The sequence below is a fragment of the Nyctibius grandis genome, chromosome 3 (genome assembly GCF_013368605.1).
Source record: "Nyctibius grandis isolate bNycGra1 chromosome 3, bNycGra1.pri, whole genome shotgun sequence".
Classification (NCBI taxonomy): Eukaryota; Metazoa; Chordata; class Aves; order Nyctibiiformes; family Nyctibiidae; genus Nyctibius; species Nyctibius grandis.
In genome coordinates, this window is record NC_090660.1 from 14180925 (window position 1) to 14234882 (window position 53958).

Consider the following 53958-nt stretch of genomic DNA (forward strand, 5'->3'; position numbering starts at 1 on the left):
ACTCCAGATGATTCCTACAACCTAATTTTTACTATGATTACACTGAGAGGCTTGCCACATAATCCAGTAATATCCTTGGCTATTGCTGCTGCCTTCTAAGCTTCTCCTTTCCTGCTAGTCACGGTTGCTATAAAAATGAGCTAGAAATAGAGATTTTATTGTTCCTCCAGAACTAAAAAAAAAGTTGCATAAGCCATGATGAGTCCAGCTAAGATTCACCTTAACTGCATAGTGAGCTTGGATCAAAGCCTGTTACCATTAACTGCACTTTTCCAGAAGTGAATGATCCCAGATGTTTTCAGCTGCCTTGGCAGGAGCTAAGGGTGAGCAAGGTCAAGGATGCATGAAGACCAGGCTTCATTGTGCTACACAGCACCATCCACTTCAGTGCTGGAGCCTGAGTACCACTTTTAGCACCCAATGTGGTGCGAATACATATGTAGCAATACATGCTTGTCTATGTGCTAGCACAGTAGGAAGCAGCAATTTTTTTTAATTTTTTTTTTTAAGCATTTCAAATGCCATTTCCAGGCTGCTGTAAAGCCTGAGGAGGAAAAACAGCAGTCTGGAGGGACGATGGTGGATGGCAGGAGGATGCCATGGTGCTAAGGTCTAACTGCACCATCTCAGGCAAACACACAGCTACAATCTTCTTGTGAACGATGTTGATATCTAGGGTGCATCTGGGACTAAGGGAAGCATCATCTCCCTTCTACAAGCAGAGTCCTACTGATCCCTGGGGCAGATGTGCACAGCACTGTGCAGCAGCAGCTCCACAGCGTATGATGAGAAATGGTCACTTCAAGATGCTTCCAAGGTTGCCAGCAGGAAGGGAAAGCTTTGTTTGTAGGAGCTGCTTTTGTTTCCAGAAGGAAAAAAGGGAAAAAATATTCTTGAATACTTCTGGAGACATGCTTACCAAAACTTTGGGAGAGTTCAAGATCCAAGTCTGAATTTGACTTAAAGATACAGATATTTCAAATATTGAAATTGGAGAACTGTAAAGCAGGCAAATCTGTAAAAGATAAAATCAGCCCCAAAACGACCTCTAGAAGAAAGATAAGTCAAATCTTCCATGGGAAAAATAAAACTTACAACCCTCTCACTAAGCACATGTAAAAATAACCTAAGTAAGGTAACGTATTATTAATGTTAAGTAAAATCAGGCAGATGTCTAACAACAGCCTCTGTGCACATTAGTGGATAAGTCTAGATACAGCCTGCCATTTTATACCCTCTAGAACAAGTCTCGGTTCTGATTAATTTGGGGCTCTGACACACCACCAGGTTAGCAGAGTCTAACAAGTCTTTTGAGCCACGCTGAAGTCATGTGCAAATGCTTTCAGACCACAGAAAAGGCAAGATAATTCAACTACTTTACCAGTCATGAAAGAGGGATTACTTGAGCCACTTTACTTTTTGTTTGTGAAAGACAAGGAACATGCATGACCCCCATTCCACAGCACTGCAGATGTACAGTAACTTGTTACACACTGAACTTGCTGTCTCTGAGCTGACCTGGTTTTAACTTTATTTTTTCATTTCTCTTACGCCAACTGAAGCTTTGAAAGCACAGCGACACTTCCCACAGCTTCTTCTGCCACCGTTACAGAGATAAAAAGGAAGAGAGGTCAATTAAAGTCAGAGTAATTGGATTTATGAAAACCTGTCTGAATTATCTCAATGGCTAATTTCTCTTTTCCATTCAGAGGACCACAGGTGAGGCGGGAGATCCTTGCCCACCTGGTAAGCCAAGCCTCACAGGAATAAAAGGCCAAAAGGTAAAGCCCTACTGTTAAGCACATGTTGAATCACCAAGCACATGTGACTTCAAACTACTAAAAAATAATTTCAGTTTGGGGGAGCTTAAGGTGAGACCAGAGATGATAGTCCAAAGCTGTGGCTCGTTATTTGTTTTTTGAAGTAAATCCTTGTAAAACATGGCCATAAATGAGCTATTGTAGAGCCACTCTGTGTTCATGGTGCACATGCACAGGGCTGTGCATTCCCAGCTGATGGGGGACAGGATTTTCAGGAGCATCCCCATGATGGGCTGATTTCTCTTGGGACTTTGGTGGTACTTAATACTAAGGCCTGGAAGAGTCCCAGGCACTCTCATATTCCCCCCAGATGCGATGTGCCCAGTGGGGCACAGCATTTCTTTGGGGCAATAGAGCAGCTTTTGGGACAAAAGGGTGCTTGGAGAACACCCCAGTATCCCCAACTGGCAAATGATGGATTGGGAAGGCAGCTGGGCTGTGCCTGGCCTGTAGGAAGACTCACCCTAGCCCCAAGTCCTTTGATTAGCAGAGGAATGGCCTCATATGGTGCTGGCAGAGAATGAATCTTTCCATCCACAGGTCTTGAGCCTAATACAGCACAGGTAACATACACACAGCTGAGCTTAAAGACTCATTTTCTACATCAGAGGAGCAAAATATATAATGAATGAGGAAATCCCTCTTTGTAGAGAGAATGTGCAAGGACCTAGAGCTGGATTCCCTCTTTTAGAGGATGATACTGTAGGAAAAGGAGATGGGGATGCTGGATCAAAGGTAAAACCAATGCTCTTTGAAGTTCAAGTAACTGGAATTTATGATTCTTGTAGAGCCCTTCTCCCCCCACCACTATTTGTGGTTATTCTTTGACAGGGTGATGCTAGGGATGGAGGAGACAAAGGACAAGTACATGTTGGGTTTTTTTTGGGTTTGGTGGTTTGGTTTTTGTTTTTTGTTTTTTTTAAAGTCATGATGCCTACTGCAATAGGTTAGAAGCCTGGGTGGGGGGCGTAGGAAATAACATTAATTTCCAGTCCTACACCCTATGCCTTTGCTATAGAAGGCTCTTATACAGCAACAAATACACATCCAATGAGGAGGTCTTCAGAGCTCACGTACAATTCACACACACTTAGTATATGAATAACAGCCATGCATTAATCTCACTTAAATGCAGCCAGAACTGGGTAACTACAATGAATAATGGCTCATTCAAAATTGCAGGTTTATCAGAATCCAGTTTTCCTAGCAGGGTGATGGACATAGCACAAATCTGCCTCAGATTTGGCACTGCTCAGAATCTTTGCTGACAGCCTCTGCAGAGAAGCCAGCAGAGAAGATGATTTCAAAGCTCTGCTCCTTTCTCTAGGCTTTTCTTCAGCTGCTCCACAAGCCGGGGGAGAGAACAGGGGACAGAGAGAGGACTCCTAACTCCCACCTCCAGCCTGGGCTCACACTGCCCAGGTAGGTCAGACCTCCTTTCCACACTCCTCCAGAGACAGCACAGCTACTTGGAGGGGCTCTCAAATTGCTTAAGACTCTGTGGTCTGGCTGCACAGGGAGTAGTGCTGTGTAGCAGAGATTGCGAGTGAGAAGGAGTTAGAGCAGTATGAAATGGGACACCTACAAGATCAGCAACAGGAAAGGTGACCTCCACAGTACTGGCCTGGGAAAAGACAGGGGATACTCACTGCAATGGCAGTACCTCTGTACCACTGATCTACTCATCACTATTTATTATTTGCACTCTTTGAAGGGATTAGTTGGGACCCACCTCACCCACACATGGTTACCAAGTTAGCCAAACAAGAAGGGCAGCTGCTTGCCAGTATTTGCACTGGTTATTCATCATGCCTTGCACTCAAGCAGCCATGTGGAAGTACAAGGCAGCAACAGCCAGCTCCCCCTTCCCTCACACAACTATGACATTGGTCTAATGAAAAACCTTCCTTTACAGCCTTGCCAGAGTTAGGTGTGATAGCGCTTGGCTTCAATGACTGTTCTCCATGTACAGTGGGTCAAACTGAGCAATACACAGACTAACCCATGAGCTATATATCACACATTCAAACTGATTTATTAGGAATCCCTTTGGGGGACATTCAGCTAGAATCAAGAATATTTTGGGCACATTTAAGCCTATGTTTTCCTCCAAAGGAGGAGATGCATGAACTTTGTCAGAGCATGGTCAAAGCTTGGATAGCCAAGTGCACAGCTGGTATCTAACACACATGTTCCAGTGCCTGTCCCCCCACCAAAGTGACACTAACTAATTCCCAAGGCCTCCCAGGATAGCAGGGACACCTGGGAAAAAGCTAAGAGTTGTGCCAGCATAACGCAGCATAGACAAAAACACAGTCCTGGCTCCAGTGACAGCTTGGTCACAGGGACCAAAGCTCAACCCAGAACAAAGATAGTCTGTGCTGACTCCCCACAAAAATATTGTGGCCTATTACAACATAAGATAGCAAGTACTCTCACTTCCACATCACACACAGGAGGTAAGTGCCCAGTTTACTCATGCGGAACTGGATGTTTGACCCCTGACATGACCAGAGTTCACATGCACCACCTTGGAGAGCCAGCAGTAAGAGGAGGTGACAACCACTAGAGAAGAGTTTGCACCCTGTCTTCAAACATTCCCTGCCAGGAGCTTGCAATGGGTATAGCGTGTTCCTTATTGAATCTGGAAGCTCTAACAGGAACCTGAAAGAAATGGAGGTCTAAAGTTCCCAGACTACAGATAAGTGCATTCCCCCTACTCCTTCTCCCTCCTGCCCCACAAAATTATTTGCCAGAAAACCAAAAAGACCAGATCAATTACAACCATTTTGAAACTTGTGCTAAATGCCATGAACAGTTTTACAAATTAAAAAAAAGGCTAGAGAGGTTTAAAGATTTTCCTGATATTTCCTAAATGCAAATGTTTATAGCAACATTTTAAAATTGAACTAAATTTAATTATCAAAGTTTAACAATAAAACCATATGAAAATAAAACATTGGATTATGTTTTTTAACTCCTTAGCTCAGCCAAGGAATGAAGCACTATCCCGGTTCTATCCTTGGTTGCTTGTAAAAAAACTTTCCAGTACTTAGTTTTCATAGGAGGAAAAAAATAAAACAAAGAACAAACATGTTACTCTTGGCCTAATTTAAAAAAAAGTTTGCAACATTTTAGAAGAGGGAAAATCTGGTCTGCCTGGACTTAACGGTGAGCCTGGCCCCAGAGGACCTATGGGGTTTCCTGGAGTGAAAGGAGCAGCTGGGAAACCAGGTAGGAACCCAAAAGCCCCTAGGATCAGTTCACAAAGCAGAGTTGCACAGTGACCAGACATGCTTCTCCTCTTATTTTGTGTCATGCAGGAGACAAAGGCTGTAAAGGGTAAAAGGGCAATTTGGGCAGAGGTCTCCCTGGCTTAGATGGATGCCAAGGCCTCGGAAGTAATGTACACATTGAATAACAGCCGCCTCTTACTGAATAGTTTTATCCTCTATCAACCATTAAACTCAGCTTCATAGGAGCAGGAAGGCTTTTGACACAGTAAAGGGTGCATTTGTAGTCAGACACTCAGCAGCTCTTCTATATTTACAGTTTTAGCTGTGTTGGAATCAGGGTACTCATTTAACCCCTGCGAGAAACTGAGTTTGTCCAACAGTTGCCACTGCATGGGCAGGTAATGGGATGTGTCCCTAGGGCCTTGGTGAGAGAAACTGCACGAGCATGTCTGTTGGTGTGGTGAAGGAAAGGGAAAGAAATCTGCTTTGTCTCCCAGTAGCCTTTTCAGTGGTGGGTAACTCAGCCACCCTCATCTAAGTATTCACCACATACCGGGTAAGCAATGAGGACCCCCTAGTCCATTTGCATGAGGAGGGTGCAGCACTTAAGGCATGTCCCTCCCTGATGCTTCACTGCTCAGTTCCCATTGACCTCCTGATCCTCACCATTTGCTCATGATACTGATTTTCTCTGAAGCATGCACTGGATTCAGATCCTCCTCAAATTTTACACTAGAATATTTTCACCACTTCTCATGGAGTCACTCCTGGTCAGAGCAGAAGATAGATGACTTTGTGGTGGATGGTGAGGAGTCAACTCCTTCAGCCTATTTCCTTTATATAGCTCGTTTTCCCTCTTCAAGGTCTCCTGATATCCTATTGCTGCCCAAGAGAGGCAGCCAGGTGAAACACAGCCCCCCAGACACAGCAGCCACCCTGGGCATCCAGCACTCCCCTGGTTCACCAGGTGCACTCAGGCTGCATAAAGCAAAGGTCTACATTACATACATTCCCAGCTTGCCAACAGAACAGAAATTTACAGAGGGATCAGCAACCTACACATCTGCTGTATTAACAGATGGATGACCAGCTCTCCTAATGGAGCCTCCCACTGGATTAACCCTACAATTAATTATTTTGCTGATAAACTACTAAAGCAGAATCTGAGAGATAATGAATGGAGCCCCAAATATTACTTTTTCTTTATTATATGATGCAGTTATATATGTACCAACTGTGCATTTGATGTCACCATAAGGACAAAAAAAAATAAAGTTAACCTCAAATCATAGGTGCATAATCATTAAACACCAGGGTAGCAGACACAGGTCAGAACAAAGCAGAAAGCCTGTGCACAGCCTGCCTGGAGGGGCCTAGGAATTGGTCTCAAGTTGTCTGGGCATGTAAAAAAAAAAAAAAAAAAGTGTTTTCAAGTATAGCATTATTCTGAGACAGTTACACATGACAAGTAAATTCTGCTTGTCTCAGAACAGCCTAGGTTCACAGAAGCTTCAGCAAAGTAAATGACTCTTCCAGATTTATATTATAAAAGTGTATAGAAACTGGAACAAATCCAAAAAAAACCCACAATAAAACAACCAAAACCCACCATCTGCATATTTATAATTTAATAATAATTCATACAATTTCACATGTGCGCATTGCCAAATGCATAAGACACACAAAACTCTGTCTGGAGCAGTGCTGCATTGTGCAAACCATATTGCGCCTTACAGACTTTGGGTCCTAAGTAGCAGTCATTTCCCAGCCTTGAGCTGAAGGACAGCAAATTCACAGCATCAAGACCATTAACTCAGTCAATAAAAATCAGAAATAAATTCTAATCCTGTTCAGAGCAAAGCCCAGTTCTTTGGGGAGTTGACCCTGCTAATGACTGAACCCTCCGCAGCCATAGCAGCCATGTCAGCACACTGGGCACCCATTTGCCATTGAACAGCGTGAGCATCACCTACCCCAAGGCTCAGGGAGAAAGCAGAAGAAAGCAAATTCAGAGGATTCGAGGCTGCTGATGAGTACACCCAGCCCAGCCCTCCTCCTGCCTGGGGAAGTGCTCACAGCCACAGGCTGGACCAACAAGTTTATTCTGGCTTTTCAGTGCTAAGGAATTACTGTCTCAGCAGCAGAGATCATCCAAAGTCACTAGTCTTTCTTTAAAAATGTATGAACAAGGTTCATTTCACCTTTTCTGCCAAAGAACTACAGAGCCTATGGCCATCCTGCCCCAAATGCAGAGCAGCAACCCCACGCTCATCTCTCTGCCCCCACCACATTGCACCACAACAAACCACAGCCTGCCTACTCTTCAAACCCCAGGCACAGCTCTCCTACCCCACAAACACCAGGCACTGCCACAAAACCACTGTCCACCACTCCACAACTCCCTGCCCCTCCAGATGCACTCACCTGCCATGCCTGTCTCTGCTGGCTGGCTGACCTCCCCACAGCAACCACCAAACTTCAGCTCCAGAAGCTCTTCCTTAAGCTCCTTCCTCAGCACCTTTTTATGGTTGAGAAAAACTCTCCACTTATCTCTTTAGCACCCCACATTATCAGTATCATGACCCACCTGCTATCTACTCTGGCTCAGCTGCTACTCAGGCCCTGGGCACCTGAGCCTCCTGCATCAAACACCTCTGGCCATATAAAGTCACAGATGACTAATGCTGTGCTAGCATCTGCTGTTGGAGGGTACGCAAGGAGAAAGCAGTGTTGTCATCGTTTCTAGGAGATGGTCTTATATTTAGGCCACCACAACAGGACAGAAGGTAAATCCAGCAGTAAAAAAAGTAATATCTAAAGATGGAGCTTCAAACAACCTAACAGAGATGCCAGGGATGTCTTGTGCAAAACATAAGCCCAGTCCTGTGGCAGTTCTGCCATGACAAGTGCACAGGATTCCCCAGCCCATGCAAACTGCAGGGGTGCATGCACCCAACAGCAGACTTTCCTTCGGTGATGACCAATTTTATTTTTACTGTAGAGCCCATGAACCTCCTCACCACTTAAAACTTCAGAAACATGTTGGGATTAAATAAAGCAGTGATTTTTTTACAGGGCTGTTTCTCCTTAGCAGTGAGAAAGCCGTTCAGACACTGGATCTTCCTCTACAGCACCGTTCACGAACTTCAGCTGTTAAAGTTCATTACCTCCGAAGTTCAAACCTCTGAAGCTGTGGAGTTTCCTAGGAGATAGGATGCACTTTCTCACCTACTTTCTATAGAGGTCTCTACCACCGACTTGTACCAGCCCATTTAATTTCTTAGTCCAGTAACTGAGGACACTTAATATGTGGCAGAGATTTTATACACAACTCATCTTCAGAGAACACTGGAACTGCTTTTCAGGCTAGGAGGTACACTTCAGCCAGAGACTGTAGTATCAAAACTCACGCTATTCCTTACTGCAGAAAAGGAACATGCTACAAAAATTAGGCAGCATCATTAACAGTGATTAGCATTTGTGCTTATCAGCTTCTCCTGTCTCTAGCAACTGATAAAATTCATAGACAGGTGGAGTTCCTACATGGTACATGGCTAAAAGCAGGTTTGTGCTTCAGGCAACACTTTCAACTACTTACAATTTATTTCAGGTACTGACGAATTATACTAATAGTTTTGTCATTAAAGCTCTGTACTGGCAGCTGTCTAAAACCATACTAAATTATTGTAAGTGATCACCTGGCTAAGCACACAGTGCCTACCCAGAGGTATGTGTGCCGTGTGGCGAATGGGAGAGGACAGGACAGTCTTGATGTATACAAATCATTTTCTGCTCTGGCTGAAGAACATTCATGGCAGCTGAAGTGGTTTCAAACCATGTTGTGTCCTCTAACCCTATGGTCACTTAGTCCTGCTCTGGTTTGTCAGCTCAGGAGCTTTCTCAGTGCAGCTAAAAGGAGTCAGCAGGCTACCAACAGCCTATATAGAACTGACAACAGCAAGGCATCATGCAAACACTGATATACTCTTGCCCTTTTCTCAACCGAGGCTTTCAGGAGCCAGCAGAAGAGGTGGGAGGATATCACAGGAGGTGATTGTTCAGGTTTTGAAAGATCCTCCTGTGCCACCATACTGGTCTACTTAGCCCCATCACTGTATCTTCGTTCTGCTCACTCTCCAAAGTTACATTGATGTGGAAGGTAGAATCTCACTCAGTCCCCCATAGCTGCAGAGACAATGAGCTAGACGATAAGCAGAAGAAATATGCTTCTGGTCATCATCAAGTCTATAACCAACTGCGGAAACAGGCTTTCTGCTTCTAGGGGCATAGTTTCCATTATTGGTGCTATCTTCATTTTCCTACTGAACATGCAGAATCAGAAGTCCACATTCATAAAAATGATGGATCAGCATCATGAAAAATAATGTACCTGTACACTATTTTTATGACAAAGCTAGTATTTGCTACTTTTTTAAATGGTTCTTTCTGTAATCTGTACCTCCAAGAACAACCCTAAATTTAATAAGCACACAACAAATACTTCAAAACTTCAGAAGTTTATTGCCCAGAATAGCTCACTTGGTGCAGTTAGAGGTTTTTTTCTTTCGTTACATGGAAATCAAGCAAAACAGTAGGAAATATATATGGGTAACAGTAAAACAAAAGCCCAGCCTAATAATAGCCCTTTATATCCACCAAGTTATACTTAAGAAAATGGCTAGCCAAACACAGAGAAGTCGAGCATCTGGAAGACAGAGCTTTTCATGTTATAGTATAGATTCTAAACCAATATTAAAGGCATTTTCTGTCCATATTGTTAATAGTTTTTTCTTCATAATAGCAAATTGAAAAAGGTCTATGTGGAAAAAAATTAACTACTGCAAGACTTTCAAACCTCAGTGATCAGCTTATGGGTTGATAGTTACAGATAACAGGAGAAGGCACATGAAGAGTATTTAAAATATACAGAGACCAGTTAAAATCCAAACAGTAAAAGGAAATGGGAACCAAAATTCAAAAGTTGCAAATGTGACCTTTTGCATCCCCTAATCTATATTCCATAAATTTGCATTCAAGCATTTTACAGCTTTTTCAGAAGAAAAGTTGAACACACCTAGAAAAGACTTAAGGGTTTTGCTTTGGGTTGCTTCGTTGTTGTTTTGGTTTCGGTTATTTTTTTTTGTTAGGAACAGAGATACAGAATAATCTAAACGATATTAAAATGCAGACACATTCCCTCACTTGTTATTAACGCCCAATAGACCCACTGCTGAAGGTTGAGTATGAGTAAGAATAAGAAGAGGTTGCTGATGCATCAAAACTTCCTCTCCTAGACCCACTGCGTGAGCCTGAACGCGAGCCAGAGCGAGAGCCAGAGCGAGAGCCCGGTGCTGAGGAGACATTGTAGGGACTGGATATGCCTTTAGATGAAACGGAGGCTGCTTCCAAGAGTTTAAGCCCAGTGATGTCTTCCACCATTGACCGATTCATTGCATCTTTGTAGGATATTTTCAGCTTGGTCTTGGGACAGGTCAGAATTTTGGGATAGCTGTTAGTGTCTTGCAATTTCTGGGCAGCGCGACCATCAATCAATCCATTCCTAATGGCTTCTTCAGTACTTATTCTTCCACGCACTTCTGGGTCCACAAGACCTCCAGTGAGGTACTGGAATTCAAGGAACCGCTGCCCAGCCTCATAAGGCAACCATTTTTCCTTCACTGCTTCAGCTGCTGACATCCTCTTGCGCCCACCCTTTATGCCTTCGAACCCTATGAAGGCCTTCTGGGCTGGCTTGAGCCGTGTGGCCATATCCTGATCAATGATGCCTTGATTGGCAGCTTCCTGAAGTGAAAGCCTCTGGCCTGTGGTAGGGCATATTATGCCCCCTGTGCAGGCCTGGGCTTCAAGTAACCGTTGCCCGGTGATGCTATCCACAATGCCTCGTTGTATAGCTTCTGAAATGGAGATTTTCTCCAAGTTTTCTGTGTCAAATATGGCTGCAATGGGACTGCACTCTTCTGGGGTGTCTGAGAAAGAACCGCTCCTGATCAGTGAGGAAGAACTCCTGACACTCAGCACTGTGGGAGACCGAGTCACCGACTCATGCCGAAACACCTCATCGGTGCCGTTGCGGCAGGAAATCATGTCTGCAAACTGCGTCAGGCTTAAACTGCCAGAACGGTACTGGTCAAAAAACTTCCTCTCAACCAGACCTTTATCAATAGCGTCTTGGATGTCATACTGGCTACCTGTTTTTCTGTCAACAAGGACTACTCTACTGCTACCATCTGATCCTGTAATAGTTATTTCTTCCCACTCACACTCCTGTTCAGCTAATTCTGTATAGGTGTCATAATCTATGAGGCCTTTGCTGTATGCCTCCTGCACGGACATTTCCCTGTTTGTTTCTGGATCCACAATAACAACCCGGCGCTTCCTAAGGGTGTTTTTCTGCGAGGTGTGCACCACCTTCTTCTTCTCCCTCAGGGGTAGAAGGCAGAGCCCTGTTGCTTCGTCCTTTATGCATCTTTCTTTCAGCTGCAAGTAGGTCAAGTTCTCCTCTGTGTTGGGATCAAAGAACCCTTTGGTGTCATCACTTGGATCACTAAGGATCTGGTTGAGCTCTTCATTGAAGTACCCACGCTTGTAGGCTGTCTCTACTGGCAAGCGGTAGCTCTCTTTGGGGTCAATGATTCCTCCAGTAGCAATCTGGGCCTCCAGCAAACGAATGCCATGGCCTCTCTCTATGAGCTCTTTGTTCATTGCTTGAAACAGAGAAATGATGTTTCCAGTTTCTGGGTCTTTGTACCCAGTAACAGCTCTTTCAGCAGAGAGAAGCTTCTCTTTAAATTCAATTCCAACAAGGCCTCTTTTGTAAGCTTCCTCAACGGGCAGCCTCACATTGCTGACAGGATCCACTATGAACCCTGTGGCTGCCTGGGCTTCTAGGAGCTCAAGGGCTGTCCCCGGTCTAACCAAACCTATTTTCATAGCCTGGTAAATGCCAAGTTTCTCTTTAGTAGCCTCATTGTAGATACCCGCAATACAGCTAGAGCCCTGAAGGAAATCAATAATTCTCTCACTCACTTCTTCCACTGTAATTGCACCTCTTTCCAAGTCATTCTTTGTTGATTCCTTAATAATTCCAGCTTCAAGCAGTGCATCTGCTGAGACGGGCTGCCTGATCCCTTGGAATGACATACTCCTCTTCTGCACGGGGAGGAGAAGCAGACCAGTGTGTGCTTCAATCCTACATTTTTCCTTCAGCTGCATGTAAGTGACCGCCTTTTTGGTGGTGGGATCAATGAAGTTCTTTGTAGTGCCTTGGCAGTTGTTTAGGATCCTGTACAGCTCTTTGTCAATCAACCCACGGGATAAAGCTATGTCTTTGGGAAGGAAAACGCTGTTGACAGGATCAACAATCCCTCCTACAGCTAGCTGGGCTTCAAGCAGACGAATCCCAGTTTCTCTGTCAACCAAGTTTTTCTTGATGGCTTCAGATACTGGCACAGTTTTGCCTGAGAAAGGATCTTTAAATCCTGTAATAGCTTTTTCTGCTGTATAGATCTGTTCTCTGTCGTCAAAGTCGATCAGATCTCTGGCGATAGCACTGTCCACCGTTAATATCTCATTTCGGTGTGGGTCTATCACACCTCCTGTTGCTGCCTGGGCTTCTAAGAGCAGGACTGCATTTTCTGCTGTAAGCAGCTGATTCCGTTTGGCCTCAACAAAAGAGTACTTCTGTCTGGGCGAAAGAGACACCCCTGCAATAGCACCTGCCCCTTTGAGGTAGGGTTCAATGTCAGCTGTGACTTCTTCCACTGACCTCTGCCCCTTCAGCAGTTTATCCAGTGTGAGTTTGTCTATCAGTTGACACTCATACAGCTGCATTGCTGTAATCTTTTTCCGCAGCCCACTGAACAGCAACTTGGAGGCATCAATACAAAAGTCTTCCTCAGTCTGCGTAGATCTATGGGACCCATATGGGCGTTGCTTGAGTTTCTCAATCTCTCTTTGCAGCCTGAGACGTTCAGACTCCAACTCTGACTGGTTTTTGACAGCAGTCTCTTCCAGTCGGCACCGGTATCTCTCCTCAATCCGTTTGATCTCCATCTGCAGCCTTTCAATCTCACTCCTCAGGCTGTTCTTCTCCCTCTCGCTCTTCTCTCTCTCACACTGGATCTTCCTTATGGATTCCTCTGTCCGGGAGTGCTGGCTCTTCCACTGATTGAGGTCATTCAGGATTTGTTGCTTCTCACTTTCCAGGCGTTGCTTCAACCGAGACTCTGATTCCAGGGTAACTTTCAAACGGTTCAGCTCCTCTTCTAATCTCTGCAGCCTGGCTTTGTCTTGCTCCAAAGCACTCATTTTTATCAGCAAGGTTTCTCTTTCTTGCATAATATGACTATACTGATTTTTGGATTCTTGAATTCTATTGGATGCCTAAATTTTAAAGAAAAAAATAAACCAAGAGAGAATGGTTAGAGTTATGCTCTTCACTTACAATGCTTTTCAGCCTGTCATTTAACCTGCAGCAAGCTGGCACTGGAGAACATTCTAGTCACAGCAGTGCCTTACCCAAGACCATGGGTACACATAAACCAGTGAAGATACATTGTTCCTTCACTGACAGAGTCTCTAGTACCGCCAGAGACTCCATTCTATTACCCATAGGCTTGATTTTCTGCTGATTTAGTTAGCTCTTTGTAACTTTTTAGTACTTCTCATAGTACACCTACATATACACAGAGCATTCAAGACTCAAAGAGCCTGATGCTCAGCAGATGTACCCTAGCATAGTCCTGCTAACCTGGGTGAATTTGTATCAGCTAAGGACTGGTCACACATGGATAAAAAGGAAATAATGACTCAATTTTCACTTTCCTATTAGTTTCATATGTTATTCCAACCAATTTTACCTGTGTTGCACTACATTTTAATTCACTTAATGTCTTCATATATGTATACACATACACAAACACCTACAAGCAAGCACATTTGTATGCAGTCCACATTAAACGGAATACAAGTTCATATATTTGTAATACATGCATATATATATATATATGCACAGATGTCAGATAATCCTAAATGTTAATATTAACCAAATGTTAAGATTTTTAAAAAAGGAAAGAAAAAGTGAATAAAGGAAAGAATAGCTGAGGATGGGAATGAGAAAATAAATATAAAGGGCAAGTATAGGAAAAAGCAAAGAAACATTTTCACAAGCACTCACTTGTGTATCTTTAAACAGTAGCACTTTGGACAAGAAACCAGACAGAAAAATTAAATATAAAAAATTATGTTCTTAACTTATGCTGTCACCTCAAGTTTAAGAAATAAGGGCCAATAGTAAAATTTGCAAATGCCCTAGTGACTCAGGAACATAGATCCCCAGAACAGTCAATGAAATGTAGGCTTTAAGTACCTCAGGTACAGCTGACAACATCACCTTTAATCCTCACCTGTAGTCAACACCTTACCCAGCTAAGCAGCACTTCGACAGCTTGTTGGTTCTGGGGTTTTTAGCTGGTTTAGTTCGCGATACCAGTCAGGTCAGCCTCAAAGGACTGCTTTAACCCATCCTGGCTGAAACGGCCTGGGGAAGCACAGAGCCAGCAGGGTACAGCCAAAGCACAGTGGTACTCCATGTACTCTCATCTTCCCTTAGGATGGTTTGGTGGAGACTGGCACAGACCTAGGTTTTCTCGTGGGGAAAGGGCTGAGGGCAAGGCTCAGCTAGACAATAAGACAGCCTATGGCTCTCTAGCATAGTTCCCAGGGAGTAAAGAGGCTAAGAAAGTGGCCAAATCCTGGAATTTTTGTTTAAAAATGAACAATGGGAAGGACCACAAAGGGGATATTAGTCACAAGTACAGTGAACTTAAACAGCAAAGTGTGAATTAAGTTGATTCAAACGGACACTGCAATTAATTATATATCTGAGAAACAGTAAAGCTGGGATCAAAATATGTGTGAATACCTCTAGAGCTTGCTTTTGGAATTTTTCAATTTCCTGTCTCAATTTTTCCCTTTCTTTCTGTAAATCATTAATCAACCCCTGAAGTTCCAGGGTTTGCTTGCTGCTTGTCTGAAGCTGATTCTTTAGTTCAGCAATGGCAGTATTTTTCTCATCAACTTCACTTCTGACCATTCTGAGGTCATCATACTCCAGTCTAACATTTCGCAGCTCCTCCTCCAGTAACAAGTGTTCCTTGGTTAGGTTCTCAGTGAGAGACTGAAGCCTTTCGATTTCTATTTTGCACTCATTCAAGTTCTTGCTTTTCTCCTCAGAGGTCTTCTGTAAGTGCTCGTATCGTAGGTGAGCCTGTTTTAGTTGCTCCTGTTCTTGGACCAGCTGACGGCGTAAAGTCTCAATATCAGATGTGTATTTTCTTATCTCCTCCATGTATCTCTGCTTCTCTCTCACATGACCATCTAATACTTCTCTTTGGTGTCTAAGGTCATCTTCATTCCTCTTCTTTACAATAGACACTTCCTCTATCTGCTGTGTGAGATTAGTTATTTTAACTGATTGGTCTCTCAGAGATCTCCTCATGCCTTCTATTTCCTCCTCCAGTTTCTTCCTCCTGGATGTCTCCTCCATTACATTTTTATTCTGCCTGCAAAGTTCCTCCTCCAGCTTATGCTTCTGGATCTGCAAGTCTTTTACAGTGCTCTGGAACTTTGCACTTTCTTGATCCCTGCCTTTTTTCTCTTGCGAAACTCTTTCATAGTCAATTTTCAGTCGGGCCAGTTCCTGCTCTTGGATCCTCAGCTTGTTAATTGTCTCAGTAGCACTTGTGTTTGCTTTCTGCAGGTCAAACTGGACTCTTTTTAACTGACTGTTCTCATCCTCTAGTTCTTTTCTCTGACTTGTTTCTACATCCAACAACTTTCTCAGCCTTTCAATCTCTTTGTTTCTTTCCTTAATGGTCTTAGAAGCATCATCAAGTGACTGTTTGTACCGCATGCTTTCATCAGAGTGCCTCTGAATAACTTGTTTTAGCTCAATCTCCAGCTGCTGTTTCTTCTGAGAAAGCTCTGAGCCAGCTGCCTTCTGCTGCTGAGCATTCTCTTCTATTTTACGTAGATTATCTGTTGTCTGACTTATTGTATTCTTCAGTCTCCTAATTTCCTCACACAAATTCCTATTTTCTCTCATGGCATTATCAAGCTGTGTTCTATAATTATTTGTGTCCTCTTCCTTTTGCATGGTGACCTGGTGAATTGTGGTCTTTGTGATATTAATCTCAGTTTCATATTTGTTCTTTAAACTAATAATTTCCTCATCATAACTGTTCCTTACCTTAGCCAATTCATTTTCAAGTTCCCATCGGCTTTTAGCCTCTTCCTGAAGCTGAACCTTTAGCCTTTCCAGCTCCTTAGTTTTATCCTGAATAGTTGAGGCAGCCTCCTCAAGAGCCTGCTTGTATCTTGAGTTGTCTTCACCACGAAGTTGAATGATCTGTTTCAGCTCCAGCTCTAGCTGATGCTTTTGCTGTGATACCTCAGAACTGCAAGCCTTGTGCTGAAGAGCATCTTCTTCTGCCCTCCTCCGTTGATCTGTGGTTTGCAGAATGGCATCGTTCAGCCTCACAATCTCATCCTTAAGGTCTCTGTTTTCTCTCGTCAGTCTGTCAACTTGGGCTCTGAGGCCTTTTGCATCATCATCTTTCTGTGCAGCTATCTGCTGGATTGTGGTCTTCTTAATATTAATTTCTGTTTCATACTTGTTCTTTAAATTACTCATCTCCTCGCTAAACTGGTTTCTTACCTTAGCCAGCTCATTTTCATATTCCCTCTTCCGTGTGCCTTCATCCTGAAGAAGAACCCTTAATCTTTCTATCTCGTACTCCTTCTCCTTGATGACCTTCTCAGACTCTAACTTTTGCCAACCAAGGCTGTCTTTTTCATTTTGTCTTGTTTTCTGCAGCTGATCATAGTCATTCTTCTGCTGCTCATATCTATCCTCCAGCAACTTCCTTTTCCTTTTCTCATCTTCAATCTCATAAGTCAGCCTGGTTATTCTGTCATTTAGATCCTTTATTTGGGCATAGCACTTGTCCAGGTTTTGCTTAGCCGAATTTCCATCCATTTCAGCTTGTCTTTTCATCTCCTCTAAACTCATCAGCTTTGCTTTGAGCTGAGAAATGTCCATCTGGTACTTCTGCAGATTTTGTTCCAGGAATTTATGTTTGTTGCTTGTCTCTGAATTTGAATCCCTGGCAAGCCTGAGTTCTTCTTCCAGGAGTTCAATTTTGGTGTTTTTCATCTGCAAAATGACAGCAGAAAAAACAAACAAACAAAACCAAACACATAAAACACTTGTGACAACTGTTTCAAAATCATCACATGCAATACAATATACATTTGTAACACTGACAACTTACATTTTCTTTCTCTGCTTCAGTGAGAGCTCAAAATCCTTTTTTATTTAATGTCATCAAGACATATCCTAGAATCCTGATTTATTCAGAGTCAAACCTTATTCAGAAATCAACACGATGACTTTCAGAGGGGAAATGGTACTTTATCAGGGGAAGGAGATGCAATACAGATAGTAAAATGTACCAAGAGTTCGCCAGCGAAGTATTAAATAGCCTCCTTTAGAACCTCCACAATTTTCAAACAGGTGATTCACATTGCATATATGTGAGCTCTTAAATGGGCCTCTCTGTTTCCACTGAGCTGAATCAAATTGGCAGCTACTCCATTTGAAACAATGGACGCCAACGCTGTAGATATGGCCTGAAATGAGGTGTGGGCCTTAACCATGAGGAGCAGGTTTTCAGCACCAAGATAACTGTACTCTCCCTGAGGTCAAGGCTCTGATGGGCAGAGAAGGACCTCTTGCATGCTTTGATGAGCACCTCCTGTTTACCAAGGCGGCAAACATTCTCCACCTCACACATGATCTTGGAGGTGACTTTGCAAAATACTGTACTCTTTGACCAAAGATGCATGAAACTGCTTATATGCCTTCTTCATGGGACACCACTGAGCTCGGGATTTAGTTTTGCAGACTGTTTTGCACTGTACTTAAGCAGAAAGTCTTTGGTCAGTGATAGCTTGCTAACCTGTGATAAACATAGAAGGTAAAGAAAATACAAGAGGCAGATTACCTTTAAGTCCTCCATGCTCTTTAACATTTCACTTAAGAATCTGTAATAATCTCCTGATCTCGTAAGAAGCTCTATGTAGCGAGACTGAGCCTCACTAGCCTTGAAAAGAAAAAGGGAATTGTTAGCAGCTTGTACTACAGAGTTAGATATGAACATACTTATGTCTCAGATCATTTAAAGGATTCCAGTCCACTTGAGAAAACATATCATTTGACAAAGTAAAAAGCAAATTCTCCTCCTCACAAATTCACACAACTTTCTGGGGACTCCAAGTGTATAAATTCTCCCTTCTGATAAACCCACACCTTTTTCAAGATTATTTTCCCCCACAGCTGATGTGATATTAAATCCAAGGCTTCATCCCCCAGTTCATCATGCTCTTCCTGTCTGACAGTCACAAGTAACCCAAGTTAAACTTTTAATAGTGGTTAATTCCCAGGTTGAAAGTGACTAAACCACTTGGGGCACGAATCTTTCTTTCTCACAGTTCAGATGCAATGGACATTGAATAGTAATGAGGTAAATTCCTGAGGGCTCATCTACTGTCTAAATGAGCCCAAGTATGATTTTACAGCACAGTGACTATTCTGCACTAATTCCTTGTGCTTACATGCTTAGTACACATTACCAATGACAGTGCTAATTATTAGAATACAGCTGGCTATGACTCACAATGGCTCACACTGACAAACAAATGTATTTGAAAGATTGATGGGTAGAAAAGAAAGATACCTCTTGCAGAATCAGCACTGCAGGAGACTGAACCACACTCTTCTTGATAGGTATGTTGAGCAATGTTTCTAATCCGGAACTGTAAGAAGCAACCTGTAGTTCATAATCCTGTAAAACAATAGGGAAAGGTAAGACTCCTTTACCAACTGCCAAGGAACAACCTGGGAATATGATTTCCCAAAACGCAAATGAACTTTTGGGGTTGTTTTGGGTTTTTTTGCTGTTTGAATTTGTTTGGTTGGGTTTGTTTTGTTTTGTTTGTTTTTAATAAAAAGCTACATTTTCCCTTGCTTGTATCTCTGGCCATGTACAATGACCCTTCACCATAAACAGAAGCTCATCAGTTCCAGTTCCATTGTGGAGACTCATGGAGGAAAATGACAAAGGGAAAAAGAGAAAATATTTTGCAAAAAAAGGGAACATATATGTTTCCGTTAGTTCAGGGCTATACAGAAGTGGAAAAGATTCATGGGAGCAACTGGTCTACGCAGTGTTAGCAACCAAAATTTCATCAAAAATAACTGTCTCTGCGTCTCTCTCATATCATATACTACGCCATATATATAGCAAGATGTTTTTCACAGAAAGTAAGATCGAGCTGTAACAAGCGCAGATATAAAGGTGACATTAAAATGCAAAGACCACAAAACCATTCTCTGTATTCTTCTTGGCTTTCATGACTATTGCACACCATTCCTCCTGCTAACCTGCATTTGTCTTGCCTCCTACACCAGATCCTAATCAGACCTAATTCCTAAGCTACCGATCTGTTCTCTACTTCCTTATTTTTTTTAACATGTGAACTGGAAAGTTCAGTCTGGCTAGCAGGAGGCTTTGATACTCCTGAAAAGAAGCTCTCACTGGTACCTCCTGCATCATTCTGTCGTCTTCAAGTGGCAAGTACACAAACTGGTTTCATTGTATTTTGTACACACAAGGGCTTCACCCCAGCAATTTCTGCACATACACATCAGGGAGTCAATGTTTCACCTGCCAGCAGAGCAAAGACAATGGGATGTGTCTGACCATGAAAAAACACACCCCATAAAAATGCCAAAATCCAAGTACCTTAATTGCAGCTGAGCACTGATCTGCATGCTTGAGAAGCTCCTCAACTTTGTCTCGCTTCCCACAGATTTCACTGTGCAAGTTCTGTCAAGAAAAAAAGTGAGCTGTGAAGCACTCCCAAGATTTGCCAGTGTTTCCTCCTGTACACACTGCATCCATCAGAAGGCACCTGCAGTATGAGACCACTGCAACCCCAGAGGCCGAGACCTGAAATGACCTGTAGCCGTGCAGTTTTTACAACTGCAAGCTCTCTGTGCATAAGACGGTTGTTCTCAGAAAGAACACCTAGCGACTGAACAACCCCCAGAGCTGGGGAGGGCGAGGTCCTTGACTTTAGCTTAGATGTATTTCCTCACTTTTTATTTTTGTGCTATAATATGTCCCATAAGTTGTACCATCATACAGTCCCTTGAATTAATTCAAAGCTGATGTGTAAAAGCGTCAGTGATCGTGTAGGAACCAAACACAATTTTGTTCATGATCTGTAGCAGTGCTGACAGAAAGTAATAAGGATAATATTTCCTCTCTCCTGGCTTACACATGCATGGTGTTTTTTGGTAGCTTGCACACTTTGTAATTCAAAAGAGGCCACTGTATTGCAGACTGCATTGATACTGGTATTTTCTGAATAGCAAAACAATTTAAAATGCAGATAATTGAAGACAACTCATTCAGGTGCTGCATACCTTCTGATCGTGTAGATATCTCATGATAGTGTTGCAATCACACAGCTTCATGGACTCGATAGAATCCTGCCTGCGCTTGGCATCAGAGATCCATTTGCACAGAGCCTGGTAGAGATCTCGGTAAGTTTTCAGCTGTTTGATCTGCCTTTCTAAATCCCATGATCTAGAAAAAAAACAGAGAAAACTGTCAAAATGGAAAGTGCATTCTTTTTCTCTCTCTTTAAATATTTTTCAGATGTAAGACAGTAATAAACTAAGTAAAACTATGGGAAGCTCTAAAAGGAGATTCTGAACAGAAATTTCAAATAAATGAGACTTCTACTGGTTATTACTCACCCAACATGGGTTTTTAGTGCCTCACTTTTGAGGAACTCTGAAATACTCAGAGGCTGGCACTTCTTGTCAACTAAGTGAGGGATGGATAAAACCTTGCAGAGATAAGAATCAAGTTCACTGACTTCAGTACTCTTGCTCTCAATTTTCACCAAAACAACCAGCAACCAGTCAATTTTTATTAATAGGACTAGATTTTGGCCTGAAGTAAAAACAAAACAAACCACACTCCCAAAAAACCCACGAACAATCAGAATATGCCTTCAGTTCAATAAAGCATTAGAAAAAAAAAGTTGGGAATTTTTTACTTAATTCTTAGTGTTAGTTTTTTAACCCTGAGGTATAGGGTATTCAGGAATAAGCATGGTTGCTTTGTTTGAGGGGGAAAATGCTGACTGGAAGTACTTAATCCAAGATCATTAACAAGAAAAAAAAATTAGAACAACTCCTTAGCACATAGATTATACATTTACATGAATAACTGCATTTTCCTGCTTGGTCTTACACAATCCCTTTTAAAGTATGTTCAACCTATTCACAATTACTCTAGTCTTAATGCCATGAAGGCATCATTTGTCCTCTGGAGGTGATGATTAGTGCACATCAGTTCTTTTAGAATCACTGTTAAGATGATCTTAGTAGCAATAGGAATAAGGAAGAAGCTGTAAGAAAATACAAGCAAACCTGTTATCTATCTGCTTATCAGCTCTCTGCCAGCGGTCTATTAGCTGGGTAACTTTGTCACAGAACTTTCCAATGTCCATGTCATACAAGGTATATGACTGGCAAGACTGTGAGTGAATCTGAAGCGTTTTCTGCAGCTCATTTTCCAGGGCATTCAGTAGTGACTTCTTCATGTTTAGGTCTGCTTTCATTTTCTGGAGAAAAAAACAAAATGCTGTCGTACATTTTATTCTTGAGAGGACACTCAAATTTAACCATCAACAGCATGCACAATGGGTTGGGATCTAAAGGTATGTACACTGATGTCAGCTGGACTTTAAATACATTAAGTGAAACATCTACTTTGGTAAACAGAGTTTGACTTAAGAATGTGTTTAAAGTTAGACTCACTCTCAAGTAATTTGCTAAACCAAAGCCCTTTGCTGTCATATTCTGTAGCTAACATTTCAGTTTCTCAGAACTATGTAGAGCAGTTACCAAAAAAAAAAAAAAAAAAAAAAAAAAAAGGGAAGAGCCTGCCTTGCTTTTTCCTAGAAACAATTGACTAGAAAATTTCATTGAAGTATAAAAGATTCCTGCACTTGCAACATCTGTGGAATCAAGCCTCAGGATTGGCAGTTTTTAAAAGTTATCTAAAAATCTGCAGGTTTTTTTTCCTGTTTACATTTTTATAAACAACTTCCAAGGAGATGTTTCTTTAAACACACACTTGTTTGTGTGCACATACTTGCATACTGCGGGGTATCACCAAATGGCATACACAGTGCAGGCGATGGTCTGCCTTGCATCCCCCAGTCACAGGGATGATCATGTCCTTTGATAATATGCTCAAGCACTTTTTTTTTGTGTAGCTCAAATTTACACCAGCTAAGAACAATCCCCCAGCAACTGAACTGCAGCTCTCATTTAACATAAAGGTAACCTCATTGTGCTCCATTTGTGCCACCTATACACTTTTTCCCCACTACACCTGAGAACAGGAAAGAATGAGAGTCCCTATTCTCCCAAAGGCATTCAACGCACAAAAGGACTTGCTCAACACCAGACAAAGGCTGGTTCTAGAAGCCAACTTTGTGCTCAGCAAAGCAGTTATTCTTTGCCTTCACCCCTTGTACAGGATGGATAGTTCTCACTGTAAGATTTGAAATGGACTCTATGGCAAAACTAGGACATACAATAATACTCAAATTTACTTGTTACAACTTGATGACAACAAGGGCAATTAACAAGCCTTTTTGCAAGAAAGGAGGTATTGCCTTCAAATCTAGCTTCATAAGTGATACAAAGAAACACAGATAATTTTGTACAGATATGGATTACAGAAACCTTCCATGCCACTGTCTTTGCTGTGGGCAGCAACAACCAGGGGATGGAAGAAGTAGTAATCCATACATTCCTTCCAATAATTTGCAAAAGCATTGTATGTCTATGTCATAAAATAGGACAGGATCAGCATTTCCATCTCCTGTGGTTTCAGAAGGGTTTCACCCAGCTCAATAGACCAGTGCTGGCAGCTATGAGTTTCGTCTTGCTGTGTCCTTGGGTCTTCACCTCTCACCTTCAGACAAGCCCGATAAGCCTCCACTTTATCAAGATCCAAAGGAACAGTCTCCTCTTCAGACAGTCTGACTTCAAAAACTCTGATCACATCTTCTGTTTGTAGAATAATCTGGAGCAGACACCTCAGTGCATTCAAGCTAAAATAAACAGTACAAAGCAAATCCGTTATGGACTGGGGCAGGAAATGTAATATTTCTAATTAGTTGCAGATCATTAGTTAAAGAGAATAGACAATACAGAAGATATTTCAGTGATATCCATTATTCTCACTTTTAAAAAAAAAGTCTTCCAAAAAAGAGGAGAAATTCATAGAAGTGTCTGTTTCTGCCCACATGTACAGCATTTGTAGGAAAGAAGGTGTAATTTTACACTACTAGTAACAAAAGGCAGGTTTCTGGACTAACAGTTATGGAAGAAAGTGAATGATTTATTGCTATAGCCTCAATTTTCTTACCTGTCTAAGTAGCCAGCAGAAACACCATTAATATTTTCCAGTTTTTGAAACAGGGCATTTATCTCTGACTGCAAGTACACATACTTTTCAGAGCCTCTGAAGTTAGGCAGTAAGTCCTTATGCTTATTGAGGGTTTCAGCCATTATTTGAGAGTCATTCTGCACACCCTAAGGAAAGAGAATGCCTGATTTACACATTTTTGGTGGCTGAATGATCATTCTACAGCACATATGCAATTGGTTTCCTTATCCAGTCTGCTGTTACCTAACCAGCTTGACTGAGGACTGAAGCAGTGCCTGAGCTTGCTTTCTTTAAGGGAAGTAACATTGGGAGGTTTCTTTTTTTGCACAGTCCACAACAGGTAATACCTCTTTTTGGGCACCTCGTCCATGCTGAAACTCAGCTCTGTTTAAAGTAGAGCGCTTTACTGCCAGCTGCCTACTGCACTCAGTAGATGTGCCAAGGTCCTTCTGCTCTTAATACCTTTGCAACCTCATTGCCTTGGGGGAATTTCTGTATACTGAACCCATTGTCTTTTCTTACTAATCTTCTCTCTCTAGTCTCCTTCCAATCTTAAGAACTGGGAGAGGGATAGACTCTGTAAGCCTCATGTATCCACTCTGCATCCCACAGACAGCACTTCAGAGGTAAGTGGTAAAGTGGCGTCTGTGCAAAAGGATTTTAATAGTGCTTTAACCTGGATAACGCTTAACATGAGCTCATGTCCACTTGACATCAGGCTTTTTGTATTCTTTGCCTGACAGAATCTAACATCTAAAATCCACGAGTCAACTTCTGCTAAGGAGATAAACTCCAATACAAATCATCATGGTCAGCTTCCAATTGAGAATTTTCTGCACAGGATGTGTGTCTTTCCCAGCTGATCAGAAATACAACTGCAGTACGCTCCGCAACACAGAGTGATACTGAGCTTGAGATGCTCAAAGAAAAACATTCACAGTTACCTCTAAATCCTTTATTCTGACTGAAAAGTCATGCACAGCCCCTTGATCAACTCCAAGAGGAGCTCTTTGAACCATCCGAATCTCAGAGGCTTCAATCTGACGCCTAAGTTTCTGAAGCTCCATCAGCAGCCAGGCCTCCTGCTTCTCATGCTCTCGGTTTCTCTCATTAACGATAATGGTGTTTGAGGAGCCCACAGGACAGCTCTCAGTTGGGACCACTGTCAAATGAAGCGGGTAAATGTCAACTGCCAGAGAACCGAGCACGTACATACAGAAAGCCAATGCAGTGCCAAAGTGACTGAAGAACTGAGTTTATCTGCAGAACTGAGAAGAGGTAGAAGATCTGGGTCCTTATGCAGCTGTTTCAAGGAATGAAACCTCTCCTTCACAAAAAGACAAACTTGCTTCCCCAAATACAGCAGTGAGAGTTTGCTTCCTAATAACTGAAAACCTGTCAGATGGACTAAATTATTCTCATTTTCCCAGCAAGTTCCATGAACTTCAGAGGACTATTCCCAGATTCACACCAAAGGAAGGAAGAACACAACATACTCTTCCCTGCACATGGCCAGTTTTGTTATGTTGGAAGACAGCAGTATAATTATTGAACATGTTTCCGTTCACATGTTTATGAGAACATTTTCACACGAAAAGAACGCACAACCACCCCCTAAACAAAGAAACCCAAGCAGTACAATCTCTACAAAAAACAAGAGGGTGACAAACCTGTTTGTGGCTGCCGTGGTTGATTGGGCAGTTGTATAATCAAGGTTTGGTAGTGCTTTTGAGCATCAGTGAACTGAGTCTGGATCTTTCGTTTGTCTTCATCGCCAAACATCTCTGATCCTTGGCTGTTCCTGAGGAATTCTTGATAATGGAACTCCAGGTCAGTTTTTATTTTTTGGTAATCTTCCTTACGCATTGTTTTCAGCTGAAATGAGGAAGAAGAGAATTTTGAAAAAAAGAAGCAATTGGGGAAGGTTTATGACTAGCTAATCATTAAGAAATAAACTAACACACCTATAGAAAAAACAAAGGAATCGCATTTCAGAATAAAACCTATCCAGGCTGCCTCTAAAAGTATAGTGCTAGAAGTGTCCTTTGAACTAATCTATTCTTGTTATAACCATTTCATAACTTAAGAATAGTTTGAAAATCTGTCTCTTACTCCATCTATCCATGCCCTTGCATAGTGGGAACAAGTACAGCAAGTATGTAATAAATCCCCTTAGCTAATCTTCCCCTTTATCCACATCATGTTTGAGTGGGAAATCATTTTGCTTCTCCTTTAATAAAACAACAACTTCTGTATATAACTGTTTGTGCAACGCAGCAAAAGGGAAGCTCATGGTTTTGCAGAACATACAGCTGCACAAGACACAGCAAGTACTGTTTGGGACAGCAAAGGTCAGGTCACAGATGTCCCTGGTCTACAGGTAAGGCCAGCTGGAGTCTTACCTTGGCAATAGTCATCGCTCTGATTTTCTCAATGTCTATCATGCAATAATGCCAAGATACCAGGCTCTTCATGTTGATATACAGCTGGTTCCACAAAGCTAGAATAGCTTCATAGTACTGCTCAATTCTGAGATGGGAAAAGAAATTTCATGGTCAAAACGTGTGTGTCCTTGTAGCATAGCTACAAAACATCCAATGAAACATCCACCAGATGTGGAGTGTGTTAAGGCTTGTTCTCTACTACAAAAAAATCTTGGAAATTAATTAATCCATGACTTTCATTATTAGAGATGAGAAAAACTTTGTAAAAGTTTAAAATTTAAATATTTTTAGATCTCAGCCTAGGTTCCAGTAAGCTTCACTGAAGTAAATTTCCTCAAGTCAAGGGTCTAGTCCTTATTCCCCCACCCCTATAAGGTAGGGGGCATGTTGATGAAGGCACAGACCAAATTCTGTGTTGACTGCTATTTTGAGCAAACTCTTCCATCTCCTCCCAGAGGTAGGTGTCCAAACCCAGGCAGCAACTCACTTGGTAGCAAGATCCACCGCTAACGGATTGGGGGGTGGGATGATAAGACTAACAGATGGCACCAACATATCCACTCCTCCGGGGCCAGTCACCAGCCACTTGCTGCGCTCATTGTTGTCCTTCAGGATACATTCATCTCCTTTGCGCACCGTTTTCTGTAAGGAACACAGAGCAACATTTTTTTCTTTAGTTAAGTAACATGGTGTTTCTAGGGCAGACAGACAAGGAAGATGCATCTAGATCACAGAACTGGGAGTGCTGCCCAGCTGCCAGGTCTGGGTGTGCATCTTGGCTTCATACTGGGCCAAGCAATGAATACAGATCAACCCATTCACCCTGAATCTGGTTTCTATGTGAAGAAAACCAAAGAAAACCAAGTGAAAGCCACGGAACACTCTGAACAGTTGCTAGTCCAGTTGATCATCAGACTTGGGACTTGCCATGACAAACAAAGACAGTGTGGACACATGGCCACAGGAAGCTACACAACCATGTATGGCTGTAAGCCAGTAAGCTGGAGGCATAAGGATGCTTAGTGCTGCATCCATATTTGCGAAGGGACTGGGAGCGAGTCTGGCAGAGCTAGATTCACCAGCCTCAACTGCCAGAAATCCCGACACCCTGCAGCCACAGGTGTGGCCATGGCGCAGGTTACAACCCACTCATAACCAAGAGGGGGAGGCTTCTCTACACGCCTCTAGACAGCAAATATGATTTTTGCTATAACTAGTAAAAGGCCTCAGGTTTTGCATTGACCTGACCATGCAGGGATTTCAGGCTTGTCTGGGCTTGCCTTCACCTGAGCAGAATTCAGCTTGCTTAACTGTAAGAGCAATTGCCAAGCAGTCATGTAACCATTGCCTAAATTCATTTAGTTTTGCTTATAGTAACAACAAGTAGTTACTCTGTGTGGGCTGAACTTCTGTGACTCTGGAATAAAATGAGGTATGGAAGAGCGCAGGCATAGAGTGGATAGCAAAAACCCCAGATCGTAAACACAAATCACAGTGGTCAGTTACTGGTCACTACAGGAGTGCAACCTAGTGAATCAGGTAAAACAAGCTTTACAGATAACAGAAAAACTGGGTAACCCAGAAATAGTGAAGAGAAACAGCACATAAGCAGAGAATGCATCTAAGCAGACTGTTAAGAAAAAATACAGAAATAAACCCAAGCAGCCCCAGTACTGAGGAGGAAGAAGAACCACCACCATCAAATTCATACTCCATCTGGCAAAAAAACTGGGGATACCAGTAACTCATTGTATATTCCTCACCTTTTGTTAGATGAAGTGTTGACCTAAGGACCCAGAGGAACACTGGAAAGGTGAGCAATCACCAAAAAAAGGTGTAGATGCTGGGAAGCATTTGTATAACCATTTTAACCTTATTATCAATGAGACTTTTCTGTGCTAATTTGAAGTATGAGTATTAATGCTATTTAATGGACTAATAATAATAATTTTGACTAGACTTATTAACGAACCAGAACCTAGCCTGTTTATTCATAATTGCATGGAAGTCAGAGCTTTTTTGTTGAAAAAATTTAAATGCTGATCAAAAGCAGACAAAGAGGTTACAGCTATCAGCTCAACAGTTCGTTTACTAAATCATTTGCCGTGTTCTAGTTTACATGACATTGATTCTCAGCCAAAAAGGGATACAATACCAGGTCCTGTTTGTAGTCACACAGAGCCTTGAGGATAATGGGCTTGTTACTCCGGTAGTCTGGGTTACGTGGCTTCAGCTGCACAATCTTCTTGGATTTATTCACCAAACTCTGCACTTGCCTCTTGTATTCAAGAATTCTCTCTCGTTCATTCTGCAAAGATTAATTGTATGTCAAAAATTCATTCTAAAAAGAAACCACATCTAGTTCCCACTGTTTTATTAAGAGAGGGATACATCTGGAGCTCACGGCAGGCAAAACTTCCTTTAGCTCCAGTGGGATAAATCTTTGGCCTATAATGTAAAACTGCAGTTTTAACAAAAGAGAAGAGAAACATCAAACTAAGTATCTTTGCAGCTCTGGTAAGCTGCAAAGTTTGCAAAACTTGCAAAGCAAGATTTTCATACAGATCTACAATGTGGTTGAAGTGGTGTGTAAGAAACACAGGAATAAATGGAAAGAATCTATGATAACGTGAATGCTAACAAAAAAAAAAAGGTAGTAATTACACTCTCAAACTTGACTTCATCAATTGCCCTTTTACATCACTGATGATTTCTTCTCCAGCATATTCGGTTTGGAACTGTAGTATCTAATTCATGATGAGCAAACAGTTAGCTAAAAAAGCTGAGTTAAGTCCTTTCAAAAAGAATACAGTGACACAGTGACATGATATCTTAAAGGTCTTTTCCAACCTAAATGATTCTGTGATTTATTAAATGCATTTACCCTTTGAGGCAAAATCTATTCTACCACCTACGAATGGAAGTCTTTCCTTTTTAAAATTTGTTAGCATGTCAGAAACTTGGGCATTTGTTGGGCCCATTCCAGATTTAAAAAGAAATCAGAGTTCCCAAACAGTATTACACAAAATAACACTGATCCATTTGTAGGCTTTCCTAAGAAATGGACAGGAATATATTGTTATGGTTTCAAGTTCATACAGTACTGTATATAAACATTGACATACACCTGCGTTTACATTTGGTATCTGAAGAGGGCAACTGATTTCCAAGGAAAGCAGAATATAACTTGTGAGGTGAGTGTGACAGTACCTCCAGCTCTTTGATCTGCTCCAGCAAAGTTTGCAGTGACATGCTCTTATCACAGATGAACTTCTTTCTGATGGAGTCTTGTAAGTTCTTCAAGTAGCTCTCCGTGGCTTGGGCCTCTTCAAAGAACTACAGGAGAAAAGTTGTGATTTCAGCTGTACACAGCTCTTAAAAATCTCAGCTAAAAATCAATGGATTCCTTTCATGAGAAATCCCAGGTCACACCTGGCAGAACGGTAGCATTTACAATATGGTAACAGTGTGTTATGCATAACTGTGCACGGATTTAGAAAGATTTTGGTACAGAAAAAAATATCTGTGATGGGATTCACACTTTTAACAAAAGCAGGGTGAATTCTCCATATCACTACTCACCTGAAAGTAAGCTGCATTCTCTTTCAGATGAACATCAATGCATTTGGTGATCTGAAGAATCCAGCTCCACTGAGTTTGTAATGTATCCATGTAGGCCTAACAAAAATAGTAATATACAGAACTCAAACCACCACATTGATCTCTTTCCCATACCTAGACTCAAGCAAAATTATTTATGCTCCACATAAATGCAAATAAAAAAATCTGCTAAAACAAATTCATGCACACCAGAATAATGTAATTCATGCAAATAGTTCTTTGACTTCTAAGTACCTAACTGAAAAGAGTAAATACCTGCTTGTGGGATGCAGAGAGAAATTTGTTCATGACTTGAATTTTGTTTGATCAGCATAAAGCCTGAAGTGCATGAACAAAAAGGGGTGAAAGGCACAAACAGTAGTGCAAATGAAGTATTTCAATTGCAAATTGTCATGTTCTCGTTCTTCCAAGGAACACTATCAAACATGATTTTTTATGATGGCTATTTTTAAATTCAAACTTCTCAAGCAGTCCTCGTGTATATTCTTTAGAAAATTACACACAACTTTTACTTCACTGCTAGAGCTTACAAGGATCTTTCCTTTAAGGCAGAAACTGACCACAGAACAAAAATGAATGGTGATTTTACACAATGTAACAGTTAACAAAATAAATACACTGAAAAGCATGACTGACTCATTTTTTTCCTATTCGCTTCTTTCAGTTTCAGGGTTCTTATGCACTCTTAAAACTATAAGAACTACAGCATTTCCTAATAAAACGAGATTTTCCAAATTGTTGCAGCCTTTGTAATTGAAAGGTAAAAGTACACCAAGCTGTGCAAGCAAAAATGTCTTGCCTAAGCTGTAGAAAGCACTATGAATTTCACTGGCAGAAAGTATTTGCACCTGGATTAATTATAAACCCTCAGCAAAGGGTGTGGCTTTCTTCAAAACATGCCTACTAAGATAGCAGAAGAACAACGACATGCCTTCCTACCATAAATTCTGCTGTAGTCAGCTCAAACAGGATACAGCAATTTCAATACACTCAGACAACTCCCTAAGCCTTGTATTAATTTTTACATGCATCTATCATCAAATTTGATAGCACATCAAGAGAGCTCTCCCCATAGCTCTGAAGAAGCCTGCAATTGTTGTATCCAGGTTTGTAGAGGAAGGTAGTAACCTTTATTAGAGCAGCTCATACAGATGGATAAAAATGGACATGCTTTTTGGCAGGCAAACCCTTCTCAGGTCCAAATGCAGCATTTAATTTGCTGACCTTCACTGGGAACTTTTCCCTATAGCAACTAAAGGAGCAAGTGAAATCACATGAAGTCTAACTCACCTCAATTTTGTCTGAAGCAGGGTGTTGGTTGAGCACTAGCTGGTCACTTTCTTGCTTTAGCTTGTTGAGTTCTTTTTCTTTAAGCTCCAGTTCACTCATGCGTTTCTAAACAACCAAAACACAGAATTAAACAAGCCCCCAAACATACACTGCACAGGATTATTTACTTAAAATTTTCCAGATAGTTGTGATAACGTAAAATTATCCCTGCTAACACTACATATTAATTCTATTCATTGTACTGAAGTTAATTATGAAGACAGTAGAACCAAAGAAGGTATAATCATCTCAGTTCTACTCTCTAGGCTTGCTGCGTCACAGAGCAAAGCACCCAAAGTTCTGCCTTTCCTAGGAATGATGGAAGCAAAAATGACTGGACATGGCAAGATCCAGAACAAATGAACCAAAAAAAAAAAAAAAGTACCTCCTTAATAGTGAGAATTTTTATTACTTTTTCAATTTGATAATCAGCACCAATACTGATTAAAGAAACACACATGCTGAATTTCCCTATGTACCCACAGAAGACAAAGAGCAGTGCAAACTGCCTCTGACAGTGCGTTCAATGTACCGCTGGCAAAACCATCAGAGAAAGAGAGCGCTGTTCCCTCTGGTATAGCTCTGCTTCCTGGAGACAGACATCAAGGCCAAATATGGGGACCCCCTAACCACTACATAGTCCTAAGAGGGAGAATTAAACTGCTTGATCCAAGTCCCTTAGTTTAGCATGCCAACATAATGGCTGTGTGCACAAGCTATGTGTGATTACTAGTCCACAGAAGACTATATCGGTAAGGCCAGCCTCCAAGGTCAAAAAAACCCATTACAACTGGTTGAACGGGAGCACAATCTTCCAGCAGACGTCCAATCTTGACTCAAAAGGTTGTCACACAGTATTTAACCCAAAAGTGTTGACAAAAGTCCCCAAGAACTTCGAAAGAGTGAAGAAACACCCATCCTGTGATCAGTCCCCGTGAGCCAGGCTGTTCCTCCCTCACTATCCCAAAAGAGGGCCCATGGAAAGTACGGGGAGGTTGAGCTGTCTTACAGAGAAGGCCTCCTGCTTCCTGGCGATGTCAGTGTTCCTGTCACTCCAGTCGTAGAGAAGTTCCTCCTCCTCACAGTCATTGATCCACATGATCTCTCTGCTGGTGGCTTGGATGAGGTTCTGGAACTGACGAAGCTGATCCATTCTCTCAAAAGAGTATTTCTGCAAGGAATTCCAGAAATGAGAAGCCATGAACACAGAAATGCCTGTGTTGGGTCGAGAAGGGGAAGCCAAGAGCACAGCATGTCCTTTAGGGTTTTTTTTAAAAACTAAAATAACAGTAAAAACCACACATCTATAAAACCTGTTGGCAATGGACAGCTGATAATGTGCCTGGGTTTAAAAGGCTATGAAACCTGCTGGCTATGGAAGTCATGTCTGACTTTACAGAACAACAGGAACTGGAAGTCAGCAGAAAGTCATTTCAAACACAAGTGTAGCAGACAGGTAGGCAGGCAAGAAAAAAGACATGGGGGAAAATACAAGAAATGCCTGAACATGTAACATCATCTGCTGCTCATAGTACATCCCTGACATTGTAGCAGTACCTTTTGCACAGATGGCACTTCATGAAAAGATTCCTTCTCTGCTCTCACATCATAACACACATCCTGTTGCTTGAAATATGTACAGGCATCACCTTCCAATCCCAAGGGTTAAATCTACCATTTGCACAAGATTCTCCCTGTATTTTACATGAAGATCCAAAGTGGAGAAGATGCACCGCCCTACACAGCATTTGGTTCTAATCCCGCCTTTGAGTAACTTTTTACGCTTCATATGTAGACTAACTTCATCACTACATTTACTCCCATTAAGGAGGTAGAGTTCTACTCTTCATTTGCTTAGTGACCAACTGCCGTCACCAAGTGCAAACTAGAAACTGCTTTATGAGGGTAAGTCAATTATACACCAGGTAAGGAATTAATCGCAAGTTCATGACTCAAACTGAACCTTATAGAAACTACAAAGCACTGTCAGTTTACTAAAGAATCGAATTATTTAAACATGCATCTTTCATTCTGTTGAAACCTGAAGTGTCCCTTGACTACCACACTGGTGTTAATAAAGGAAAAAAGAGCATTCATCATAGACCTTATCAGACATGAACACATCTCATGCTCACCAGCAGTCCTTCATATTCTTCCTCCAGCTGATGAACCGCAGCCTTCTCCCGCTGCAATAGAGACAGCAAATATTTAGTGATACTTTTACAAGTTGCCTATTCGCTGATGTTTCCTTTACAGTGTTAGTATCATAATGTTATAACTACAGGTGGTAACCTGCAAATGCCTGCAAGAGACAGAGGTGAGGGGCAGATCTGCACCGCTGAAGGACCACAAGAAGTATAAAACCAAGGCTTGGACAAATTTACTTCCCTCAGGGATGCTTAGTACATAAGCAAGGTTGCACATAATCCTTGTAATACCAAAACAGCTCCTGAAACTGGATCTCTTTCTGTACCAAACTCCTAGACATTTGTGGGGAACCAGCTAGTCCTAGAGCTCAGATTTGGAGATTACGAAGTAGTATAAACTATGATGTGAGCAGGAGGCTCTAATTTTTATTCTCATTTCTATGACTGAGAACCTGCACAGCCTTGGAACTGGGATTTCATAGGGCCAGACTATCACCTTTCCTATTTGAACAAGCAGAAGGGAAAAGGGAGTAACGCCCCTTCCACTTTTCAGCTTAGCTGAGAGATCAGAGCTCCAGAACAGAGTCCCTTTTCTTTAGATCCAATTCTCCCTCCTCCTGTCCATGTGAGCAATTAACAGAAAAGAAGAATGGGAATGAAGTAAGCCTCCTCTGTCCTATACCTAGCTGCTGGACTGACAGCAGAGAAGTTAAACACTGCATTTTCTGTGACTTCTTTATTCCAGCTACAAAATCCAGAGAGGACCAGAAGCCTCAGAGAGGCAAAAAAAGAAAAAAAACAACACGAAAAAACCCACACCTAAGAAAAGCTCTAATCTTAGCCCAGAATTTGGGCATTTTTCACAGAAATTCCCTCATTACTCAAGGCTGTATCCAAGCACCCACCTTATCCTTTCACTTTAATTCTTTTAATGTAGCTAGATACAAAGTGAGAATAAACATTCTTAGCCATTCTTCTCACAAAAAAATGTTGCAATATTTATTTGCCAGTTTGGTACACAACAACAAAATGTTAAATAGCTACTAATCTTTCGTTTTAAAATTCTGGGGAAAGAAGTGGAACACAAAATAATCATGAAACAACAAATAGGGTTGAAAGTGGTTGCTATCACACCACCAGTGCTTTCTGAAGAGAAGCTGAGCTATTCAGCATTCCTTTTTGTAGTAGAACACCAGCAAGCAAATGATATAAATCTAGACTAAGCAACCTGTAAGGGAAGACAGTAATTACCAGATCTGTTTTGACTTTGTCCAGGTGCCAGCGATAGTCTCCTATGGCATTGTGGGTCCTCCTATGCTCACTAATTTGTTGCTCGATGGATGTTGCATCAAACCCCCATTTCACTAGCTCCATTTCAGTCTAGGAGAAAAAGACAGTATTTGTACTTTCATTTCCAACATTATTATCTAAATTGGAGCATAAAGGAATTGGACTGAAAGAAACATGACTATGCAGTAGAAAGTAAAACTGAACAAAGGGAAGTTCAGAATAGAATTACAATTTCTTAAAATTGTCATCACTTAAACTGTGTGACAGGCTCCCAAAGCAGAAGAAACAAAGTGGGGAAAACATTTAAGTTGCTGAAAATTAGACTAGATGAAGCACACTCAGTGGTGTCTTTTCATCTTTTTCTTTGGACCAAACTGTTCTTCTATGTTCTACAGTATAGTTACATTCTTATCACTCTGAAAACAAACTATGACTTTATCAAACAGTGCTATTGATGCAATTCAAGTGAAAATACCCAGAGTCAAGTTCTGTAGCCCAGTACAATACGTTTCTATTTTAATTACGCTCATGTAAACTCCAAAAACTTCAGTTAAATGCAGTCAAACTACACGAAAAAACAGACGAGAAACTGAAATGATTATAGAATGTGTTGTTTGTCTTGCATTTTGGCGATATTTATTGTAGGATGCTGAGTGAAAATCTCTAGGAACAGCCTTTGAAAAACAGTAATACACCTGGATAATTACTAACTCAAAAACTATCTGATTACAGTTCTTTGTTTCGTTATTTTCAAATATTAAAAGCTGCTGAGTTCACAATTCAGCTCCTCAAACTCCAAATCATCTTTTATGCTGTAAAGATGCCCACTGTCTCTGTCTGAATGCCTGTCTGCGCGTGCGCACAGTAAAGAAACAGATACCTTAATCTTGGGATGGGACCGAAATTGGTAATTACCAGCCTAGAGCCAAATCTCTATGAGTCAACAGACCACAAAAAAGCCCGAACCACGCTCAAGCGTAGGGATTCAAAGGCAGCGTTGAAAGCTATCCAAGAAGCAAATCCATTTTGCATTCAGCCATCTAAAAGTTACAGGACTTTGACCCTTCTCGTTAAACAGTCTAAAGAGACTGTAGCAACAGCAGCAGCCCTGGCTGGCTGCCAGTATGCGAACAAATGCTGTCTGGATTTCGCTGCACTTTCCCTAATTCTGAACTGGAAATTTGACCAACCCTCCTACCACCCGATTCCTCTGTCAGCAAACCATCCAGACAGAAAACACAAAAACACCAGCAGAAAACCACATTTGCTCAGACCTTTTTCCCACATCTCACCACATTACTAGGGGGAAATATTATCCTGGTCCCAATGTGAGCAGGTAACGAGACACAGCGAGGCATGGTGGGAAGAAGAGGCATAGTGGGAAGTTCAAAATAAGTTTTCCCTAAAAAACCTCAAAAGCCGAACAGGGAGCTAAGTGCTTACTGGCCCCACCTCAGCTTTGCCATAGGGATTGAAGACGGGAGAGCGAGCCTTTTACTTTCACAGGAGCTTTTGTGTGGGAACAGAGTTATAAAGCACTTCCTTATGCTCCCTGTGCTTAGCGAGGGGTGTCTGAGCAAGGTGTCTTGTGGCATCTCTGGAGGTGCAGCATGTTCACGGTCTTTCATTGCTGGAAGCGTGCCCAGTGTCTGTCCAACATCACTCCTCAAACCATGGCAGGTCTGATGATAAGCCTACTCTCCCACAGTGTGTGTAGAGCAATCATATCTGCTGTTGCTGTCCGGGAACAACGCTTATACACGTTACCACTCAAGGAGTGCATCTCCACTTCCCCTTCCTCCTCTAAAACATGCCATGCTATGGGAGGGAACTGAAAGACTAGACTATGACTAGCACTCACATAAAAGTATGGGAACTGTATAGAGCTCTCCCCTCCTCATCTGGTTTGCATAGCAGCCACCTGCAAAACACCATATGCAGATAACAATGACAGGATCACTAAGCAACAACCTAATAGAGAGAGATAAAAATAATGCAATCTCAATTTACAAGGAGTCTGAAAAGTGTAACTTCAGCCACCTTGTTCCATCCTCCCTACCTGTCTCTCAGAAAGGGCTGTCCAACCACAAACACACTACTTTCAGTTCAGCAGCACAAAAACAGGCTATGGGCTCTCAACATGTGTTTTCTACTCCAGGTTACACCACCAACAGCTATGCATAGGCAAATTTATTCTGGGAATGCACCAGATAGCAACTTCATCATTTTCATGTGTATTTCGGCAGTGACTTCTGAAAGCCTAGTCCTGTGGCAATCAGCTCTACCTTCTGGCTCCCACTGTGATAAGGATAGATTAGAGGGGGAGAACAACTGTAAAATACTGGACAATGGTTAAATATGTGAAGCTGGTCCTATCTGTGTAAAGGGTTAAAATAAATATGAACCATAAAGGAAATCTGTGGAAGGAAGGAAGGAAATATTGAGCATAAAAATCTCTAACGCAAACATGCCAATGCCTTTTGTTATGTTAACAGCTATGTCTCATTTAGCTTTCAGATCTAACTTATACACTTTTTCCTCTGCAAAAGACGACCCCAAATCCATGTTCAGATTTCAGTGGAAACTCACTATATGTACCATATGGTTGGGGCAGGGGTGGGGAGAGAGGAACTTGGAATAATATACGAGCATTCATGTGTACTTTTACGTTTCTACTGGCACCCAAAACATTATTACATGTGAGGCGACATTCATAAACACTACCAGTTATTAGCATTGTCTCTGGGTTTTGCACAGATTTACCTTCTGCTGCCTCATCCAGCTCAAACATTCACTTGTGACACGTTTCGTGTACTCATCCCAGCCTGACCCACTCTGAGAGGAGTAGCAACCACCGCCTTTGGAGCTGGCCCTCCTGGCGCGGGGAACACTGATGGCTTTGTACAGGGCACGCATTTGCTCTTGAAGTTGAAGCAGCCTGAAAGGGAAGGAACCACATAGCATCTATGAGGAAAACATCCAGAAAACATGGAAACAATGCAATTCATCTTTCCCACTGGACCACCAAGTATTCAAAACAAAGTGCTGAAAGCACGGGCTGTGGAAAAAATATACTGACTAAAATTTCATGGGGACAACCAAGGTGTGAAATTCTGTAAGAAATATATTACTGCAAGGTCCTTCTCCATGTTAGCATGCCCCAGATTTAGTTCCACCTTACTGATTTCTGCTGCATCCTGCAACACCAGGGAAGGTGAGCACTTGAGACACCACAAACCTCTATCAGCCACATTCCCTCCCCCAGCCCTTCCCTGGCAATACCTTTTCTGATACATGTCACAAGGCTGGCCCATCTGCCTCATCTCTCTGATCAGCCCATCCAGGATATCCATTTGGTCATTTGCCTGTGCAAAACACTCTTCCAGATCTCTGTTCCCTCTAATCTGGACACCATCCCCATATTTCAATTCCTAAAACAAATAAACAAACAAAAAAAAGAGATGGGAAACAAAATTAAATATTCATCACCTAAGCTTCAGCTTGGTTGTTTTAAGAGAGATATTACGAGGACCGATTATTTTTAAGAAGCGTGATACATTTCAACTGCTAGGTCTCTGATTGCCAGTTTTAACTGGCAGAAGGCCAATTAATAGAGGATCCACAGTCATTGGAAAGTCCTTATTACAATAAAATATGAAAGAAAATCATTAAAGCATAATACCAACCAAACCTTGCCATAAAGAACACCACATCCTGACTGATGTTTATTTCAGCGGAACCAAGGCTTCACACAGTGTGCTAAGTTTTTAAGACCTTATGCTTTTGTGTTTAGAGGACAAGAAGCAAACACTGTCCTAGTGGGAGCTGGTGGATATTGCTCCTGATTTTTCAAAAGTTTCCGTGAGGTTCTAACACTTTCCTCCCCTGCAAAAATGTAGACTGCACCCTGTCTGCCTGGGACCCGTTCCATGCCCCGTCACATTTGCATCCCACCTTATCACCCAAAGTGCAGGCAAATTCTCCATGCACCCTCTCAGTGCAGTGGATCAGCATGGTCACAGTGCTTCAAGCAGGAAGACACAGCTTTTTGATCTCATCTCACACTGACACAGCCATGCTGAACAAAACATAACCCAGCTGTGATTTGATTTTGCAAATAAAATGTTGATGGACCTCATTACTTTGTCCTTTAGAAAGGAAAGAAAAACAAAAGTAAGCAATGCATGTTGTGGCACCAAGCTGGAACTAAACATCACTTTCTTTTAACTTCACTGGAATAATATTAATCCTTAACAAGAGGCAGTTATTTACTCTGGCATTGATTTTTATATAAACATGCTCACACGTGCTGTATCTCTGAGAAAAAAAAATGAACTGCTAACCACAGAGTTCCTTCCTGAAAGAATTTTCTGTCCACAGAGGGTCAAACAGTGTGCATTAAATCACATCTACTGCCAGAACTGCAAATGGGTTTTGCATCTCAGTGGCCTCAACAGCAGGATGCACTCAACACCCTGCACTGCCTCTGATTTCAGCAGGAACAAAGGACATCCCACATTTGCCAAGACTGAACCTAGCGTCAGTGAGTACCCCACCCTCAGGCACTATGGGTTTATATCAGTGTAGTGTACAGCAAAGATCATCTGTATGCATTTGGGATGAAACAGTCACGAAGATTTTAATCTGGTTTCATATATTTCTTTAGGAATCATCTGGAAAAATAAAATAAAGGTAATGAAGCTTTTTCCTGTGCTGGTTCAGGTTCATTATGGTCCAGAAAATGATGACAATATTCTACAGGACACGCTAGGACAGTATAAGTGGTCATAACATTATTAACAGCTGTTTACACTGACAGTGGTCTTGATCTAAAACTGAAAAATAAGATGCAGTAGAATGTGTTTGAAGGGTGGGAGTTTTTTTTAAATCAAGAAATCCCCCTTTTCTTAATTGGATACATTTCCATCAGTTTCACTGAACACTGAGTGCAGATGGAAGAGGGAGACTTAGGAAGGAGCTATGCTATTCCACTCCCAGTTGCCTCACACAAACAGCTGAAAGGGGAGAAAGGAGATGAAGAAGCAGAGCCTGTGAGTCCAAATAACAACGCAGCATTCATTCCCTGTAATATTCATAATCACTTTTGATAAGAAGAACAAGAAGCACTCACTGGTTGTACTATGAGCTCAGCTCGCATCAGGCAATCCGAACAGTTTTGCAAAAGCTCCTGGATGGTGTTCTGGCGCCTGGACACCGTACAGGTCCCATTCTGACTGTTGTGGGGGAGAAGAAGAAGATGAAGTAAGTACACAGTAATTGCACATTTTGAAGAGACACAAGAAACACAAAATTCAGAACAGCTAAGGGAAGCTGTATGGAATAATATATCTCATTTAGCTTCACAGAGACACACACACTTTATCTGGCCCTCCTGCATAACTGCACCGTGAAGTTTTAATGACGATTCCACGATGGCAGAGCCACTTTATAAGTCTGTAACAGCAGGCATGGACTGACTTCGCCACAGGATAGAGTAGAAGGTGGAGATGGGCATGCCATAAAGGAGAAAGCTTTTCTTCCGGTACAGGTATTTGTAGCTTTGATAGACAAAACTTTGGCAGTATTACAGTGAGAAGGAATTATTCACGCTTTTTGTTAAAGTCAGTACATGAGAACATAGCCTTTGCGTGATGTTATCGTATGTGTTATCACACCAGCCATCGAATGCCAGAGCATAAAAGGAAAGCAGGATCCTCTGCTACACAAGCGCATGTGCACACAAGTCCATTCAAACGTACGAAGGGCCCTTTTATCAGCTGAAATGCATGAAGTTAGTGCAGTGCCTTAAGCAGGGATTACAAGGTGCACAAGCCACTACAAAAAAAGATGTAGGGCCTGAAATTAGAGGACATGCTTTCTTACAAATAAATAGAGAGTTTGGGGGTTCCAAGCAAAACTCCACAACTGAAAACACTAGTGGAGGAAAAAGCCAAGATAGATAATGGGGTAATTATTGTTGTCTTGCACATAATCTACTGCATCCCTACCGCCAGAAGGTTGCTTTTCCAGCATTTGGGATTCAGCCACCAAAGCGAGCCACTGCTAGTTGAACGTGGGTGAGGTGCTTCAAGCAAGGAACGATTCCATGCTGATGGAATCAGAGCTCCCAAGCAAGCCCAGGCAGCTCCCACACCGAAGTACTTGCCAGTGAAACTAAAATAAACCACTACTAAGAGACAGTAAGAAATGAAGGCACTTCCAAGCCTTGCCTCGTTTTCTAACTCCTATGCTCACAGTAGGTAACCTTTTCCATTACAAATCACTGAAGGCCCAAGTCTTCCATACAACACTAACATCAAAAAGACTACCAGTGCAAACCTGTCCAGCTCAGAGCCAGCAAGTCATCTGGATTCAATGGAAATCTTTCCACTGACTTCAACAGACTCTGACCATGCTTCACAAAAGGAACTGTGACAATGTAAAAAACCTGGCAGAGCTGTCCTTGGGAAAATCACTGCAGTGGTGAGCAACATTCAATGGTATATTTTTAAGAGTTCTTCTGCAGCGTATGCAGTTGGTGCTTCAGCAGCCTGCCATTCTCCTACCACTCTTCTTGAACAAGCAGAAAAAGTTTGAGCAACTTTTTACCAGCTTCCCTCAATACCAGGGAGCAGACCCTCAAAGACACAGACACGGGACTGGAGAATCACTGGGTGACTTAAAACAAGCTCTACACATGCAACTCCTGGCTTGCGCTGTGAACCTTTGGCTGCACAAACGCCCTACTGTGCTATGCACCCCTCTCTATTTTGGAAACAGCTTAAAGAAAACAACCATGAAAAATAACTTATGGCTCTGATTTTGTGCCAGGCTTCCCGTCAGCTTCCTTTTCTAAATCATTCCTTCTCCTTAGGCATCGCTGGTGTGTTTGGATCCAGAAGTATCTGACTGCAACTAAAATTTACATTTAATTATGCCCACAATTATTCTGATGAATGAAACATAATAAAGAAGAGACAGGAACTTTCCAAGCAATTTTATCTTTTTAGAATATCAGAAGAGTATTTTTTTCTTCAATCGCTTTTTCCATCATCCCCTGACAGCTATAAATGCCAGATATCCATTAAAGCCGAAAGAACTATAGATGGAGACCAGACTTCCACTCTAATAAATCAGAATATTTCCACTGGCTTCACTAACCTCAAACGCATTAATTCACTTTACACTGAGAGGAGGTCTAAACAACAGCTGTCATAGTTAACATGCTAAGAAATTGTGAAGAAAAGCTATTTTCAAATAAAACAAACTACTCAAACAATTTAAAAGATAAAACAAGTATTTTGTGTTCATCCCAATGATGCTAGAATACCACATCCAGAATTACTGCTCAAATAATAAAAAAGTTGAAAAACTGAAGATGGTTTAATATAGATGCACAAAACTGTTTCAAAGGCAGGATCAGATGCCTTGAAGTGGGAGGCTTAAGCGCACCCTATTTAGATCTTCAAATAAAGATCCACAAGCTACTTGTTTACAGTTCCCAGGGACCTTCACAAGAAGAAAGCAGCAAGCATTTAAGGCTCTCCAATCTAGTAGATAAAGACATAACCAAAATAATAGCAGAAACTGGAGAAATACAAACTGAAAAGACAAAAGAGCACAATATTTCAATGCTGCTTTTAACACCTTGGATGTCAGTTTTGCCATTAAACAACCAAGTGTTTTGCTAGTCAAAATACTGAGCTCAATACTAGGATAACGGGTGAAAAAGTAGCGGCCTGTTAAAGGCGACTGATGACACTGGGTGAGCCAATGGCTTTCAATCTGTCAGCCGGTCAAATGGAGCTACACTGGGTTATGGGGCATACCCAGAGACAGCAGATGCCACTATAGGAGCTGATGTTTGATGGCATAGCTCCACCAAGTCAACAGGACTCAAAGACTTCACATCCGAAGAGGATTTAGCTGTACAAACATATTCAAGAAGGGCACAAATCAATCTCTAAGTTTAGAAAATAAAAATATTTAGCAAGACAATACGTCAACATATATTGGTTGATACATCAGATGGCACTAGCATGATCTCTCATGGACACATCTTCAATACTTTTCACTCATGTGACATGAGAGTATTTCATCATAAGCAGCTTCAAAGGCCCTCGGTGTAATGTTTCTCTTATTGAAGCCAACAGGCCTTTAATGGGAATGAGTAGATCACAGCAGAAACCCCAATGCAGAGTAAGCAGACATCCAGCCTTGAGGCAGAAGGAAACAGCCAGCCAAAGGAAAACCATACCCAACACAATGGCGTAAGGAAAAAAAAGTACTGGACTAAAGAAATTGAGGCAAACCCTAACCCCTAAACATGCTACATGGCATCAGAACGTGAAGGCAAGAAGGAATCTGGATTTTCAAAGTACAACCATGTAACCTCGATTATATATAAAAACACATTTATGTCCCTCAGAAAGATGTAGGACCCCAGCAATCCTCACAGGACACAGATTAAGCAGATTACTACAGACGGTATTTTGTCAATGTCTCTCTTGCTTCATCTGATTTCGTTTACATGAAACTGAACGAGTTTAAAGTAATGTTTGGTCATTGTAACAACTACTGCTGCCATGATGACAATTTGATTTGATTTTAACTCTGGCAACATCTGAAGATCAAACCTGTAAATAGGATCCTGCTGCACCAAACACTCTAGGCACATCACACGGTGACAATACAGACAGGTTTTTCACTTCTTTTACTGCTCCCCTGTAAATACAGCGTACCTTTCCAACCATTCCAGCAGAATGAACTGGAGCTTGGTCTTTTAGCAGGACTTGTAACGCAAGATTGCAGGGACTCCTAGTAATAAATACATGCATTTGCAAGAATATGACTACTTGCTGTACTGATTTGGTTTTGTAAACCCTGCCAAACAGCGCTGAGTGAAACAGCCTGGATTGCTTCAGACCTTAACTGCTTATTTGTCCCTACAACTCAAAATTTTAGACCATGACACTTATTTTGAAGGCAACTCATGAATTTCAAAAAGACACTATTAAACTGAGCTCTTTATTAAAATTATTTAGTTTTAATAGTCATTAACTATTAAAGGCGCAAAGGAAAACAAAGGTGGGTAGTGTCTTTGTTTTAAAATTACGAGAATACTTCAAACCACAGAAGAATCACTTTTATTTGGGACCTTAAAATGTAGCCCTGTATCTCTCTACTGCCAGAAGAACCCTAGGAAAGGCACAGCATCTTCGTGTTGTCATCGTTCTGTACAGGAGCCACCCTGCTTGCTGCAGAGTACATTGCTCCCTTGCTATGCTGCGCTCTTGACTCACAGAGAAATGAGAGCCCCGGACTTCAGGCAGGATGGTGGCTCAGACACCACCTCCTTGCTGCAGTACACCCCACCTGAGCTAAACTCAGCTGTTACCTTACCCTTGAATCCTCAGTTTCTGAACTAGGATTGCACTTAACTGTTAAGAGGTACCAGTGATCCTCACAAGACCCCCAGCTCCACAGAAACAAGAAAAAACTATTCCTGCTTTTTGTAAACGGGACTGAGAAACGATCTCAAGGCCATGCAGTGAGTTAGGAGAGTTGAGACAGACACGGCAAACCCGGCTGTGCCCACGTCCCCGGAACACAGCAGGGACGACTACTGCTGCCACTGACTTATTCAAGCAGCCAGAAGATTTCTTAAGTGATACATTTTAAATAAATGATATATGCTCCGTAAACACTTGGCTTGCACCTTTACAGGCCCAACCGAGTGGTCATTACTGCAGAACCTGAGGGGGAAGGAAGAAAGCCAGATCCCTTCTGCTTCCTCATTTGCCTCCTGCTGCTGAAGACCTGCACACCCCCAGCATAAATGCCTGCAACGTGGAGGCTGCTCTGGTTTCTGCCTTGGTTAGGACACATCAAGAGGCTGCTGTGTTATCCGGGGGGCGATTAGCGTCTAGAGAAGCAGGGCAGAGGAGACACGCAGAAGCTCTGCGGAGCCTTCCAGCAGCTTCACAGCTCCTTAAAGCTTTGGAAGCACAAAGGCAACACTCTTGGCCCAAAGATTTGATCTAAACCAAACTAGAATAACCCTTGTTAAATTTTCTGATCCTCCACAAAACATTTAGCCTTTTAAAAATTCAAAGTTTTTTTTCATTCAAAAAGTAAAGGAAGCTTTAAAAAAAATCTTCTTGAAGATCCAAAGTATTGAGTGACTCCCATAACTCAACAATGAGAGCAAAACAATAGCACTTCTTTTTCTCCTCCTGCCCCCCTGCACACAAACTTGTTTGAACAAGAAATAGATTCATCAAGGGATTACCTGGTGTGCCCAGGGTAGGCAAGTCAGAAGAAAAACCTGACCTGGAATCTCCCTTCCCAGTACACAGCCTGCACACACCACGGGACTAAACCACCACCCATCCGACACCGCCTGCCGCTTGGGTGTGTGTGCCCCTGGAAATGCCCAGGCACAACGCTGGCAAAAGGTGGCAAACCACAATATCCCTAAGAATATAACCAGAAAATAAAATACTATAAATCAGTGTTTTTCGCCCCCTTCAAAGAAGGTGAACACAAGTGTCAGAAATTATCGAGAGTTTCATAACTGGGTTCTCCCCACACATCTCTGCTCTTACTAGGATCAGTTTTGGCACACCACGGCCTCAAGAAACTAGTCCCATCCGCTGAGTATGCACATAGACTAAGGCACAATGACAGCAAATCTCAAAAGATGTCTGCATCTTGCACCATTGACTCTAAATACCATTAGAATCATGTAAAAATTTAAGAGTCTCTGGTAAAATCTTAAGAGCCCTGAGGCTAAGTGCGTTCAGAGGAAGCAGGGATTCACAAGGGATCCTGCCACACCTATTCACAGAAAATCCTTGCGCTTTTTCCCAGCAGTACTAATCACCAGGAGCAAGGGCACCGTTTCGAAAGGCCGCACCTGCCCGGTGCAGCGGGCTGCAGACACGCTGCCTCTCCCACCTCCAGCTCTGCGAGAGGGAGGTGCCAAATGCAGGGTGCAGCCTGGACTGTGGAAATACACCTCTGCCAGAGATCAGCCGCTCAAAACACCAGCAAATCCCTCGCCTGACAGAGGCTTTCACACCTGCAAAGGTATCTAGCTTGAAATCTCACACACGTACCTATGAAAAAGTGAGTCGGGATAGGTATAACCCGGTTTTCTTCTCATGGCGTGGCAGCGTCACCAGCTGCTGCTGAAACCCGTTTCTTGGCCAGCTCGAGCACAGCGCAGGCTCTGCTGGCATGGCAGGTATTCAGCAGCAATTCAGACACATTCCTCCTCCCTCTCCGTCTGCCTATGTTCTTGTTTGTCACCAGGGCAGTTTTTTCCCCGTGCAATGCTGTGGCAGAGGACCTCAAAGGGGAGGCTACTACAACAACCCCAACACTGCTCAGCTTAGCCAGGACCCTGCAGATCCCTGCAAGACTGATGGGAAGGGCAAAAACACGGCTTTGAATCTGTTTTCTCCAAGTTTACTTTGTCTGTCAGTCCCTGAAAGTAATGTCAGGGCATGGGATGTGAATTTCTAACTCCTTTTCTAACTTAAAGCTCAGAAGTTACATTAACTCTTAAGCAGAATTGTGTAAATTAATTTACTTTCATATCACACAGTGACCACGAATCCTAGGCTATTCTTTTTCCCTAATTTCAGCAATGACAAATAAAACTGCACAACTTGCCACTTTTTTTCCTTCTCTCACAGCACATCAGATTTTATCTCTCCATACCAAAGACATTGATAAATATTTGACTGATGAATTGGCAGTTTAGGAGCGTGTGACTCATCATCAAGCTGAGTATCTGTACCCTGGGCCAAGCTCATCCTGAGTTCCCAAGCCAGAAGAAACCGGGAATGTTGTAAAAGCACCTTGCTGAGCCCTAAGGGCAGGGAGCGTCTTATACTGCTCTGTGAGTAATGTAATACTCAGCACAGACTTGTCTGGCAGAATACGCCCCAAAACTTACAAGACTAGACCCTAAGTTGAATGCTACTGCATTTAAAATCAAAGTACAGTAATCTCTCCCATTGGAAAAAGAAGCTTCAGTTTTGTAAGTTCAGTAACTGTCACTAAACTTTGGCATGAAAGATATTGGGCTGAACGCAATTATTAAAACCAATTCCATAGAACATTGAATCACAGAATGGTTTCAGTGGAAGGGACCTTAAAGATCATCTAGTTCCAACCCCCCTGCCATGGGCAGGGACACCTTCCACTAGACCAGGGTGCTCTAAGTCCCATCCAACCTGGCCTTGAACACTGCCAGGGAGGAAGCATCAACAGCTTCTCTGGGCAACCTGTTCCAGTGTCTCACCACCCTCACAGGAAAGAATTTCTTCCTAAAATCTAATCTAAATCTACTCTCTTTCAGTTTAAAACCATTACCCTGGTGATGATGGCCCTGATCCTGCAAGCACAACATGCACAGGCATTAGTGGATTTTCTGCACGCAATGAATGTGCAAAATCAGGGGTGATTGCTTTTTTTCATTAACTGGTAACATAACACTCATTTTGTATTGTGGGGGACATTTTAATTTAAATCAGCACTAATTAAAAATAAACCTATGCAACTCAGTAAGGTGCAAACAGATATATTGTTCTGCAAAAAATTACTTAAAAGTATTTCGTATGGTCAGATGTTTTAATATGCAAAAAAAATACGTAAAATATATATATATGTATAGTATTTCGATCTCATTAACAGGGGTCTTTAGTTCCATGCAGAAGCCTTGCAATAAAGTGAACAGGAAGTTTCATTGCAACCTCCTTGCCAGATATGCCTTCCGAAAAAGGAGATATGAATATTATATTATAAAGAGTAAATGAAAGGATGTTGATAGAAGGTTGTTAACCTCTTGATCAGGTCTGTCCTTTCCATTCTTGCTATGCCACCACTGAACACTAAAGAAAGAAGAGCCTAACAAACTATAGACTGGTTTAAAGTATGTAACAAAAACCAAAGAGTGCTAAACCAAAGGAAGGAATTTCTCCTCCAGCGAAAGTCAGGAATAATAGCGAAGTCACTCTAGTGAATCCAATATAGTTGCACTTATTTTGCCGGAATCGATCTGCACGGATTGCTGGTACAGCTGCATCCATGAAAGCAGGTGCCCTCCAATCCAAACCAGGATCCACAGCCCACAAGATCTTCACTGTGCTGACAGCAACACGGCAAGCAGAAAGTTAAGAAGGTGGGGGGGGAGAAGCAGACTGTATCTTTGCACCCCAGCCACCAAGTATGAGGGATCACTGCATAAAAGATCACAGCCTTAAACTTCCGGGCCTTGGGCAAGCTAGAAACAAACTAAAAAATGAATAAGAGAACGATTCCCACTAGTTAAAATCGTTTTATAGCCCTAGTTAGGCAACTGCTGGTGAGAGCCGAGACGGGGTGTATGCGGTATAAAGCCATTTACCTCAGAACAGCTTGTTCTGCGTCACCGAGCAAAGCGGGGTTCTATCAGCAGAGAACTGTTGGGTCAGTACAGCCAGCACCGATGCGTTTACACCCCAGAGTGCAAAGGGGAGACACCGAGGCTACCACTCTGCCTTTTATCCCGTTCCTCTCTTCACAGAGAGTCCCCACCAAAAGTTTTATTAAAAGAATTAAAAGTTCTTTGCTTGCATTTAAAAGCCTTTTAGAAGTTAGTCTCCTTAGGGAGGTGAAAAAAACGGCTTACAAGCTTGCACACCCAGGAAACTAAACGGCGAGCAGGCCCACGGCAGGTCCCCCGAGGCGGGCCCGCGGGGGCAGAGCCGGGGCCGGCGGGGCCCGCTGCCCCCCCAGCCCGCCCCGCACCTACCCGTATCCGTCGGAGGCGTAGTCCCCCCCGTAGGTCTTCTGGTAGTAGTAGGTCTTGTGGGTGTGGGTGCCGCCGCCGCCGCCGCCCCCCACCACATGGGAGCTCATCTCGTAGCGCAGGTCGGTGCCCGAGTCGGCCCGCGCCATCCGGCCCAAGGTGTTGATCCGCGGGTGCGAGCCGCCGTTGATGCTCATGGCGGCGGGGGAGCGCGGGGGGCCGCCGCCCGGGGGGAAATGGGACGATGGGGAAAGCGACGGGGAGACCGACCCAGACCCGACGGGGGGAATGGCATTCACCGCCGGGGGGGCCCGCCGCGGTGCCGCCTCTCCCTCGCAGCCCGCCGAGCGCCGGGGAAGGGCCGAGCGCCGGGGGTCAGCGCGGCCCGCAGGTGAGGGCAGGGCAGGGGCGCCGCGCTGCGAAGCGGTATGCGGTGGCGGAGGCTGCTGGCGGCGGCGGCAAGAGCGGAGGTCCCGTCCCGTCCCGTCCCGTCCCGTCCCCTCCCCGCCGGCAGAGGAAAGGCGAAGCCACACCTTTCAGCGGCGGTTTTAAGCGGCGCTCCTGGGCGTGGAGCCGCCGCCTCGCCTGCGCTCTCCGCGTCTCCTCGGCGGTCGCCTCAGGTTGCTCCGCGGCCCCGGCCCCCGCCCCGCCGCGCCCGGCCCGGCCTGGCCTCCCCGCGGCGGCGGCGGCGGTGTCGCTCCCCGGTGGCCGCCCGGACACCGTAAGGCCTCTCTCAGCCTCGCACCGGTGCTTCCACCTCCTTGGTGCGTGGACTGCCCTCAGAAGTTGCCAGCGGAGGTTGGAGCCCATTAAAAACTTCCTCTTGACCGGTATCATATCTACGGGCCGCCGCTTCCCCCCCGCTCCCGCAGAGCCCCCGGGGCACGGGGCGGCCCGCCCCAGGGCTGGGAGCGCTGCGCTGGGGGCGGCCGGGGCACCCGCGACGCCCAACACCCTTGTGCCGCCCCGGAAAGCAACCGGCACCTGAACAAGGCAGCGCCGATTAAATCGGCACCTTTACACCGAGGACGGGTCCGGTCCGCTGAGGGTAGCCCTCCACCAATGCACCGAGATGTGGCACATCACAGGGCCAGCCTGCTTGTCAGGAGAGCGGCATAAATGTTTGTTTCATAAACTGGGAAATACATCAGGTCCCATATTTGGGAAGGCTGTTGATACTGCAAGCCCAGTTCACTTCTGAAACAGCCCTGAAACTTGTACACCAGCGCATGAGATGATTGAATTGTGTCAGGCGCTGACTGCATTTGTGCGTGAGAAAGAGACTATCCAGAAACAGGTGTTTAAACTGACTTTTTCCCTTAGTTTTTCTTGATGCTTGCCTTCTGGTGCTCTGAAAGTTAAGCTTTACTCTTATAAAATAAAAATAAGTCAGATCCTAACAACAGAATAGTTTAAATACATTTGTGTGCATGCAGAGTGTCAGCAAAGGCAGTTTGCTGTAGGATGCCCAGCGGTGCCTTCGTTATCAGCCATTGACCACTGGGTCAGTCTCAAGGGTCAATTAACCTGCCAAGCTTTTCTGAAATAATCCTGAGGCTTTCATCCCAAAGTGCAGTACAGGAGCCAGCCCTATCAGTCATCTGATGCTCTGCAACAATACCCGTGCTGTAAGTCTTTTAAACTTGTGGGAGAACACCAGCAGCCCACACCATCCATAAATTCTTGGGCCCATTTCTGTCTTCCTTGCACTGATCATTTTCCTGGTATCTTAAATGCAAGTGATAGGCCACAGGATGGTAAGTAACAACTACACAAACACACCGCAAGGACGAGACTTTCTGAACTATTCAAGAGAAAATGAAATGAAAGCAATTCTCCGCAATGCCACTGAAACTGCTGGGGCTCTGCAGGAGCACCATGGTACAAGTGAGAACCTGCCCTGCTGCTGGCAGTGGTGGTGGGCACAGTGCAGCGGAGGCGTAAGGGCTCCTCCAAGCAAACATCAGGTTGCTTGGTCCCGAAAGGCATCCTGACGGCACTGCCTGGAGCTGCATGGAGCGCTACAAAGAGGCAGAATGCAAGTTGGCTATTACCTCTGAAGTCATACAGTGACTTCTGTATTGTAATATATATGCTGTATTATATATAACGTGAGTCATTATATAGCAGTGCATATATGTATGTATACACACATACATACATATATATATGTGTATATAGAGATATATATATGTGTGTGGATTTGGGGTGCTTTTTTGAATACAGATTACATCTGCATGATTTGATGATTTGACATTACATTCCAAAGTCATTAGGGAGCAGAATACAAAAGCAGCCAGGATGAGCAAGAAAAACAAATATATAGGCTTAATGCTATAAAGAAGAAAGTAAAAAGGTAGAAAACATGTAGAATAGGAGGGAGATGCAGAATGAGGGAAACTTGAACTTTATGCCTTGATACTCCAGTCCAAACTTTTTGAAACATAAATATAAATCACTGTTAATGCATCAGCATACCTAAAAGTCAGATTTTTTTTTTGAGTGGTGATGCCTCAAGCCAGGCACTTGTATTCAGACATACGAACACAAAGCATTTTTTTCAGCAAGTCCCTTTGAGAGCTGCCCATTTCTATGTATTTAGAAATCCAAAAGTATACACTGATTTGGGGTTCTTGCTGAGTTTTAGCACTACCTCCAACCAGCCCCACCTTTCAGCTCGGACTGGTATGCCAGCTCAGTGAGACACTCCATTATCTGTGATGGAGACAGCATGTGTGTGATACATTCAGGGGCCTGAATGAGTCACTGTTACCTGGACACGTAGAAAAATGTACTTAAATAGCAAGTGGATTCTGCTGGTCCTGCTTGCTCAATTAGCCCCACTGAAATGAAGAGAAGAGGATAAGACTGAACTGATACTGAAAAGAGCTCAGTGCTCCTGTCTGAGTTGTTTTCATACATGGGCAAATGAAGTAAGTAAATACAAATATTTTTACTTGCTGAAGCAGTCAGTTTTACTTGGGTGCTACCCTAGGTGGACTCGGTTATCTTGAAGCAGGATCAAGTCACATGGGTATTGCTTAAAATTCTACCGACTACAGGAAAATATCAGTGTCATAACTGGAAGATCTTGCTTAAACCTTGCTCCACTACTTCTGGAAAGGCTCGGTCCTGGTGTGTATCTAAGACCACGTCCTAAATTCCTTGACTTTCTTTGACTTCAAAGAGTTTTTGAGAGCAAATGTCCAGTAAACTGCAAGCTGCAGAGTCTCCTTTTCCTAAGGAAAACTCCATGCAGGAAAGAATAACATGCAGTAATTTGGAGTTTCTTGCTAATCTTCCTTATCAGAAGGTGGCGTTCTGCTTCTTAAGACATAGATACATAAAAGTTGTCTGGGTCTTAGGAGATCCTCTTTAAGCAAGTCAGTCTAAAGAAGATGTAATATTCCCTCCAGGCTCCTTAAACTAAGCCAGAGCCAAAGTCTGTGCTGCAGCCCTATATCCTAACTCACCTCCTTTGCAATTGTAGACACCATGAGGATATCAGGAGAAAGCAATTCCAAGGAGGCAAAGAGAATACAGTTGTGCCTGAACATTGCTTTAATGAACAGAGGGAAGCTCCTTCATACATAATACTCGGGGTAGGCATAATCTATCTCTTTGGGTTTCGTAAAAGGCTCCTTCCCAACCCCAAATGATGTACCCAAAAGCTCTATTTTAGGCTTCGGCTGCTGGATAGTGAGTCTTTAATTATTCAGGACACTACCTGAGGTGACTGTAAGAAGCTGCACTTGTCACTGTCTATACCAGGGAGACACCTGTATTTTATCTTAAGAACTGAATTCCCAAGGCCACACTGAAATTCCCCTCAATGGCTTGTTAATTAACAACTTTTCAGCCCCTCCTATTTCATATGCCATCCTCTGAGCTTATTTAATGACATCCTCTCTTTAATGTTCTCCTTGCATGGAGAAGAACCAAATAAATTTAACATAGCTGAAACAATGATAACCAGTGACATCTGATATTCAAAGCACAAATATGAAATATGACTTGGTAGCTGATTTCCATTATTGTGGCTTGCAAAAAATCAGGTCTGGCATTGCAAACAGAGATCGAATCATCCAGTCACAGCATGTGACTCCCATGTTCCTAACTCCTACACTTTTGGGCAGTAAGGACAAGATGCACGTGCGAGTCCCTAAGGTGTCTATGTGTCTTTGTAAGGCGATTTCTATGCACCACCACTCCTGTGCAAGGGCTGTCTGGGAAGCGACAGCTTAGGCCGAGTGGCAGCATTCACAAAGTCTGTTTATTATGACATGAAGGTCAGCGCTGGGAGTTTCCACTTCCTCACTTCACACAGTGTGAACTCTCCCCAGAAAATTCACAGTTAACACTCTCAAGTCCGCAGTCTGAGCTCTTCTCTGCATGGGAAGAGGGGCTCACCAGTGGGTGCCAGTAGCAACACCTCTGTAGCGACTCTAAGAGTTGGTCTGTAATGTCATTAGTGACAAACCGACAGGGCTCAAACAATTTGCTCAAAGATATCCCTGTCATGGAGAAGATATATCTTAAATGCACTCAACCGGTGCCTAATTATGGGCAGATTTACAGCACCCTGCAGCACAATCCATCTGAAAATGTAGATATGCCCAGCGAATGTTTGGAGAGGTTGGGGACAGCAGGGAATGACTGACACAAGGTGCTCAGTGGGAGCCTGTGACTAGTCAAGCCTGGGACTGCCTGCCAAGGGCTGTCATTCCCAGGTTCCTGAACACTCGCTGTGCTCCTTTTAGACAGTCCCTGGAATACTACGCTACCAGTTTCTGGTAGGGTTAAGAAGAAATAGTCTTTGAAAGTGGGAGGTAACGCATCTGAGGACTGCACGATTCCTTCTGTACCATGCAGAAGTAGAGGGTGTGGTGAGGGATGTGTCAGCCTTGTCAAACCTGACTGACTACTCAGACAAAAAGTTTCAGGATGCCTCACTGGTTTGCTTCAGGTGGAGGAGGCCAATACGTGACATCCATATCCCACCGTGACCGACAGAGCATGCACACAATATTTCTACACAGCTCCTGATTTCATGTTGCTGCAAGCAGAGCACCCCAACAGTGACAGTACAAGTCAATTATTTAATGTTACATTATTTCTGTTCCTTTAAAAGCTCACTTCACTGTTTGGTTTCATCAACACCTGGTGACATTTGCTGGAGCTTGAGAAGTTAACATACAGAAAGATACTTAAGATACTGAGAGCAATACAAGGCTATTTCTGACTAGCTATTCTTTAGTAGCGGCACAAAAATCTTTTCAGCCACATGACATGTATGAAAAACACATTTATTTGTGAGGATGAATTATTTCAAGAAAACATGAACTTTTGGCAAGGTGCATCTCCCCCTCGTTATTCAGACAGTTTGATAATTGGTGTTAGATACCACAGTGCAGCTGAGCCACATGCAGTACAAGACGCGAAGTGGGAAGAAAACATTAATGCAGTGGAAGCTCTCGAGGGATCTTTACACTTGCTTCACACTCGGGCTGCTCTAATTTACACCCAGGTATCTGCGAGCCCAAGGGGATAAGGAGCGCGATGATTTTATTGACACCCATCCGTTACTTCTGCTTGTGCCCTCATTCTTGGAAATGGGAGCTGCTACAGTAGCCCTGTAGACACACAG

At 42.8% G+C, this 53958-nt stretch overlaps 1 protein-coding gene across 3 annotated transcripts; it reads right to left on the reverse strand.

The window, feature by feature from the left end:
- Positions 1-10264: 10264 nt before the first annotated feature.
- On the reverse strand, positions 10265-48508 carry DSP (desmoplakin). 3 transcript variants are annotated; one of them, XM_068396075.1, is made up of 24 exons: positions 48315-48508; positions 39642-39744; positions 37793-37941; positions 37274-37448; positions 34472-34600; positions 33209-33259; positions 32083-32244; positions 31035-31139; positions 29706-29801; positions 29334-29459; positions 28279-28431; positions 26611-26765; positions 26082-26208; positions 25350-25554; positions 24624-24841; positions 23659-23825; positions 23203-23341; positions 21645-21838; positions 20628-20790; positions 19942-20025; positions 18874-18981; positions 18142-18240; positions 16794-17291; positions 10265-13459 (listed from the first exon to the last, which is right to left on the reverse strand). In XM_068396075.1, exons 1-24 carry the CDS (start codon positions 48506-48508, stop codon positions 10265-10267), a joined length of 6795 nt encoding a protein of 2264 aa, XP_068252176.1. The 3 variants fall into 3 exon arrangements, with proteins under 3 accessions (XP_068252176.1, XP_068252175.1, XP_068252174.1); XM_068396074.1 differs by having other exon boundaries at positions 16326-17291; XM_068396073.1 differs by having other exon boundaries at positions 15000-17291.
- Positions 48509-53958: the final 5450 nt, after the last annotated feature.

Bases quoted from the DNA above. Each gene is read 5' to 3' on its own strand.
- DSP (XM_068396073.1), bottom strand. From the start codon at position 48,508: ATGAGCATCAACGGCGGCTCGCACCCGCGGATCAACACCTTGGGCCGG. The intron at 32,245-33,208 runs GTGAGCATGAGA...AATTCCTTGCAG, and splicing joins AAGAATATGAAGGACTGCTG to AAATACTCTTTTGAGAGAAT. The intron at 21,839-23,202 runs GTGAGAGGTGAA...TTTTTTCTCCAG, and splicing joins CTTATCGGGCTTGTCTGAAG to AAAATGAAAGCAGACCTAAA.